The sequence below is a fragment of the Anguilla anguilla genome, chromosome 19, assembly GCF_013347855.1.
Source record: "Anguilla anguilla isolate fAngAng1 chromosome 19, fAngAng1.pri, whole genome shotgun sequence".
Classification (NCBI taxonomy): Eukaryota; Metazoa; Chordata; class Actinopteri; order Anguilliformes; family Anguillidae; genus Anguilla; species Anguilla anguilla.
In genome coordinates this window covers 7,236,965-7,308,334 of record NC_049219.1, presented here as the reverse complement: position 1 = coordinate 7,308,334, position 71,370 = coordinate 7,236,965, and the positions used below count along the sequence as shown (strand labels likewise).

General features: G+C 45.9%; 4 protein-coding genes across 5 annotated transcripts in view; 1 reads left to right on the top strand and 3 right to left on the bottom strand.

The window, feature by feature from the left end:
- LOC118219107 (sodium-dependent neutral amino acid transporter B(0)AT2-like) overlaps nt 1–7,135 on the bottom strand; it is a 23,910-nt gene extending 16,775 nt beyond the window's left edge. The window contains exons 1-3 of the mRNA XM_035402008.1: nt 6,937–7,135; nt 4,137–4,444; nt 517–674 (exon numbers count right to left, since the gene is read on the bottom strand). Of these exons, the coding sequence (XP_035257899.1) occupies nt 517–674; nt 4,137–4,431 (453 nt within the window). The 5' untranslated portion in view covers nt 4,432–4,444; nt 6,937–7,135. The remainder of the gene's footprint in view (nt 1–516; nt 675–4,136; nt 4,445–6,936) is intronic.
- A 9,623-nt stretch (nt 7,136–16,758) lies between these two features.
- si:ch73-139j3.4 (putative tetraspanin-19) lies at nt 16,759–23,633 on the bottom strand. Of its 2 annotated transcripts, none has more exons than XM_035401405.1 (9): nt 23,569–23,633; nt 20,696–20,849; nt 20,343–20,421; nt 19,099–19,211; nt 18,846–18,920; nt 18,319–18,429; nt 18,046–18,213; nt 17,825–17,908; nt 16,759–17,259 (listed from the first exon to the last, which is right to left on the bottom strand). In XM_035401405.1, exons 2-9 carry the CDS (start codon nt 20,759–20,761, stop codon nt 17,134–17,136), a joined length of 822 nt encoding a protein of 273 aa, XP_035257296.1. In that variant the 5' UTR covers nt 20,762–20,849; nt 23,569–23,633; the 3' UTR covers nt 16,759–17,133. The 2 variants fall into 2 exon arrangements, with proteins under 2 accessions (XP_035257296.1, XP_035257295.1); XM_035401404.1 differs by lacking the exon at nt 23,569–23,633 and adding an exon at nt 21,137–21,745.
- A 16,002-nt stretch (nt 23,634–39,635) lies between these two features.
- LOC118218735 (ras association domain-containing protein 9-like) lies at nt 39,636–48,923 on the bottom strand. The gene is made up of 2 exons (XM_035401377.1): nt 48,687–48,923; nt 39,636–42,124 (listed from the first exon to the last, which is right to left on the bottom strand). Exons 1-2 carry the CDS (start codon nt 48,731–48,733, stop codon nt 40,879–40,881), a joined length of 1,293 nt encoding a protein of 430 aa, XP_035257268.1. The 5' UTR covers nt 48,734–48,923; the 3' UTR covers nt 39,636–40,878.
- A 1,540-nt stretch (nt 48,924–50,463) lies between these two features.
- On the top strand, nt 50,464–54,478 carry LOC118219383 (neurotensin/neuromedin N-like). Its single transcript, XM_035402524.1, has 4 exons — nt 50,464–50,626; nt 51,867–51,928; nt 53,134–53,313; nt 54,009–54,478. Exons 1-4 carry the CDS (start codon nt 50,563–50,565, stop codon nt 54,150–54,152), a joined length of 450 nt encoding a protein of 149 aa, XP_035258415.1. The 5' UTR covers nt 50,464–50,562; the 3' UTR covers nt 54,153–54,478.
- Nucleotides 54,479–71,370: the final 16,892 nt, after the last annotated feature.

The window sequence follows — 71,370 nt, the reverse complement described above, 5'->3', positions numbered from 1 at the left end:
ACACAGTCCATCTAACAGTGACTTCTATGTTGGTGTCCTTTTCTTACACAGTTTCCCTAACAAACACAGTGCTTTCTCTGACGGGACCCCACAAATACAGTGGTTTATCTAACAGGGCCCCTCTAATACAGTGATTTCTGTAACAGGATCCCTCTAATACAGTGATTTCTCTAACAGGGCCCCTCTAAAACAGTGATTTCTCTAACAGGGTCCCTCAAATACAGTGATTTCTCTAACAGGTTCCCTCTAATACAGTGATTTCTCTAACAGGGCCCCTCTAATACAGTGATTTCTCTAACAGGGTCCCTCTAATACAGTGATTTCTCTAACAGGGCCCCTCTAATACAGTGATTTCTCTAACAGGGCCCCTCTAATACAGTGATTTCTCTAACAGGGCCCCTCTAATACAGTGATTTCTCTAACAGGGCCCCTCTAATACAGTGATTTCTCTAACAGGGTCCCTCAAATACAGTGATTTATGTGACGGGGCCCCCAACGCAGGGTGCCCCCACGTACCACGCAGCTGGCGAAGCCGATCCCACCCAGGCGGGGGCTGATGTAGTTCCACACCCCGATGCTGCCCCGCCGAATTCGCTGCCCCACGGCCAGCTCCAGGAAGAACAGCGGGATCCCGATCAGCACCAGCAGGATCAGGTAGGGCACCAGGTAAGCACCTGCCGGGGAGAGAGGTCACGTGACATCACGCTACATCACACAAGGGCGGCATCTGTGCAGGCGCAGCATTCGAACCCTAGCCAGCCAACGGCATGCGAGAATCCATCAACCTCACACGTTGGCAGGCAGATTAACGACTATTTAGAGCCAGCCTGTTATTTCCATCCTGCCCTTTCCTATTGGCTAACTCCTCCATAAAAGGAGATGGTATCGGTTGGCACGCAAGGCATATTAAATATTGATCATGTAATCATTTCTGAGGAAGTTTCCATTGAGCAGGAAGCGCTGGAGGCCTGGGCGACGCGATGCGACGCACAGTGTCCCCTTTTGTTTGGGAGTCCTCCCAGAAGGCTTTTGTCTAAAGTTAGCCAAGCAGTAAAACGGTTAGCTCGCCTGGGTGGGGGCTAACTGTTAGGCTAACTGCCCGGTGCACTTTAACTGGATCAAACCTGACTCTGACACCGAAGACAATCCGATTAGCTGCTGCTGATGTCACGGCTAATGACGCTTAGCCTATGCTAACGGGTTTCAGCTTCACGGCATTGGAAATGTGACAACGAGCGGCATCAAAAGTGCCTTGAGTCACAGCCTTGGACCTAGCCTCGCTAAACTGTGACTCATGTGGTGCTGTTCGGGAGGGGGAAAAGGAAAACATGGCCGGCTCGTTTTTTTAAAGGCTTTGGAGAAAAACAAACAGAAAGAAATCCCGGAAACCCACCCACTCCGTTTTTTTTTTAAGTGCCACTCCTTGACAGACAAAAACTCGGCCACCTACGTTTTTTCGAGAAGCGCTTCTGGAGAGACGGCTGTTGTGTAAACTCTGCCGGATTAGCCGCGCGGCTTCTTTTAAGCCTCTGTCTGACGGCTCGGAGCGGCTCGCCCGGCCGCGGCCGCTGCAAGACGCCACTCGTTTAACCGCGAACGCGGCTGTTGTCCGTGTGTGCCGAGACCGTGAGTGGGAAGCGGAAGGTGGTCCCTCCCTCACTCTGACACGCTGAGTAACCCCCCCCCCAGTCCCCTCCCCCCCCCACAGGTTCTGAGAAGATGATTCGCTCTCTTCCCACGGCCGATATCAGCATGGGACGCGGACCACAGACCGTCTACCGCAAACAAAGCCAACCGGAGTTCCTAAAACCGTCACAGGCTTTTACCGTGAGGGGAATCCACGAATCCAACAGTTCAGGTCCTGTCAGTCGGCCCGGCGGCGGTAAACCTGATTGGCGATGTTCCGGACTCCCGCGTAAGCCGCCGCGAGCACCGGCATTCCTCAGGAACCCGCGCGACCTGATCAGCCACTCGCCTAACGCCAACGGAGGCCAGCCCGGGAACTTTCTCCACCGCGCGTCGCGACAGGAAGGAGGGAGCACTCGCGAAATTCCAGCGTGGGCGGTTGGCGATTATCACAAACGCGTTTTTGAACATTCCGTCGACGGATAGGCACCAGGTTTCTTCCTCCTCTCGGGGCAGCCGAAAGAGTTGGGGTCTCGGAAGTCAGGTTAAAATGGCTTCTCCCCTCTACGTTACTGTCCATCTGTTTGCTAAATGAGAGAGGTCCTCACAATGTCATTAACCGCCACGCCCTCGTTTGACACGCGTGTAACACGCGCACGGGCAGGCGTGTGCCGCGGAAGAATCGGGCGCCGTGCCCGGTGGGGTCGCTCGTTCGGCGCCGCGTGGCGGCTGGGGCTTCGCGTGGCCCAAACCGGGCCCGTCCCAGAGCTGGCCCTAGTTCAGTTACAGCAGCGGGTGCCACTTAAACCTGCCTGGAAAAAGTGACAGGCTCCCGGGTGTAAGGGCTGGCTGTGACTGTGTGTATGGAGGCCTAGAGTTTCATGGAGACACACACACACACACACACACACACGCGTGCACACACATGCACACACACACACACACGCACGCGCGCGCACACACGCACACACATGCACACACACACACGTGCACACACATTCACACACACATGCACACACACACACACACGTGCACACACATTCACACACACACACACACAAATAATCTCACACACACACACAGGTAATCACACACAGACAATCTCACACACACACACTCACACACACACACACACACACGGGTAATCACACACACACACACACACATACACACATGTACACAAACACAGACTCATGCATGGGAACACACGCACACACACAGCTGTGTAAGCAGTGCTGTTTGTTTTGATAATGTTTTGATAACATCAAGGAAGGGCAGGACCAGCTTCGCATTCTGACGTTAGCAGATGCAGAGAGCGTGGAAGACAGGCAGCAGTTTACACAACCTCTTGCGCGCTCCAGACGGCGTATCGTAGCACCTTATTACGAGACTCTCCGGTTTGTTTACACACGCTCTCTCTCGTTATGAGTGAACGCTGCCGGAGAGCGCAGGCTGCCAGCGCACAAGCCAGAGCCGAAGGAGCGGATCGCACACCGCCTGGGAAACAAAAAACATCGCTACACCTTTTCTCCACAGAGAGCATCCCGTGCAGATCTCTTTAAGGTCCGGCTAACGCTAACCGCGCGCTAACCGCGCTCGACGCTCCGCCGATTCTCGCGGAAAAACGCCCGGCCGGCTCTGAGGGCGCGTTTCGAAAGGGGCGTCGGCCTTTGCGGTCGGCACGGAGGTCGAGCACCCCCCCCCCGTGCCAGAATCAATCGAGTCGGCGTCGCCTTCTCGGCGTTTCTCGAAGTCTGCAATGCAGAACGAGCCGGCCGAAGTAACATCGTCGCGGTAACGGATCGAAACCGTTCGGTTTCGGTTTTGCTGAGGGGGAAACCTTATTGTACTTGCTTTTGCGAGAAGCCCGTCGCGATTCTGAAAAGCACTTAGAATGAACGGCAGTTCTCCATTTTGAATGAACGTGATTTCGGTCCTCACAAAGAACTTATTGTCCGACGTTTGAATGGCAGATATGGCCATGCGTTAAAAACCCTGACTGAACCATTACAAGAATTTTAATCTTTTCGACGGGGGTCCCGCTAAATCTTAGCGTAGCCTCACAAGGCTTTTTAAAACGGCAGTTGCCATTCAGAAGTGGATTCTGGTCACCCGCTCATAAAAACCGCACTTTTCCAGATGCTCAAAGCACAGTACCGAGGAGGAAACTGTCCTCATCCACCACCAGTGTGTAGCGCCTACCTGGGTGATGCACGGCGGCCATTTTGTGCCAGAGCGCTCACCGCACGTCAGTTGAGCTGGGAGAGGGAGAGAACCCTTTTTAGCCAATGAAATCAGGGGATGATCAGGAGGCAGGCTGAGAGAGCCAGGTTGGGGATTTAGCCAGGACACCCCGGGGCACACCCCCTACACTTTCTTCAGTACCCAGGAAAACGTTCTACCTCAAACCCAACTCTGACGCAGCGCGTTTAACGCTAACGCGGTCCCCGCTAGCGAGGGCAGATTTAGCGGTGAGAGTTTCGCGGGGCTGTGGGGGGGGGGGGACGCACCTCCGCCGTTCTTCTGGCAGAGGTAGGGGAACCTCCACACGTTTCCCAGGCCCACGGAGAAGCCCACCTGGGCCAGGATGTACTGGAGCTTGCTGTTCCAGGCCGGCCTCTCCTCCTCGAACTCCGAGCCCTCCTCCGCGTCCCGCTCCTCCTTCCCGCCGTCGCCATCGGCGACCGTCAGCGAGCTCCTCTTGAACGCGTCGTCGCACGCGTCCTCGTTGGAAAGCAGGTCCTTGACGGACTCCGTGACCTCATCGTCGAGCTCTCTCGTGGCGGCCTTGTCGTTCTTGGGCATTGGGTTTAGCAAACTGCGACGGGGGGGGGGCGAAAATGTTAGGCAGGTGTGGGTGGGGGAGGTGCGTCGGGGGGGGGGGGGCGGGGAGGCACAGGATGCGATGGAACACCGGCGCAGTTCAAAGTTCAAATTCGGCAAGCGAGACAAAACGGCTACAGCGATGGGTTTATCTCTTCATTATTACAAAACATCTGAAAAGGAAAAGGAAAAACAAGATGAAAGCACGGGCAAACAAACTTTCGTTTCGGACAGCAGAACGGTCAGCCGCCAAGCGTCAAAAACGTTAAGGAAAAAACTCAACCAGAACAGCCCAGCAAACAAGGCCGGCACAAAAGATGCTGGGAGGCACACTTGTTACCAGATGTACAACATCTTCATCACAGCTACCTTACTTACACAGTCAAGGGCGACCTGTGGATTTCGTCATGGAAACTGCATGAAAACTGAAATCCCATTTTCTTTGTAGTTTCGACCAATGTAATGGAACTTTTTTGGTTCCCTTTGATGTTTTGTAATGCAGGGCCAAGTTTAATAGGCAATTCAGTCTCAGGCAGGTCCCACGCTTCAATAAACCTTAAATTTAAATAAAATAAAATAAAGCAGGCAAATGCCTGACAGCTCCTGTGCAAAAACATTTCGAAACTAAACTCAAGAGTAAACCATGGTTAATTTATGAATTTTGTGACTTTGCAAAGACACAAAATTCATAAATTATGAATGCATGTGCACATATTCCACCAAATACACATCCACATTCACATGGTACACGATGAAACCCCATTACACACACAGGGTGTGTGTGTTTGTGTGTGCCACCTTGGCAGAAGTGGCCAACTAAAGATTCTACAGCCCCACCCCAATTACTGTGACACTCCTCGCGGGAGACCTCAGCTACAGGCGCAGGGTGCACGCGCACCTGGAGCTGTACGAGTGATGCTGCACCCGGGTATAGGTAACATTCATGCACAATAATCATTTTCCGACACGCCTTTCGGAATGACAAAGCCTCGTGTCGCCTTTCCGACCGTCTCAGTGACAAGCACGTGTAAAGAGAAACGTCTAAAACGTGCCATAACCAAAGGAAATGCCCACACAGTCTCGCAGCTGCGGTACGAAAACTGGCACGCGTCTTGGTCTGATCTCTTTAAGGAGCGTCTTCCATAATAGCGTGTTTGTGATCATGTGCAGTCTGAGACCTTAAAGCTCCATGGCTGGTTTTCGGGTCTGCTCTGATGCGACCGCCTCCGCGCCCGTCCTCTTTTTATTTATTTTGCATCTCCATCGGATTTACAACCGCGTGGCTGTGCAAGAAGGTGATTCCGGGCTGCGGTTATCCGGCGGGGTATACGTTTCCACGCCAGAACAGGGTCGACTGTTTTATTTATAAGACGTCCAGTGCGTCGTCTTGTTTCCACGACAATGATTTTGCAGTAGAGCTGCTGCGTCGCTATATCCTTTTAAATCCACCCACATTATGGTATGAATTACTTGCACTTACGATAAACGAAAGCTGTCATTGGCGTGATGTAATTTGCTGCTACATTTCATCAAGCAGGGTGTAACTATAATTCACAAGAAGCATTTTCCGACAAGGCCCTTTATTCCCGTGGCTATCTTAACCTTGGTTATACGTAGACAGAGACCGCTTCCAAATTTCCTGGATACGTTCTGACAATTTTTTTCATTCCAAAATCTGCAAAGCGGAAGGTGTCTCGGTTATCTGTAAATTGAACTCATCCCAGGTGCACCCGTCTTGTCTGAGTTCATCCCTTCGTTTAAGCCATGACTGACATAGCATGGAAAAAGGCCTGGCCTAATAGAAATTAAGGTAGGACCAGTACATTTCAAAAATTGTGAGTTACCAACATCCGAATAAAACAAATAACACAAATAGTTAACATTCTGAATCTGAATTTCCAAAAAGGACGTTTTGATTAAACATAATACAACCGACCCCTTTCACCTACGCGGCTTATGTGATTATTAGATTTATCCCTACATCTGCCAAGATTAGCCCAATTAAAAAGGCGCTTGTCACTAGACAACTGCGCACTGTAAAGTTGAAAGCATTGTACATGTGCATGTACAATTAATTTTTTTTCATTACAGAACATTCAATGTCACTGTGGAAAATAGGACCGAAGCACATACTTATAGGCCGTGGCTGTAGAAATGCAGAGATGTGTTATTAACGATATGGAACCTCACCGAAACAATCAAATATTTGTTTTCAAATATAGGCTACATACGGGTTACACGTATTCGCTACGTTATATTTAATCTTCGTTTTATGACACAATAAACATTACTGTAAAAAAGAATATGTAGATAAACTGCTATTGTATTAAATATATCATACATAGGCTACCGTAGAATGAATGTAATTAAATATTTCCCCGCCCATGTTCCTTTCATACATGTGCGGCAGCCTATTTCATCATACGTTTGCACATCGTTTCTATAGCGTCGCCAAATGAATAAAAAAAAACATCTGAACACACGTACCTGTAGCCGCGATAAATATGAATCTTAAGCCCTTTCACATTAGTCTCCAGCCCCCTTCTTCCAAAATAAAGTATTTTAAGTTACGGAATTGCGGCATATGCACATGTACATGTGATGTAGCTTCATTCGAACCACTGAATCATTTTTCCGCCGGTGCTTCTCGAGGATAGCAGCAGTTTTGCAACACAGATGATGCTCGCACCGTATTAGGGGTGTACGAGCGGTAGTAATGTGCCACACACAATGAACTTAAAGTGCTTTGAAAGTATTTATGCCTACTTATGCTTTTTTATATTTGAGTAATTCATGCAACAAACGGTCATTTTCAAAATAATCTCATTTTATCATTCGGTTGGTGTTTGAGATTTTCTCAAACACCCCTGTGTGTTCAATTGGTTTAATCCACGTCCGCCCGCTGAGACTGTTACAGTTGGATCGAAGACGGGACACAGGCAGCCGAACTTTAACCTAGTACCACCCTAAAATCAAAATCAGTCCACGAATGTCATCCCACACCTTTTCATTCTCATTTCTGAACGACAATTGATCCGCTTATGTTGATTTTATAATACAAATAGCTCTCTTCTTCATCGTACCGAGCTAGTGTTATATGCCACGAACAATACCAGTACAAGCAAACAAGTAAACTATCCATCCATCCATTATCCATTACCCACTTATCCTGAGCAGGGTCCAGTGGGGTGCTGGAGCCTATCCCAGCATGCATTGGGCAAGAGGCAGGAATACACCCTGGACAGGCTGCCAATCTATCACAGGGCACACACACCAGACACTCATACCTATGGGCAATTTAAGGTCTCCAATCGACCTACCTGCATGTCTTTGGACTGTGGGGAGAAACTGGAGTACCCGGAGGAAACCCACGCGGACACGGGGAGAACATGCAAACTCCACACAAACAAGCCCCAAGCCGGGATTCGAACCCACAAACCTTCTTGCTGTGAGGCGACAGTGCTACCCACTTCACCACCGTGCTGCCCCTCTGTTGTAACTAGTTACCAATTAAACTAGGCCCCTGGCTCACAGCGCTAAGTATTCCAATTTAAATAACAAAATGAAAGACACTGGGAACAGTGATGAGAGGTGTACACAGAAATAGTATTTAAATGTATATTACCTTGAACAAGCAAACTACATTCAATGAATTAACACTCCATCTGCTGTATAGTCGTCTTCCTATTGATTGCAACTGACCTGGAGTTACGAGCACATTCAGGAAATACAGTTTTGTATGTGTTCTAATAGTTGTATTTACCATGTTAAAATTATGTAACAATAAGAGTCACCTGCTGATCTGTCCCAAAATCCAAACTGGCAGGGTTTTCATAATTCACGCAATGTTTAAATTATTCCCTGCAACTCACCACAAATTCTAAGTGAATAATTTATAAAAATTAATTCCCTCTCCCTTGCGAACCCGTTGCCCTCATCGTGTTTAGGGCGGAGCCATTGTTCCCTCTGTCCTATCAAATTACAAAACAAGCCACCAGCTCTTTCATATAATTATCTTAATGCGCTGCTTACGCACGTGTACACAAACCACCTGCTTTTTTTGAAATGTGTACTTCCTGTTCAGTGCACTGCGGCCTATCAGTAAAATTACACAAAGGTTACATGGTCTATGTAGGAAATGTCAATCAGTTTATTGCTGATTGTGCTTATATTATATTTAATGTAGACCAGGTATACAGTATACAACAGAAGTGAGTACACACCTGTGCAATATCACTTAAATGTCAAATGATTCAAAATTGTATCACCTCTCAATAATTGCATTATTTCTAAGTTCACAAGTAGAGTATTTCCTCATATGAACAACCAAAAACAAATACTTTAGAAAGACTATATTGAAAATACAGACCTCAAAGTAGAAACTCAATGCAACAAAAGTGAATTCACCTGTGATCACTGACACACAAGTTAGAAAACCTGTGATCACTGAAACAAAACTGAGTACATGTGCGATTTCCAATTAGCCTAATTGCATGAACATGGTTATAAAATGACCTGTGAACACCGGAACGTTCTCAGTTTTGGACCTATGGGCTGTGTCTATCTGCATGTCTGCATCATGGCTCCACATGGAAAATAATTGCCAGGGGAATTTAAAAATTTGATTGTGAGACTTCACAAAGATGGAAAAGGATACAGGAAGATCGGTGACCAACTAAAAATCAGTCGAAGCACAGCTGCAGCAGTAATCGGGAGGTATAGAACGAGCTATAGTACCACTAATCAGAGCCGCAATGGCCGTCCTCCTAAAATGACGCCACGGACAGTGCGCTGCTTGCACAATCTAGCTCTGAAAAGCAGACGGGCAACTGCTTCAGACTTGGCACAGGGGTTATCAACGGAAATCGGAGTTTCTGTGACAGCTCAGACGGTGCGAAGGACATTGCACAACGTCAACCTCTATGGGCGTCCAAGAAAAAAACCCTTCGGCACAAAACTGCAAGATTAAACTTTGCTAAAGAACACGAAAAGCCTGATAAATATTGGGAGCACATTCTTTGCTCAGATGAGACCAAGATACATTTGTTCGGCTCAGATGGGGTCCTGCATGTTTGGCGTGAACCTGGCCAGGACTACCACAGTGAATGCATAGTCCCGACAGTGAAGCACGGAGGTGGGAGTGCGATGATATGGGGCTGCATGAGTGCAAAATGTGTTGGGGAGATGACATTTATAGATGGCACCATGAATGCCTGTGGATATACCAAAATACTGGCCGACAAGATGACTCCCAGTCTCCAGAAGCTTGGCAGAAGAGGAATATTCCAACATGATAACGATCCAAAGCACAATGCCAAAATGACGAAAGAGTTTCTAAAGAAGAAAAAAGTGATAACTGTGACCCTGCCAAGTATGTCGCCTGACTTGAATCCAATAGAACACCTTTGCGGCATTTTAAAGAGAAAGGTAGAGCAACACAACCCCATCCAGCAAAGAGCAGCTGAAAAAAATTGTCTCTGAAGAATGGCAGAACATCTCTCCAGAAATTTGTGCAACACTGGTATCCTCCATGCCGAGGAGGATTGAGTCTGTCATCAAAAATAAAGGTAGACATACAAAGTATTGAAAAAATAAAAGATTTGAATCTCAGTAATGAAAGGTGTACTGACTTTTGTTGCATTGAGTTCCTACTGTGGGGCCTGTATTTTTAATATAGTAAATCTAAACAGATTTACTATATTAAACAATACCCTACTGTTCAACTTAGAAGTAATGCAATTACCGTAAGGTGATACAATTTTAAATAATTTGCCATTTAAGTGATATTGCACAGGGGTGTACTCACTTCTGTTGTATACTGTATATGAAGTACTGGAGAAGCAAAGGTAAGATTTAAGCCCCATTGCACCGGCTCCTAGTGGCCGACGGTGAGCGGAAGTGATGTTTTAGATTTTTCAGTCTTAGTTTTTAGTTTTAGTTTTAGTCTAGACTACATCCCTTTAATATCGCACAGAACAGGAACCCGAACGGCAAGATCGACATACTTCCTCTTTCTCAGAAATAGAAAAAACGTTAAGTCTTATACATCCTCCACGTGCCGGCTGTTTATTAAAGAGCAGTTTTGAGAGGTGTAAAAAATAAAATAAATAAATAAAAATAATGTTAAGATACTCAGGTTGGCTGGGAGAGTGAAGTAACCATGCGCCATAACTCTTGGCTGCCCCCTAAGGACCGTAGCAGGACTTTCAGTTTACGACTGATGCAATACCTCAGGAAACTGACAAATCCTCAAAACTCACCCCTCAAAGTCTTCTTTCGTAATGAATCGAGTCACTCTTACAGTATTCCCCCCAATAAGGTTAAGGGCACCTGGAGCTTCTCTATTTAAAAAATAAATAAATAAATAAATAAATTAAAAAAATAAAAGTTATTAACAAAAGTCTCCGTCTGAAGTAACTCTATTTCTAACTTCTGAGGGGAAACACGTACCCCTCACAAACCAAACCGATTCCGTTGCTGTTTTTCCAAAGGACTAGCGGACCGCGGACTTTCGATTGGCCCAGAAGGGATTCGATAGCTAAGCATTCTCCGAAGCGCTTTAGGCTGAATCACAGTACACAGGAGGCTCCACCGTCTCACTTAGTCCACACCCGGGCCCAATCTAACATGACTCACCTACCCTACATGCAGAGGAGTCGGTCCTGATGGTAAATGTTTGGGCCCACCCTCGTATAGAGACCAGGTCTTTGCTTCAGTGTTAATGGCTCAATTAATAATAACTTTAATAAGGGTATTGAGAGATGGATGTTATGTTCAAAGTTCAAAAGAAATTCAAACAGACCTCTCAAGCCAAGTTCTTGATTGGAAACATGAGCGAAGTTTACCTGAACTATCGCGCATTCACAGCTAGGTAGGTATAGTGTTGCTCCTGCTTCCGCAGGTTATTATGTACCCCTTGCCCAAGGGGTTAGGCTTTCCCTAAGCATGCACTAAGAATCTAATATTATAAAAAAAAAAAAAATTAATCCCACACTTAAAAGGCAAAAAAAAAATCCCTCTGTTTCTCATCTTCCTGTGGTCTCACTGGAGGGAAGAGTCGTTACTCAGACAAAATGGGAGTTGTTAAAAAAAAAACAAATTGCCGTTTTCTTTGCATCTGTTCTTCTAGTTTTGTTCATCTTTAAAGGCCATTCTGCTGCTCTAATACTCTTAGCCTCTTGATATCTTTTTTCCCGCCCTTTCCTCCAAGCCACACATTTCCTCTGTGACATCAGGACGTCCTTTATGACATCATCAACAGCTGCATTTACTTACAGCATATCAGAAGAATTCTACTCATATCCTTCATACACTCCTCCATTTGTTACCAAGTGTCTCATTTGCTGATTCACATTTACAATCTCATTTTCTGTCTTTTTGACCTCTTCTTGCTCCATTAATCTATTTCTCTTCTCCTTTCTTCCTTTTGCGGGCAATTTTTTACACTTCCCCGTGTTTGTTCATCCTGGCTGTCGCGGTTCCTCTTAGCGAAACGGGTTGCGGTTGCCCCCATCTTTGACCTTTGCCCCCTGGACGGCTCCACCCTGTTCCCTCCTCCTCTTCTGGTCCTCCTCTCGTCCCGGCCATTTCTGCACACGCTCACCCTTGAAAGGCCCTGGCCTCCTCTACATCACGACACCGCGGGTGTCTTATCATGAATGCAAGGGCCGCGGTTTTTTCATGTGTGGGACAACTGGCATCTGTAATTCTCAGACTGTGAAGAACCACTCTGTTTTTTTTATGGTTTGTCACATGCGGACAAGTCACAGCGAACAGAAATGTGGCATAAATAAAGGTATGAGACGCAGAGTATTCCTGATATGACCTCGTCAGTCTTGCCTGGAAACCAGTGATGTCATCCTGACAAATAAGGAAACTTGGTCATACGTTCTTATTGTTAGACTGCGGTAGAAACGACTCACGGTTTGACTTTGCGGAACATGCAATGATGTCAGAGGAGAACGCAGGGAGAGAGTCACAGGTATACAGAAAATTATTAACCACCACTGGTGCTCTTTCAAACCAAAAAGAATCAAGCTACTCGCATAGGGCTGTATTCCTGCCTTCGCCCACTGCATGCTGGGATAGATTCTAGCACTCCACGCAACCTGACCAGGAATAAGTGGGTATAGTTAATGGATGAGTGGATGGATTATTTTTATTTTTGTAACACTACAATTGCTAAGTAGACAGTTGTTGTCTAAGGACACTTAGAACTTATGAGACAATTACATAAATAAGTGAATAATATCTGTGTTCACATACTTCAGTGCAAAGCGGTTTGGCTAGCGTGCAGACACAGCACAGAGAGTGAAGTTACTCTCAGTGTTATGACTGCAGGATGGTTTGGCTAACACACGCTCACAGCACAGAGAGTGAAGTTACTCTCTGTGTTATGACTGCAGGGTAGTTTGGGTAACGTAGTCACAGCACAGAGAGTGAAGTTACTCTCGGTGTTATGACTGCAGGATGATTTGGGTAATGTAGTCACAGCACAGGGAGTGAAGTTACTCTCGGTGTTATGACTGCAGGGTGGTTTGGGTAACGTAGTCACAGCACAGAGAGCGAAGTTACTCTCGGTGTTATGACTGCAGGGTGGTTTGGGTAACGTAGTCACAGCACAGGAGGTGAAGTTACTCTCGGTGTTATGACTGCAGGGTGGCTTGGGTAACGTAGTCACAGCACAGAGAGTGAAGTTACTCTCGGTGTTATGACTGCAGGGTGGCTTGGGTAACGTAGTCACAGCACAGGGAGTGAAGTTACTCTCGGTGTTATGACTGCAGGGTGGTTTGGGTAACGTAGTCACAGCACAGGAGGTGAAGTTACTCTCGGTGTTATGACTGCAGGGTGGCTTGGGTAACGTAGTCACAGCACAGAGAGTGAAGTTACTCTCGGTGTTATGACTGCAGGGTGGCTTGGGTAACGTAGTCACAGCACAGGGAGTGAAGTTACTCTCGGTGTTATGACTGCGACGCTGTCCTGACACGGCCGGTGCAGGACACCGGGCCCGCCTGCTGAATAATGCACGGGCCAGTTTGGACCCGGGTAACTCGAGCCCGCAGACGCTGTGTCACGAGCCCGGCGTGAGGAACAGAGCGTATCGCGTGACGGAGGAAAGCCGTCGCTCACGTGACCTCTGGTGCCCCGCCCCTTCCGCTTAAAAATGCGGCTGTGCGACAGTAAATTCACCCACGTCAGTTTAGGAACGGTGGAGTTTGCACGGAAACGCCAGCCTTCCAGAACAAGGAAATCCCAGGTCTGCTTAGGGCATATGAGTTCCTAACCAAACATTTTCCCTGTAAGTCTTAAAATAAAACTGGCAGTAGTAGTAGTAGTAGTAGAAGTAGCAGTAGTCGTAGTAGTAGCAGCAGCAGTAGTAGTAGTAGTAGTAGCAGCAGTAGTAGTAGAAGTACTAGTCATAGTCGTAGTAGTAGTAGTAGTAATAATAAAAATGAAAATGTACACTGTGAGCAGTATGTCCGAGAAACAATGACAGAAACCGAATCCCAGAATTTCGATGGAAATTTTCAGCATTCCTCATGTCCAGCCCGTCAGAAATGGGGCAGCACTGATCAATATTATTGGATTGATTAACTAATTGAATTTTCCCATTCAGTTTTTGAACACAGTGTTGCAACAATGCAAAAGCAACCGTTTAAATGCTGGAATCTTATGACACCCAAAGCAATTACTAAACAATTTCAGTCCTTTGCTTTAATTTATGTATTTACAGCCTATTTGCTTTGGTGTAAAAAATTTCATCCATATTAAGATGTAACTATAAATTGGTTTCTGGTGTGAGGGGAGTATACTCAGTGAACATGGCCGCCATTTCCGGCAATATATAATAAAAGAGTGCCTTGTTGACTTTGAAAGGAGAAAGCCAATGGCTTAATATATCCGCTGTGATGTCACACAAATTAATCATCGGCTAATCAGATCTGCCCCCTAAAGTCCAGCTCAGCAGTGGCTCGTGCTTAACCTCCCCAATCCGGGAACTGGGAGTCCATATCGCGCGTGACGCACCGGCGGCTCCCTTTTAACACCGAACCCCCCACCCGGCTACAGCCCACAACAAAAGATAACGGCGCTAATATGGAATTTAAAGTTCCGATCTCAGCTACGCCCTCACATTCCTGGGAATGAAAGAGGATTAACGCTCTCTTTGGAAATTGACGGTGTCACGCGGCGCTGCGTAATCACGAGCACTCGGGTGTACAGTACCGCAAGAGTTTTGTTTTGTGAACGTATTCGAGCGACTCCAAGCCGTTGCCTCAGACGTTTGCCTGCAGACGCGGGAACCTGTCGTAGAACCTCTGTGGCTGAGCAGAGCTTGTCAGTTTAATCAGTGCATGGACTTCTGCAGACGGTTTCATTCTAATTAGGGGATTCGGTGCAGTTTCTTTACCCGAGTTAATGGGATTGAAATTTTTACCAGAACAAAGTTTTTTTTTGTTCTTTCAAGACAAAAATAAAGAAATAAATGTGAAGGTGCATAGGAGAAGAACAGTGGGTGGATGAGAGGAAGAGGGGATAGGGAGGGTGATCTGGGGACACGGATGAAAACTGTGCTGTCTGCTTGTGGAAAATATGGTACTAAGTTCAGCAGGATAATGAAGAGGTCTGTATAAGTTGGGGGGGGGGGGGTCTAAAGTTTATTATGTTCATCCCAAAGCTATAGAAATGTGGAGCATTGTTCAGAACAATGCAATTTCTTATTCTCATAATAATAATAGGATAATTATTCATCATAATCATCAGTGTCATCTTTACACTTTACATATTTCATTTTTATCCACAAGTAAGGAAGGTGCTCATCTTGATCAATTTCAACCCCTTCAGAAAGAAAACATGGCCACGCTTTTCCTCAACCCCCAAATGTAAGTCACAATGAAGTGCAATTCCTTCACGGAAAGAAATGCTCCCACGCAACCCCATGCTCATTAGCGCAGAATGTCTTGAACCCGTATAATCCCGGTCTAATTGAAAGCAGCCTCCGTACACCTAGTCATAATGCACTACAGTCCGAGGCTTAAAAAAGCCTTTTTAAAAAAAACAATAAAAAAAACAAGGAATGCCGCACCTGAGGATTTGAGCTTTGTTAACGAGCCATAATATGAACCAGCTGGCCTTGAGCTTTGAGTGAGTTCCAGTATGTTTCACTTTGAGGGGATTTACCCAGATAGAGCACAGCACAACTGCAAATGTGGGAAAAATTTTACTAGCAAGAAAATTTACCTCTGCATATGGTTATGATTTTTGGCCATTGTTGTTATTACTATTTATTATTTACATGTCTTGCATACAATGTGAACACCTTAATTTCAGACTATTAACACTGGCTGAGCCACGTTGGGGCTACATTTCAAAACTACGAGCTTCATGTGAGTTTACAGATCTACTAACCTATGATCCTATAGTTTTTTAAAAAAATGCCCTCTTGGCAGAAGCATTTTTATAACTTAAATTTTGGAAAGAAAAAAGTACTAATTACTTCAAGACTAAAAAATAAATTATCATTCATTTATGTGTTACTTTTGTTATTATCCTATGACTGGTCTCACTTCACTGCGAGATTATGTTCTGCTGTGAAGTCGAAATCACCACAGATATTCGTGTCTTTTTCTATATTGGCTTCAGTTTATTTATGAAGTCGAAGGCATTTCTCCTTTACTATTATACTATCCACAATTAATGGTAAATGGCTACCCTCTAGTGGCCGTTACCTGTAATAACACATTACATAACCTTTTCACGGAAAAATGGTTGGAGGTGGTGGGGGGTGGGGGTTGGGTTCAGTTCGCCTGCAGCAAAGGAACCGAACACCTTGCTAATTGACAAATCACCACAACGCAAGGTCTGGTTATGCGGTCGTTATGAGCCAACGAACTTAATACTTTGTCCAAACCCGGCGACACAGCATAACCTGGAGGGACACGTGTGGTCTAAAGATGTGCGTGTTTTTACATGTAGGCTATAGTTATTTCATGGGTTTTCTGGTGTGTTCTTGCAGCCAGTATATTTACAAAACGTGTAGGGGCTCCTTTGATTGACAACACGACAGAGTGGAGAAAAAAAAACAGTTGACATCCTTTATGCAATCGCAGCGATAATGCAAACGAAGCTATTATAATGTGATGTCTTGTAATAACTTCCGCCCGGCCAACCCTTTGCCGCGTTACCTCCATTAGCCACAAGAGGGAAACAGTACGCCGTACTACACCTTGGTTGGGTTTGCGTAGATGCTTGCGAACAGTGTTAACGGGTTGGATAATATTTGTTCCACAAAACATATTCATGTAGACAGCAGTGAGATACGCTCTTTTTATTTCCTTCCAGTTACTCTGAGAAGTGATTTGCTGTGTGTTATCACTGACATGGGCAGCGACTGAACAGGAAATTGATCAAGTAATGTATTTTACACAAAGAGACACAAATAAATCAAGACTAGTACGTAAAAATAATTCACACAGGTTCTTAGACCAAGTCAAAGCTTTCTCACCAGTAACCTAATACACACTACTGCCCAAGGAAATAAAACAAAACCTCTTTTCAACCGTTCGTGTCCATAACAGTACTCTATATAATGACTTCCTTGTTTTACACATTTAAAATAGGGAAGCCATTCAATAATAATAATTATAATACAGGATCAGGCAAACATAGGTGACACACTAGCCTTTGTTATTCCAGGTGTGCATATGCACTGTTGCTAGCAGAAAAGGCCCCTTGGTCTTTGAGCAGTTTCCCTTGTTTGGCTTTCCTCTTTATATCCCGGAACAAATACAAACTGAGAACAAACTGGAGGATCTAGAAAACAGCAAACACTTCAGTGCAATGTTACATTTACAAAAAGAGTCAACACACAAACGTTACACTTTCAAGAGTACCCACATTAATTGTGACCTTTTCAAAATAGTAGCCACACTAATGTTACGTATAAACATGCCAATGTTACATTTGCAAGAGTTTAATAACCACACTCTATCTTCTTTAAAACAATAACACATTGCTGTGACCTCAAGCAAACAAACAAATGTTACACAGACAGAGAGAGAGTGAGTAAGAGTGTTCCATGTGCTGACATCTACATCCCATTTCCCCACAGCATCCTTGGTTCCCAGGTTTTAAAGATACTGAGATACGTATCACCATTAAGGGCTACTTCTTGACAACAGTACGTCTGAGTCTCTGTCTCTCGTTTTTGCTAACCCCGCTAGGCAAATTCCTCACTTTGCCCCCCCACATTCAATTGGCTTGATAATCCCACGTCTCCCCGTGCACTGCTGTTCTTTAACCCTTAGCAGCATTAGGCAATTTATAGATGTACGACCGGACATGCTTGTGCAGGAGTCAGTGTGTGTTTTTCTGTTACCTGAATGATCACCAGGCCAGCGTCCATGCCCAGTATTGCGTAGCCGTTTTCTCGAAGCCAGGCTTCGATGCGTTCCTGGCAGCCCTGCGCACAAAACCGTTAAGACTCCGTTAAATTCGTTAGCACTAAAGCCTGAGCAATCACTTAAATTTAACACGTCACAGTTAACATTCCGCGTTATTTTAAACGCCATTCAGTGCTATGTTCCCGTGCTCTCCTACCTCGGTGTAGAAAGCTGACCCATTGCCAAACCTTTGCGTGGAGTCATCATTGAGGTGCGGGCAGGCGGATTTGAAACACGAGCACGGATACACGTTTTCGTCGAGGAGAGCTTTAATAAACGTGTTGTTCTCCCATTGAGTGTAGTTGGTTCTTCCACAGCACTTGCTCTATAAAAAAGTCATATGGTTTAGTTTTGGGACAAATCGTAAATATTTATCCTTTTTTATTTAATGTAATGTACCTATAGACAATCTCTGAAGTGTTATACGCACATTATGTTGTACAGCGTCGAGGACATTCCAGAGATTTGTTGAAGTGTTTGCGTTTTCGGTCCCGTAGTCCACAATTATATCGTCCACCTCCTTCTCCAGTGCCTTTATAACCTATGGATAAACACCGATTAAAGTGTATTTGCAAAAGTCGTTTGCCCAGGGAAAACATTTCAGCCATAGGCCTATGTCACTTTGTACAACCTTGGAAAAAAGAACCGTAATATTATTTACTATATTAAGGTTGTATTTTCCAAAGTTTCACAGAAACTAGACAAGAAAATGAAACAGAAATGTAATAGGACATTACTTTTTGGAATTTTGGGGTTTTGGAATGTTCACTAATGGTAGTAGCCTACTACTGGGTCCTATACAACAGAACAGCACAAGGAATAGGCTACACGTAAAAAAAAACATTTCATTAATTATTGTGGCAGTGCAGAATAATGGGTAAGGAGCTGTTCTTGCAACGTGAAGGTTCTGGAAAATGTTAGTACAGAAAACGCGAAATAACTTAAATATATTCTTACCGTATCACGTCCCAAGAGCAATACGAAAGTGACGAAAAGCTGGCCAAGGAATATGACGATTAAAAGGATCATGTACTACAAAAAGGGGGAAAAAGGTATGAGATAAACATAAAAGCATATTCCAAATGAACCGCAATCTTTCAAATGGGTTGAGTATGGAATGTATGGCTGTTGCGCGTGATGTGGATGGAGTGGATTGAACCGAAATTTAAAAAAAACTAAAACACCATCAAACGTTTATAGAGATACTTGCCAAAATGATGAGAAGTCGTATTTCTTTAGATATGGCTATATATCCGAGGACGCTGACACCCACCGCAACAAGACCGACCATGAAAAGCCCGCCGGCGACGGTTTTCATTTGGCCTGTGAAGAAAATGGCAAAAAGGCCAATACGGCGACAAATGACGGGTAAAAAAGAGGAAGTCTTATTTCCACATGGGACCAATCACAATTCACTATGTATCCATGCTGTTCATATCTTTAAAAACCCTTCAGCTGTCCCCCATTTCCAACAAGACTGATTGTAATATTTGCTCTGCAGGACAGGTGAGCAGGCAGTAAAAGGGTTAAGGAAGACCATTACATTACGTTACAGACATTTAGCAGACGCTCTTATCCAGAGCGACTCACACAACATTTTTGCATAGCATTTGCATCGCATCCATTTATTCAGCTGGATATAATACTGAAGCAATGCAGGTTAAGTACCTTGCTCAAGGGTGCAACGGCAGTGTCCTACCCGAGAGCTGAACCTGCAACCTTCAAGTTACAAGACCAAGCAGTGGTCCCATCCTGAAACTACTCTACTGTAGGGTTTTTACATTCGTATAGCGAAATGAGTCTGAGCACACCGATGTTGCCTTCCTGTTGTACAGTCATAGGGCAGGAGTCTTCAGCCCTGGTCTTGAATCCACATGACCTTTGTTTCTCGTGTCGGAATTGGTTTCTGACTTTAAACTGAAAGCACAAAAACCCACAGACCCTGCGGCCTTCCAGGTCGATCTTTGCAGACGGCAGTGAAATGGCATCGCTTAGACTTTCGGGGACTGAGTCTCTTGACAGCTGCTTCATCATGAGATTCGCCCCCCCCAACGACCACAGTGACGTCTTCACACCTGACCCCCCTCCCCCCCCCCCAGGTAAAGGGAGGCTGGAAGACCAGCACGGCCCTCGAGGACCGCGATTTGAAATCTGGTCACCTTAGGTTTGCAGGGGCATCCCTGTGATAGACCTTTTGCGTTCAGCGATGCTTTAGCTACCAAGCAAAGCCGGCAGTTTCCGGACGTTGTGCCAGTTGTGGGTCATGCCCTCAGTCTGACCTGAAAAAAGCGCTATTGTTGATCTTTACTTCCTGGTTGCTCCCCGTTGCTAAGCTCCCATTCTTCCGCGTGCGGCTCGCGTAGCGACGGACTGAGCAAACGCCACAGATTTACATGCCCGCAGTGTCGTCTCCACACAAACAGGAGAGCTGCGGACGGCACAGACAGTACTCACCGTCGCCTATGGTCACTACAAAACTGCTCTTGTCAAACAAAATCCATATTCCACACCCAAAGACAGCTAGCCCGATTATCTAGAGAGGGGAGAAAAAGAGTTGCACGTCACACAGGGCACGCCGAGACTTAAAAAAATGGGTTTGTTGTTTGCATGCACGGTAAAGTTATTTTATGACAACTTGATTGGTGGAAAGTATTAATGTGTATACTTTTTAGGCCACTGATTTGTTTGAGCAGGAAAATGCATGCAGACAGCTTCTCGGCGGGGCATCAGAAACTGAATTTATCCTCTTGGGTTTTTTTGAGAGGAAAGAAAGTTTAAAAAATATATATATATATTTGAGGCCTCACCACAAAGATGCCGTTGAAAACCATTAAGAAGAATTTCAGAATCGGTATCCTCTCTTCCACCTTCATTCTCCAGTTCAGTGTGATTCCGGCTCGACAAGCAGCAAACAGAAGGCTTTGAACACTGCACTGGAGTATGCTACCTTTGGTTTACTTCCTGGTTACACATCAAAACATGACAAATGACATTAAATATTTAATACATGGTGCCTTTACAATATCTGTATGTATATCTGTACTATTGATATATGAATTAAAGAGAGATTATACATGGGTATGTGGGTTTGTACTGGGTATGGGTTTGTATGTATTCTAGTCAGCATATATTATATGTATGTTAGTGTAACAAGAAGACAAAAGGCACTGCAAACAAACCATATCTATACATAAGTAAAAAATATATGTAGGGTTGAATAGAAAATAAACATAAGCACCATTACTTACTTTTGATACGGCCAGTTCCTAAAGGAGAAGTCTACCTATGACGAACCATAACACGTTTGTTCCCTTTAGTAGTTCATTCTCCGACTTGCCTGCAAGTCTGTGCAAGTTTCAGTTGGCTACAAGAAATGCAAATCCATATCCAAAGTCCACGAAAAGTAATTTCAAAGTGCAGCCTGCTGCTTCCTTATAGCCGTGTAATAGTTAACTGCGCGCCATTAAAAGCCGTTAAGTGAAGTGTCAAGCGCGTTCCATCGTCTGTCTACCAGTTCCCAACCCCTAGGGGGCGTCCTCCCTAGAGACGGTATCAACAGTTCAAGCGCAATCATTTTCGAGGATTTTTGGCTATTTTTTTGTCCGCGTCTCTCCATTCTGCACTACGCCCTCGCTCCCATTTTTTTCCCCGTCTATTTGTCAGGGTGGGTGTTGTTGTTATTAATGATGCACGTGATGATGTCATAACTCGGAAAACCTTTTAGTTTTAAAGCGTGACAATAGAATAGAATACCTCTATACCCGTTTGCTGTTATTATGTGTGGGGCCGTTAAGTGGTGATATTATAGGGGCTTTTTTGAACGGAAAAATATCAGGTGCATTTGTAGTTGAAGTTGCTCATCATCATTTTCTTCTGTACAGGTTGTAAATCATATTGGTGGGACTGGAGCATGTTAGATGCCCTCACTTTTTTAAACACACTGCAACTTCTTCCTGCTCTTGCCTAACCATCTAAACATGTGTTAAAACAAGAAAACTGCCTGACCACCTGCAGCCTACAACAGAAAAGTACTGACACAAAACATACAGAAAACAAAATGTGGCAGCGGCAAATTGTAACACACAAAAGTAAAGAGAGTCTAAAAAAAAGTCTGAGCCAAAAAGGAATCGCTCAAAAGCCCTTCAGCTGAGGTGTCTTCGGGCTTTATCGCACACAGGTGCACATCGTCAAGCAATCAAGCCCCAATCAGCTCCACCTGCAGGATTAAGACATGTATGCAGACTCCAAAGTAAGGGAATGTAACAGTAACATATTTCTGAATGTGTAAATCAATTATATATTTCTCCATATTGCTGATTATTACCAGGCGGAATACTTGAGGACCGCTGCTGATCCATGCAGGTCACAGATCAGAAAGGCGACAAGAAGGATGAGGTCATTTGCGAGAGGTTAATTGCACGTAGATTTTTCATTTACAGTTCGGATCTATTTAGAGTTCCCATCATTCATTATAAGGCATGATTATGCAAACATACATGAAATGGGAAATGTATATTTGTATAACTACCAAGCCACTCATTATCCCCAGTGTTCTGCTGCGTGGCCAAGAAAATGTATGTCTTGTTAAAGAAAAAGGGAAATGGACTCAATTACAAACCTTCGCCACAAGGGGGAGCATGGTACCCGTACACAGTAATCTGCTCAAAAATGTGGCAACACGTTTGTCTCAAGGTCAACGATTCTCTGAGAAAAAATAATAATCATTGTTAGCCAATCTGCTTCTTGTACCACAGAGATTCACACTTGTGGGAGTAATTGCTATCTTGCAGTTAGCTGTGAACATTCTGATTGCTGAGACTTACCCAGTTGAAGTCTGGGTCAAGTGTAGACATCTGTGTTTACTGTTCAGCGAAAACATACTTGATGTTTACATTTTGAACAAGCGGAACCATAAATTAACTTACAGTTTTGTGCATTGAGTTCATGTTGTTGGTCCTGTGGAGAACAGTTGATTTCAAACAGACTTGGCAATTGAGAAAAGATTTAAATTTCAGTTCAATTGTATTAAACATTATTTAATTAGCTGTTAAATATTATTTTGTTATTTTACTTCAGTTATGTGAATGAACATTTAAATAAACGAAATAATAAACTATTATTTAGTTTACAAAATAATACAATAATTATTGCTTTCTGGTTTCGTTTTATGAATGGCTTTTGCATGTCCATCACATTTGACTCAAAGGTGTTAATTTTGTACTGTACAGTTTTGCAGCATAGAAGTGAGCAGTTTGTATTTTTTAGTTTTGCGCTTTCATTTTGAAAAATGAGTCATAGCCGCAGATCTCTGTGGGGTGTTTACAGACGAATGTACATGTTTTTGTACTCATCCGCTAAAAATTAATTTTGAGTCGTGCACATTAGCATGCTCCAGTTTTCATTCACGTGAATTTACCTTACCTATTTTCCTTCCTGATCTAATTTGAATAGCTGCCTGCTTAAAGCTATATGAGATCATGCAAAAAATCTGGGCCACCTGCATGCGTCTCCTTTAAAAAATCTCCTTCAAACATGGCTCTAGATTTGAGTCAGAAATGAAAATGATAAAAATACTTTGTAATATATTAACGTAAAATCCCAGTGATTAAGAAAGTGTAAAGCGCATTCAAAAGCACACATTTACTGGGAATATGATGACAAAAATAATCTGTGTGTATACCTGTATTTTATAATGCAGTCTCATATTCCGTATAAGTTCCATTCCTGCAATCAGACGCACATTCTGGAGGCAAGAAGAGACCAGAGGAGGTTTGATTAATGACTTTGAATCGACAAGGCTGTCTTCAATTAAGCGTTGGCCAAAGACGATGGCCGGACACAACAAAGATGCACACTACAAACTCCTTCCGCAGTGCATCCTTCCCTTCGGGGCTACAGCTTGAAGTATTTTTCTTATTTCTAGGGAACATCAAACTCAAAAAGTTGCATGCGACAAAATATGCAACAGTAATTTCAGTCGTTTTCTTGAAGGCGAGGACAGGGCGCATTCTGCTCGAACTGAAGAGACGCCTTCTTGACTTTTATTCTGGGTAGTTAAAATGTTTCCACAGGCTTTTAGATGTTGTTTTTTTCTCTACATGAATTGTTTCCAAAACTCTCAAAAATAAAGGCTCATTGAGGGTCGATGTTTGTTCTTTAAGGAACAAATTTGCCAAATGTACCCTGAAGGTACAGTAATGTTATATTTTGGTACTAATGCGTGCCTCTTCCAAGCAAAAATGGTACAAATGAATTATGTATTTCTACCTAGGGATATAATTTCATGTACCCGATACCTCTGTAGTGACAAGTGTTTATACCATTTTTGGCACATTTTCATGCTTTTTTTTCCTGAGACAGAATCATACGCGATGTTCAGTGTCGCGGGTAAGGTCGAAGGGTCGTGGCCGCGTGCGAAATTACGATTGGCTGGGGCCTAGTTATTAATTTCAGCTGACTCTCACATTCCTGGCATTCTGGGAGTGACCCGAGCTCGCCGTGTTTACCCACCACTTTCGCTGATACCGGGTCCCCCCGGGTTAACGATTACAGGAACTCTACGCTCGCTTTCTAAACCAGCCAGATAAACATTCAGGCCCTCGGGTTTTTGTGAAAAGAGTCGCACGTTGACACAGCTTCAGAATTACACCACGGTTATCAGCATATGATATGAGCGCACTTATTGCAACAATGTTAATGGGCAAAACTCATTATACTTAGAAAATTCATGATAAAAAAAAAAAACACCTGAAAGGAGTTTGGACATGATGTTCGGGTTGGTAATATTCTGTTGTGACACTTTGAACTGACGCACTTGTTGTACGTCGCTCTGGATAAGAGCGTCTGCTAAATGCCTGTAATGTAATATACCCGACGCTGTTATAGCATGAAATAGAGCAGGGCCCCGTTTCGTGGAGCTGGATAACCGCTCTGAGTAAAACCCGGAACGGCTCTATTTGCTTCAGTCCGTGTTCCGGATTTGGGAGGTTTCCGGGTTTTACTCGGCGCAGTTGCCCGGCTAACTCAGTGATCCTGCTTTTGTGATATCAGGCCGCAGGAACGGGGTCCCAGTGGGTAGGTGGACGTGTCTGTCCGCTTCCCACGTAAACCGCTTCCTGCAGAGTGTTCTCCTTTCTAAACGGGGGTGATGCGATTCCTAGCGCGAACCCGCCGCAGCCGCTACCAGGGCGCTACGCTACATCAGCCCAGGACAGTGTGAGCTTAAGACTGGGGCCAGGGACTGACCTTATTACACTGCACGTTGGTCACCTGTGTTCTTCTAACCAAGAGAGTTTGCCCCCCCCCCCCAACTCTTGCACCAGACTTTGTTATTACTGCTGTTGAAATCTCTGCTCCTCCTGTTGGCTGAGTTGACCGCAATGCAAGAGGAACGCTTGACGAGTAACCATATACTCAAAAGAATGAGAAAAAAAACAGCTAAACTGTGAATTGGTTGTGCATTTTTGACTGACCCCTTGATTTGAAATCTGGGGAAGCTACTAAGGTTGGAACGGGGGTTGGCCAGAGATGGAAAGTCCAGGGCTCAGAAAGTAAAAGTCCTATCACATATTTCTCCCATCCTAGAACTCAGCCGGCTGATTTCACTAATTAGATCTACCTGCTGTCTGAGGAATTGTGCTAATTGGCAAATACAGGTGGTTGAAACAAAAAAGTGAACTTGGACCCTTCCACCTCTGGGGCTGACGGATCGGAGAACAAATTATGCGTGCAGAGGTACGTGTTATACACATTTTGCTTCACAGAGAACAAAACCTTTTTTTAAAAAAAAAAAAGTCTCTAGTAAATCCTTCAGTAAGCAGGCCTGAGGGGTTGGAATCTGGGGGGGGGGGGGGGGGAGGAGGGGGAATGGGGAGGGGGGGTTAATTTGTCCCTCCGATGTACTTTGAACTTGTATTACTGTTAAAACCACACCTGTCAGTCTTCCAGCCCCACGTTACTGTAAGTGCCATACAGTGAGGACTACACTTGCCTGATATGACACATGACGGGCCATGCTCATCTGTAAGAAGTTCATTCATGTGGTTTCTGCAAAGTATTTTCTTTTTCTAACTTGCGTGAAAGAAGCAGGAAGGTCCTTTATTCGGTTCTTATTAATTTATTTTCGCTGGCCCTGTTTTTTTTTTGTTTTTGTTTTTTACATTTACTGACACCCTCCTGCTGAGAGATTGACAGGAAATGAAATGGTTGGGTGAGATTTTGAAGCCTACGGTGAGAAGCGAAAACGCAGGTCTGTGTTTTCTCTGTAAAGCCTGTTTTCCGCTGCAGCTGCACGACGGTCGCAAGGAGAAAACAAAGACCCCTTACAGGCGTCTGTCGTCGGGAGATGTACGGCAAACGTCTGTCCCCGCATGAACCGAGCGGCTCATAACTGGAGCGGTCTGCTGGAGGAAAAAAAAATGATGTATTGGTTTTATTGCGAGCATGTTTATACAGGTAGACGGCTGAACACGTTGGAATAGGTGCAAATCTTGGTCATGTGTGCAAGTCTTATGTAAAATATAGGACAGTAAATGCATTGTGGTCATGATGTTTGCCTTTCTATTTTGGTGTTTATCAAGATGCTCTTACCTAGAGGGGTTATGTTTAAATTCACAGTTTAAGTTGCTTGCAAGGATATAACAGCAGCACCACAGCCTTTGAGTTACATACCCAGTTCCAGAGACCGGAAACACATCCCTGATATGCTAGAGATAGTGGGGAAAAAAACAGAAGTACCCCCCCTTCACCGTCAAACAATTTAATCTGGTCCAAAGTTTAAAATTCTGGACACAAAAGCTGAAAACTGTTTTTCTGACCTTGCCACACCCAGTTCCCTAACCGCAATACTGCAAGTTTTGAGATCTCATTTGCTAAAGCTGTGATGTGACAGTTGTCTCACAGTAGGATTCTACCCAGATCAGTTGCTTTGAGAGGTACAGAATCTGTACTGGCCAATAAGATCTGTACTGGCTTGTTGGGGACAATGCTTTGCCCCAAATCCTGCTATGCCAACCGTCAAATAATGGATAATGTGAAAGCCGTCGATATTTCCGCCAGCACGTCACAGCGGAGTGTTTTCAAGCATTTGTTTTTTTTAAAAGGGAGGAAGGAAAAGAGCAGGTCTATGGGTGGAAATGGACCACAAAAGATAGCGCGGGAAGGGTCAGCGTTCCATCCACCCTCCCGGGTCCGAGGCTGACGTCACGCGGGGGTGGAATCTGCTGACCTTGCCGCGCGGTCGTCCCGAGGCAGGAAACCCAACCGGAAAGCAGCCATTGTGTGAGCAAAATAGTCGAGAGGCAAAATTAGCGAAATTTATTTATTTATTTATTTGTTTTTATCTCAGCTGTTGCACAACATTATAACAAAAGCTAGGGACAGCTTCCTCGAGGACTTCAAGGAACACGGCGGGTGACAACAGAAGATTACTTCTGGGTGGAAAAGAAAAATATTCTCACTCAACCATGAAGCCACAAACTGAAATCTTTCTGCGACTTTATCAACATTAGCTACATTCCGCATTCTCTTACCCGGTGAAAATCTGCTGCCAGTGTCATACTGAATACAGGCATACGCGTGGGTTCTCTGGCTGAAGATGAATGTGTTTGGCAAGACCGGTTTGCATTTGGCTGCAGTTCTGTAATTATTAAAAACTTCGCAGGAGCAGATGGTTCAGTCACTCTAGTGTTGTCTCGTCTTGATAAATCGGTTTGAAATGGAAAGAATGTGCGCAGATAGGATCGCGTCCAGCATCACATTATGATTGTATGTGACCAAATTACTTAAATATGTTTGAATGAGGGAGCAGTAGTACTAGCATTTTCATCTGGGCTATTTTACGGAAATGCATGAATTGTTCATTTATTCTTCACAAGTTCATAAAATGCAATGCTTGGACCAACTTCACGAATTTCCTTTCCAACTCCAAATGTAATTCCTTGTAACTGACAGCTGGGTTTAATTAATGCAACCGTTAACTGCACGCGGCCTAATTGTAACCCCCAGTAATTACCACAGTCAAAGTATAGGCCCTTTAGCCCTTAATTCTCATTTGGTGGTGTTTGTGGGTTTTTCTTTGCAAGCACGGGAAGTGCGACGAGGAATATAGAAAATTAAAGGGACTCGGTTTAATTTCCCAGTGATATAGTGTCAAACAAAAAGCAATGCGTCCAGATTTTATAGCAGCATACTAGCCGCAGAAAGACACTGCAGAGTACCGGAGACGGTTTTTCTCACGTACACCACCGGACACCTATTGAGCTGTACTGGGGGGGTTCGGCTATTTACGAGCCTCTGTTCGGCGCCCCGGGCCAAATCAAATGCGAGCTTTGACCACCAGCCGAAGATGAATTACAAAGGCGCCGCCTTCGGCAGGTCGCTCGCCTCCGTCGTCTGATCTCTAAAATTAACTATTAATGGGACTGTCAAATCAAAACAGCGTTGCTCGAAGAGCTCTGCCAGCACAGGAAAAAATTTACAGGGCGCGACGTTTCCCAGTCAGAAAAGGAGACCTCCCCCCACAGTAAGAAATGACGTCATCCGAACCGCATTGCAAGGCTTTGATCCGGTAAATGCATAAATGTACATATAGGCTTACATTAATGGAGATTATGAGCAGCAAGGTGCTGCTTTCGCTTCCGAGTAGATGCACTTGACGTCATGACTCGCTGTTCTGTTGCAGCACTGCCACGTAGGAAATCCAGAAGGACATGTTTCATCATTCAAACTGCGCATCGGCAGATGGCTTATTGTCTTTCCTTAATTACACGCCTTGAACCAATCAGCGTTTGCATCCTTACAAATGCACAGAACGACTAAATTTCTCATGGGACCTATTTGGGCCTAACCGTAGAGCCTTATGCATTTTTCTAATTTTTCTTTGAAATGCAGTTTTCATAAAATATGACTTCAGCATACTTAGAGTTTGGAAACCGCTAAGTGTGAGCGTTGATGCAAGATTCAGGTTATGTTCAGGAGCTAGGGAAATGATTAGCCTTTAGGATACTATACTCTGATAAGTGTAATCAATGTGTAGAAACATTTACACTTTAATTACACTTGCAAAAACTGTATCTTGACATTTTAACGGCACTGATGGTGTGGCCCTGATGTTTTAATGGTCTGACTGCAATCAAACCTTGAAATAGAGATGCAAACAAGTTTTGAAGTGCTGTGTAATAAATGTGTATTTACACAGTAGTTACACTGTGCCTCAGTGTCTCAGTCACTAATGTGTAATTACCGTGTAATAACGCTCCTCTTCCACTACTTACGAGATCAAATCATTATACAGCGAGCCAATACCACTTAACATTCAAAATGGTTCAGAGCGCATCTTAACCGGGACAGATGGCTCTCGACTTGGACGCATGATGTCACTTCCTCCGGAGTAACGCGGGTATTCAGTCAAGGCCAAAGCCTGCTCGGAAATTCCACCCGTGGTTTGACGGGTTAAACCCCAGCGGTGACGTTAACGTTGACACCGCTCAGCCTGCATTCGTACGCAGTCCACAGAAAGCAGGAAAAAGTCGGTCCTGTCTTTACTTGCTTGCTCCCGGTTTCTTTCATTGCCCATAATAGGGAACATTAAGTCCCTGAAGGGTAAATGCACACATAGAAATAAGTCACTGGAAAGGTGTCAGGTGCATCTGTTTAGAATTCAAAGGAGCGCACCCACTCTCGGCACAAAAAAACAGCGTGCCGTTGAACTGCATTCTGTTCGAGGATAATGAGATTGTCTTTTAAAAGAGGATGTTCGCACAAAGAGTTAGTTTTTACCCCGGTTCCGGTGCTCTCTAAAACACACAGAACTTGACTCTTACGAGTCTCTATTTGACATTGTTGTGTGGTCGTTTTAGGTGTTCTTCTGTACGCGAAAGCAAAACAGCTGTGCGTACACTGTGACACAAGTGGATATACACACAAATGTATATGTGCACACACAAGAATGCATGCAGAGAGAGAGAGAGAGAGAAATTAGACAGGTATCCTAAAATGTATTATATAAATACCTACGGAAACATGCACTAAGCCTCCTTAATATTTAAATGACACTTAACGGATTGTCGGTTTTTTCTTGGATTTTGTTCTATTGTAGCACTCAAACCTTAATTTAAAAAAACGCCTTTGTAAAAAAAAATTCTAAGAGCCTAAAGGATTACAGCTGAAACGAGAGAATTAAAACCTTCCGTTTACTGTCAATCCAAAATTTTTGTAGGAGTCAAAACTGACATGCTCACACGGGTGACATTGCATGTCATTTTCACTGTTAGTGAACTGCACTAAAACCCACTGACTGCATATATTTGGTACACTAAAATTGGTCTCATGTAAACAGGAAGATGCTGTTAATTATATACAGTGAATGCCCGATCCTAGTGTAATTGAAGCAGCGGCTCTGGAAGTACAGTATACACTCGCGTACTTCCGAGAAGGTTCGGGGATTGAGAGCAGAATTGCGGCCGAGGTTTGCGTCCCGGTGCCTGAGCTCGGGGTATCCGCGTCGACCGCAGACCCGCCAATGCTTCGCGTCGAGCAGTGACGGGACGCGCATCGTATTAGCCGCGGGGCGCGTGGAACGAAGCGTCCTTTTAAAGGAGCGGACGGCGCCCCCCGGAGTAATGGGGGGTGCACGAAAAGGGCGGAAAAGGCGGCGGGATAACGGAGAGGGGAACGAGGGGTAGGTCAAACCCCCCCCCTCCCCCCCCCCTCCCCGTTCCAGCTCTGGAAGAGACGCTTCCGCAGATTAAAAGGGGGCCAGCGGCACCCACCGCAGACATAACAATGAGAAATACCTGCAGGCCTAAAACTGAAAGAGATACTGGTACTCTTTAACTTGTGGTGCGGAAACGTAGGGGCATAGTGATTTGGATGGGTGGAAATGGCGTTTTTACAAAGACACACACAGACACCCTCATACATAACTTTAGACATATATCCCTGTGTGTGTAGGCATTTGTGGGCGTGTGTGTGTGTGTGTGCGCGTGTGTGTGTGTGTGTGCACGCACGTGTGTGGGTGTCTGTATTTACACACAGGAATTATATAGGGCCTTTGAGGTTTGAGAATGTTGTATGAAATCTAAAGAGAAGGTTATTGTTTGGAATGAATGCAGGGTGGAGTTGAACCCAGGGAAAGGGCATCAGTGCTAGCAGTCGGGGCAGACTTCCTGCAGGAAGGGAAGTGGTGAGGTCAAAGCCTGATCAAAGCTGCGCTGCTATTGGCTGTGCGAGCCTCGCAGGGGGCGGGGTTGCTGCACAGGAACAATGGAGGGTGTTTCCTCTGGGGCCTCCTCAACTTATATTTAACTGTGCAGGAATTTGTGTGTGTGTGTGTGTGTATGAGTGAATGACTGACTCTGTTTATGTGTGTGTATGCACGTGCGGAGATTGTGTGGAGATGTGAGATGAAGATTTTTGTGTGTGTGTATATGTGTGTGTGTGTGTGTGTATATTTGCATAAGGGCCACCCTTTACACACCGTTACTCACGGGGACATCACACAGACACACGGCCCCTTCCTTAGTTCCCAGCGCCCTGTGGAGGGGTTTCTCCGCCCCCTTATCACATGACGCCGTCCCTCCGTTCGATTGGCCGAGGAGCAGGAAGTGTACCCCCCCCGAGGCGACGACTTGCGCAGCTCAGCTGGTGGACTGAAAGTGAAAAAGGACTGGCAGAATGCCTCCATCGCGGTGCTCCCTGAAGCGTCTCCCAGGGGAGAGTTTGGTTCATACTCCGACGGGTGTAGATAACAGGTCTGACAGGATCGGAAGAAACCCGGCTACTTAAATCCTGTCTTTTGTGATACAGTGTTTTCTTTTTCGAAGTTTCTGAATTCCAGTAGACAGTAGTGGTTCTGAAATAGATTCGATAGAATCCTGTTCTATTAGAAGCATTACATTACAATACATTACATTACAGGCATTTAGCAGACGCTCTTATCCAGAGCGACTTACACAACTTTTACATAGCATTTTACATTGTATCCATTTATACAGCTGGATATATACTGAAGCAATTTCGGTTAAGTACCTTGCTCAAGGGTACAACGGCAGTGTCCTACCCTCAGTTACAGGCCCTGTTCCTTACCCACTGTGCTACACTCTGTCCAAGCGATCATCTTCCTGGTTTTTATTTCGCTTTAAATACCTCCCTGCACTTCCAGCCTCAGGTTCCTCACCCGTCTCGAACTTCTCTTCTTAAAAACACAAGAGAATAACGACAACATCTGGGCTCGCCGATGCCCATTAGAGGCATTATCTGTGGCCTGGGACTGAGGAAATGCAGTTTTAAAGACTAAACCGGGCTTCTAATATTTATTTATGTTTTCGGCGCGAGGATAAGGCTAATGAGTTCTGCAATGCCGTCTTCCTTTTTGCAAGGCTAGCCCTGGTAATTCCTCCATTGTGCGGTGTCGGGGAGTTATTTTTTTCGGAGCGAGGGGAGATTTAGCCTTTTTCTCCCCTCACCCTATTGTGTTCCTTTATTTTTTGGGGGGATTTGTGGTAATACCCTGTCCCACACCCCCCCTCCCTCCCCCGTTACCACGGGGACTCTGTGGGTGGCTGGCCTGCCAGTCATGCAGGGGGGAGAGAGAAAGTTTGGCGGGACGGGGCGGGACGGGGCGGGACGGGGCGGTGTTTGCGCTCGTGCGTGTTTACCGCCGGCGGGGATCTCGCGTGCGGAGGGACGGGGGGGGATTACGGAACGCGGAGCCGCGATTACGGCGGCGGCTAGCGCTAAGCCGAAGCCGGGAGACGCCGCTAAGACGCCGCTAAGACGCTAATGGTTTTTCGGTTTCTGCGGCGGGACGCGTCTTCTGTTATGCTCTGGGAGGGGGTCGAGTTGGTGGGAAACTTTGGAGGTTGGGGGGGGGGGGGGGGGGGGGGGGGGCAGGAATTGGGATGGAGTACAGAAATTGTGATCGCGATTTTGGCGTACAATTTTGCCTTTTCTGTGTTTGCCGTTGCGTCCTCCTACTTAGCCTCCCTTCTTGTTATTCTGTTGCACCTGATGAGGGTTTGGCAACAGCTCCGCTATTGGCTCTTAGTGTATAACCAGGCAGCCAATCGGTGTGTTTCTTGTAAAATGAAAAATGCTAATTAGTGTATGTGTGTGTGTGTGTGTGTGTGTGTGTATGTGTGTGTGTGTGTCTTCTCCCTACAGACTCACAGCTTCTCCTGATTTGACTTGTGTGGGTAACTTTAAGCTGAATCATTTCAGTAAAGTTCCATTTTGGTCAAAGAAATAAAAAAGGAGGAATGTCATGTCTGTCACACACACACACACACACACACACATCCATTTCTCTCTCTCAACCTATGGCACAGTTTAGGGTCAGAGATCCCTCCTAGTGAGAGATTCATGAAGCTGTGTGAACCGTGTGAAACTGCGGCGATTGAAAGAGAATGGAGGGGCACTGCACCCTGAAAAAGATCAGGAAGTGTTCCAAAACTTGTCAGGTCCGACCCGCACTATTGCAGCATGGCCTTGCATGGCTAATTATGTATACATGAACACGGTTTCAGTCCACCATTTTACAAGTCGGGGTTTTGGATGGTATGCAATTTAGATTTATGTATATCAATTATTTTTTAACAATCATGTTTTGAATCAGCCTAACAGGTCTTACCTTTCATGTTCACATAGCTTTCAAAATAATTATTTTTTTTATACGCCACCCCTTTTGTGAGCCGAGCCAAAGGCTTTAGGGGGCCGGGTTTCGCCCCCGGGGCCACAGTTTGGGCTTCTCTGTTATAAAACATTCCCTCGCCGCCATGGCAACCCTCCATTGGCGCTGCGTTAGAGATGTAAATGAATTAGCCTTCGTTCGCACCGTGAGCACGAAGTCAAACGGGGGAACAGGTGATGATCGGGGTGACGCTACGCTCCCAGGAGGCCGTCCGGGCCCGTGCCCCAAGCCCGCTCGCGGACGCGTGCGTACGTACGCCGCGCGGGGGCGAGAAATCGAAAGTTCTTTTTCTGGAAATTTCCGACGGGCTCCCCAGCTGCCGTCTTGACGTGCATCGCAAGAACGTTCCAGCAAAAACACACTTGGAAGCGCAGCTTCTTCCATATTATTATATATTCTGTATCTGGTTTAAAAAAAACCCCCACTAATTAGCTGTCGACAATGCGAGCCCTGTACTGCAACAGAATGAATCCCTGTAGTTTACGATCTGCGTGTTCTACGTGCACAGAAAGCTCTTAATTGCGCTGTACTTTGGCTTCTTATGAAGATGATGCATCTAATCACGCGGAACACAAGGCAGGAATGGATCTTATGCACTGATGCTCACAAATTGAGTCTCGCCCCTGACTCACAGATTCTGGATTCTTGTATTTTTGTCCGAATTTACTTCCTTATCAGAGACCCAAAAAATGAAGCGCATTATTTGTAGGTGTAGGCTCTACGCGTCCAAATAGACACTTTTCCTGGGTTTTCTTCTCGCATACCTATTTTGTTATTTTGTACGTGCAACAGGAGAGCACACAGCTCTCCTATTGCGTGTGCTATATCAGCTAGAGTGCTTTGTTTTATCACAGAACAGCCCAGTGTTCCATTGCCAAGTCGTTCTTTGCACTGATTGCATTCGCATCAGAAGAAATGGGGAAGGGTGGAAGAGAAGTCACGTGACCTCATGACGTGCTCCTCCCAAATAAGGCGCGTGTGATATTTGCATTGCATACATGACGACGGTACAATATTTTCCCAATTTTTCAACGTTCGTACACAGTGCAGATGACCCCCCCTTGCTTCCAGAGCAAATCTAAAGGGCTCTGCGACGCACTTCAGCATTTTGACGCCGCAAACGAACCGCCAATCGGCCTCTGACTAGCCGCGTCCAGCCTGTGCCGCCCCAGTGCGTTCGGCCTGACCCGTGCGGCTCCGAACGCGGTGAGACGGTAAATGGTAAATGGACTGCATTTATATAGCGCTTTTATCCAAAGTGCTTTACAATTGATGCCTCTCATTCGCCAGAGCAGTTAGGGGTTAGGGGTTAGGTGTCTTGCTCAAGGACACTTCGACATGCCCAGGGCGGGGTTTGAACCGGCAACCCTCCGACTGCCAGACAATCGGTCTTACCTCCTGAGCTATGTCGCCCCTTAGACGGGTTAAAACGCGCGCGGCGTTGACGGAGTTCCACGCACGCGACAGGACCGTTTGATTCACGAGCGACCGCGCCCAGCGCCCAGGGTTCGGCCTGTGACCTCGTTCCAGGCGCGAGCGCGTGCGTCGCTTCTCGTATTTCCCGTTCCTCAGAAAGGCGCCCGGGGGGGGGGGGGGGGGGGGGGGGGGGGGGGGGTCGCTTCGAGAGCAAAAATCAAAATGGCCGCCGGGGACTTAAGCCTGTGATGGGGAAAAAAAATCTTGTGTTTCCAGAGACAATCTGGGTTTTTATGCTTTCGGCATCTTTCCCTTTATCTTCTCAGCGGTTATGTGACACCTAATGAGGGCGAAAAGAACAGATTCTAATTCACACGTTTAGCGATCGCTGCACTGAATGCCTTTCTCCGTGGACCCGCAGTGTCTCCCTTGGTAATGGAAGGTTTCTGATTGGCTGAACCGCTGTGGCAAAGCACAGAGCTTCAGAGGAGCAGCCATCTTCAATGCTGGTGCAATCTTTAAAGTGAAAGGCAGGGTGCTCGATGAAAAGGGCTGTGTGAAGTTCGAACTGAACCGTGTGTGTGTGTCAGTGAGAGAGAGAGAGAGAGAGAGAGAGAGATGAGGTGTGTGGGTGCTCGAAGAGAAGCAATTTCTCCTTGCGGCATGACACCTCATCTGCTATACATGTGAAAAAATTATTTAACACTTCTCGGCAAAATCCATGGATTAAAGGGAAGTAGAAAAAAAACCCCCTCTTGCTTGGAATTCTGGGACATTTTGTAATTGTGTTCCAGAACTTTCTAGCCCCACTGGACCCAGCTTCAGTGAGCCTCTCCTCTCTTCCGGCCCACTCTGTCAGGCCACCTGCCTTTTCTCAATGCTTGCAGTTCATTTCATCTTTTATTTGACATCGTAAATTTTATGAAATTTGGAACTGTTATGGAGGCGTCCACATACTGTTTTGGCTGAGTCAATTGCAGTCATAATAAACGTGTTCTGTCATGTCTTCAGCAAGGCTGCGTATGATATGTAGAAATGGCCTGTTTCCTGAGGGAAGAGAGATGGCTTTGAGCGTGTTTATTGTTGCTTCTTTATTGGAGAGAAAGAAAGGCATATTTATATGGAAACTCTGAAATCATTTGGGACACTATTGTAGCATTCATGTTCCATGAGAACACATACACACACATAGACATGTGGACGCGCACACACACATGCAGACATACATGCACAGACACACAGACGCACTCATGCACACACACATTCAAGCACATGCATGCACACACATGCACACACACAGACGCACAGACAGACACACACATATACACACAAACGTACCCATGCGCACATGCATACACGCGCATACAAACACATACACATGTGCAAACATACACACACAAATTTAAACACTGCATGTTTGACATTATGAGCCCCACCCAGGATCCAAATATGTCTGAATTATGGCACATACATTATTATATCCTTTCTGGTATATTTCTGAGTTGTGTAATCATTTCACTGGAGTGTTTACCCTGTGTTCATTTCCTGAACTCCCCTCCATGCCATTAAGATACAAGTTAAACTGAGCCGTATATGGGCTATATCAGCCCTTACAGACAGACTGATAAGAGTTTGCTGGGTAAAGACCACCAATGCAGAAAGGAGTAGTGATGTACCTAAATACTGACCCTATATTGGAACTGTGGTATCTCAATATTGACCCTATATTAGTACTGATGTACCTCAAAACTGATCTTATATTAGTACAATTGTACCTCAAGCACTGACCCTATATTAGTATGGTTGTACCTCAAGCACTGACCCTATATTAATACTGTTGTATGTCAAGCACTGACGCTAGATTAGTACTATTGTATCTCAAGCACTGACCCTAGATTACTACTGTTGTACCTGAAGCACTGACCCTTTTGGATTGGATGTCAGGTGTCCACATACTTTTGGCATTTTGTAGTGTACCTGAAGCACTGATCCAATATCAGTTTTTCACTTAATATAAAGAATCAGACGGACAAGGTGATCCATGTTTTATCGTTCTAATGCCAAAGCTCTCAAAAAATGCTTTCAAAACCAAATATGTCCACAAAAAAGTCAAATTAAATTGAGTGAAACTTAAAGTTAGATGTTGGCTGGAGTTTCATAGTCTGGCACAGCATCACCCTTCTAGGTATCATAAAGACATTTCGGAGGTTCTATGAAAAATTAAATATAATTTATATGCACTGTAGTCTGGAATCAGTGTGACAGCCATAAACAGCAAGAAGTGAGTTATTACAGAGTTCAAACAGGAAAACCATAGAAGGATTGCGTAATGACTCATTTAGTTTCACGGTTTTCAAAACATCTCATTTTAGTTTTGCTTTTCATCCCCCGTGAATATACCGAAGACTGCATCCCAGAGAAACACTGCCTTCAAGTCTGGAGCGTATTATTACCTGCTTTTATCTACCTGTGAGCATTTAAGGTGAAAATTTATGCTTGGTTTTATGTGTTTTTACGACATAATTATCGTTTTTTAATAGTATTGTCATAAACTACAATAAACCGCTAACAATTTGGCGATTGACAGCCAGCTATCAGAGCTAATTAAGAACAGGCGTCCGGCATCGATCCAGCACAAAGTTATTACGCGCGATTTACAGCTGTCACACTACGGCTTTAATCTCCCTAATTCTACGACTTGCGTGAGAATAGGAGCCGCGAGCGCGCGCGTGTCTGATACAAATGCTTTGAGAGATAGCGCTGGTAACTGTAGCTAGCACACGGGTGAGATCACGCCCGATTTAATGCAGGAGGCTTTGTTTCGTCAGTCGTGCTGTCTGAACGCGTGTCTGCGTAATTGCGCGCCAGCGCTGCTCCAAGTCATTCTGCAAGGGGAGAAGCCTCGGCCTCTCGCTCGCGCGGCGCTGAGAGGAGCACCGGGGGCGATTTGCCGGAGAACAGGGAGGAACCGCCTTGTGGACAAGGGATCAGAGCCTCCGGGCGTGAAAAGAAACCTTGAAGATCACAGCTTCGATAAGGTGTTGAGTCAGTGGTTGCGTTTTGAGAGCTGGCGCGCTTGAGGCACTGGTCTTGGTGCACGTGAAAGTGGGAAGGTCCTTTTTCTAAGGCGATGCATTTGGAGAGCTAAGTTTGTAAAGAGGAGGTTGCAGGTTTGAGTCCAGGATCAGGCTCTGTTACATTATGGTTGAGTCTGGTAGCTTGTATTTTCGCTTAATTACTACAGTCTCCCTGAAAAATAGCACAAAGCTGTCTGTAACATGAGCACTACCTATACCTATTCCTATACCTGTACCAATACCAGTTCCTATACATGTACCACAGTCGCTCCCTATACCTGTCCCTGCCAGTCGCTGGAGTAGTTTGAATAAACATATAGAGGAGGTCAGAATGAGGAGCACAAGACATAGAGTGAGAAAGGGACTCTGACTGAACGCAGACCGCTCTCTGAGCTAGTAAGTCAGGTGACCCAGGGGTCATGCATACACAGATAGCGCCGTCGTAACCACCACAGCAACTGCCACCTCCAGTCATGACACCCTAATAAAAAAAAGCCATCGACTGCAGTTATCGCCATCACATGACCAGATCGTGGCGTGTCCGGTCTTGTTGCGGGCTCAGTCGTTTCCGAGTCTCCGCTGTCCGGCTGATTCCGGGATGGGACGTCCCGCTTTGCTCAGCGGCTGAACCTGTCGAAACTCGAGCCGTTGGGCCGAATCCAAGTTAGTTAATGAAATTCGCAGCGCCGCCTTTGAGCCGATCACAGAACTGGTTATTCTGATCCCGAGCACACAAACAATTTGGGAGCGCTGAAGGAAAAAAACTAAACGAAACTGTTTTCGTTTGCATTGAGGCGCCGATGCTCATTTGGAATTCAGTTACGCCTCAAGTTTCTTTTTATTAGCTTTATCAGATTAAATTAGGCCAGAGATTTTGCTTTCATACCCATAGTTTCTTCACCTTGCTTACTCATTAACTGAGAGTTCTGATAGTTCATGTTCAAACACAGTCCAAAATTTCCATATCAAAAACAAACATAACATCTGTTGGCATAATATGAGATCTGAGTCTTTTGTTTTTGACTTGAGAGCCAAATTTATTTGGCATCAAAGGTGCTAGGAACATTACACAATTTACCTTAAATAGCAAAAATGTTAATTTTTGTTCTGCTTAAAAATGATGGATTCTGCTTTCATGTGACATTACTGGCTATCTCCTGTTTCAGTTGTGATATCACATGTCCATATCACATGAGTGATATCAATATTCCAATGAAATGGCATACCAGTTTAAAAAAATATATAGATCTTATACTGCAGTTGTTTGTAAATAAGTCTGAAATGTTCATAACTCTGAAGCGTACAATGCTTCCTGTTTCATACTGGGCTAACCATCAGTCCATATCTTCCAAGGTATAGGCTGGCCGTCAGTCCGTAACTCAGAGTTATGTGCTAATCATCAGTCCATATCTCAGAGGTAGCGGCTGACTGTCGGTCTGTAACTTTGCAGTACTGCTGTAGTTTCAAATACATTTCTGGATTTATCATCAGGAAAGAGCAGCTGTACGTTATCCTGTGCATTGAAATAAGGTTTGCCATATAACAAAGAGGGCTATTTCCAAGAAATATTTTGTACGGAAAATATTTATTTTAGACATTTATGGAACATATTTAACATATTTTCTATATTAACAAACAAATTATGTCAACATCATTCTTTGACACCTCACCGCACAATACAAAATAATTACTGAAGGCACGTGTGAGATAAACTTACGGGTATTTGGCATGTTTTAATATAAAACAACTTAAATTTCAAACTTAAACAATTATGCACATCTTATCAAAAAATATGCCAACTATTTTAAGTGCTAGTTGTTTTACATTCAAAATTAAACTGAAATTTAAGCCACGTGGAAACAAAAATGAACAGCAGCTTGAAGAATCAAAATGAAAATGGCAAAAAGTATTCAAGTAAGGAATTCTAACAGAAATTAATAAACAAGCACGAAACCGTCCAGACCCACGGCACACCTCTGTAACGTTATTTGTTGTCCTCCGTGTGTCCATACATCTGTATCGGTGGTACGCGCTAACTAGGTTAACTGAAGTAGGCGAAACGCTAACATGTTAGGGTTAGCTAAAGTAATGTTAGGTGACAAAGCTGTGCCTAAAAATCTCATGCCGTTCGAAGTGGTGATTTTGGGAGATGCACCTGCGCATGCGTCCTACTAAACGAAGCACCACCTGCGCATGCGTCCTACCAAACGTCCCTCTCAGGTCGTCCATGAGTGAGTGAGTGAGTGAGTGAGTGAGTGACCATCGTTTGCCACGCATAGCCCATGGCAGCAGGCAGTCCTGCACCGTAGGAAAAAGACTTTAAAAACTATAATCAACAACTGTACAGAGAACTACATGCCTTCAAAAAAATCGAAACAAGTGCAGATTGCAAACCCTGGCCAGCGCCCCTTGTGGTGAAACTATGTCACTGCGCTCCTCTCTTGCCTAACCCCTTGGGGTCTCTGCAACTAACAGCCAGAACCTGGACAACAGCAGCCAATGAAATACTGAGCAATTCCTCTAGCTTTTGGATTCACCTTAAAACGATGCAGATGGTAATAATGATAATGGTAGCTTACTTTGATTCACACAGTGGTTTGATGGAACTGGAACACAATAAAAAATATATTCCAACAGTCAGCATACTGCAGAGCTTCACAACATACGGGCAAATATACAAATGATTCAGTTATCGCGATGTACGTATTTTTAAAATACGCTGCGGTGAAATATATCCACGGTGTACACTTTCCCGAAAGGTCGGTGTGCTTATAATACGTCGCAGTGCGTTCGCCGTCCGAGAGGGCGATTACACTTGGGTCTCCAGTGGGGGGCGCACGCCCCCGCAGGGGGACAGGGAGTCCTGGCTGTGGGTGGAGCTTATTCCCGTGTCCGAGTCGGTGTCCGTCCCGTCGCCGTGCGAGAGAACCTTCCGGAGCTCGGTGTGGGCGGCGCCGGCGTGGCCGGGCTCCTCCGTGAGGTGGGCGGGGTCGTGGGCGGAGTCGCGGGCGGGGTCGTCGGCTCGGAGCGCGCTCAGCTGCTCGGCCAGCGTCTCGCACTCCCGGCTCTTGGCGGCGAGGACGGCCTGGTTCAGCTCCAGCTCCCGGTCCAGGTCGGCCAGCTGCGCGTTGAGGGCGAGGCCCCGGTACATGCTGTGCTCCAGGTCCCTCCTGACCCGCTCCGTCTCCGCCGCGTCGTCCGGGGGAGGGGGGGGGCTGGGTCCGAGCCCCCCCACTCCGCCCGCCGGCTCGCCCGCGCCCGCCGAGCACGTGCCCCTCATTTCCGCGTCGATGTCGCGGGTCAGCCGCTGGATGAGGTCCCTGTGTCGCTCCAGCTGCCTGTCCAGGCGCCCGAGCCCGTCGGCCCCGCCCGGGTCGTCCGCCGCCAGCCGGGCCACGCTGTCGGCCGAGCCCAGGTGGGGGGGGGTCTCGAGGGCCGCCCCCAGCCCCCACTCGGCGCGCTCGATCTCCCGGTCCAGCTCCCGCATCCTGAGGGCCTGCTCCCTGAGGGCGCGGTCCTGGGAGATGATCAGCTGGACCAGGCCGCCGATCCCCCCGTCGTCCCCGGGCGAGGTTGCCCGCTCCTGCTCCCGCATCTTCCCCAGCTTCCGGAAGGCCTTCCTCACCATCCTCTTCTGCCTGTCCACCGGCAGGGACCTGACGTACTGCGCCGGGGCCTGGTCCCCGACCTTCGACCCCGGCGGCGACAGCGGTGGCGGCGGCGGCGGCAGCGACCCCGCGAGTCGAGGCCCGTAGTCGCGCGCGCTCACCAGGACGAACTGCACGAAGGGCCGCTCGTCCCCCCAGGCGGTCCAGAGGCGCAGGATTCGGGTGAGGGGCGGGAGGGCGCGCTCGAAGCCCTTCCACCTCTCCAGGAGGCAGTACTCCGCGGGCGCGGCCCCCCCGGCGTCCGGCGGGCGCGAGGCCCGGTCCTCCAGCAGCGCCTGCACCACCTCCGCGCAGGTGGTGTGCTTCGTGAGCCCGCACACCGTCTTCTCCTCCCGCCGCACCCACACCTGTATCTCCTTCCCCGGCTCGCCATCTCTGCCTTCGGACCTGTCGCACAGAACACGGGAACACGATACCCCTTCAGTCGCAAATCGCCGTTCGCTTGTCAAAAGCGCAAACGCGGGCAGCTCGGTTACTTCCTGGAATTAAACGCCGAAGTTATCAGGAATGGTTTAAGACACTTAATCTCTCCTGTTCAGTAAAACGAGACTAAGTGGAAATTAACTGAGATTTTCTTCCATTCATGAAAGATTAACTGAAAAAGGCCATTCGGGCTGAGTTCTGTCAGTAGGACAATGAGGCTTTGGTGGAAATGAGCCGAAAGTAAATAGCGTGAAACTGCAACGAATATCAGGAAGTATTTATTTTCACTGAGAGTCCGGTCGTGTGTTTCTTCCACCCATGAACTCAGCCAGCTGATTTCACTAATTAGTTATAAAACCTGGCTAAAGAATTATGCTAATTAGCAAATACAGGTGATTGGAACAATACCAGGGAGGACTTTTACTTTCTGAACCTGGATTTTCCAGCTCTGACTGAGAGCTGTCAACGTGTGGAACTGCTTGTCAGGTACAGTGGGGCCGATTGGCCTGCACTCCTTCTGTATTCTTATAATCTTAATTAATTTCTGCATTAGGAAACATTTGAGCGATAAATTGCAATGAAATGCAATCATCAGGCTCTCTCCTCATTTCAAATCAGCGTACAGTTCCACCTGATCATTATCAGGGGGACATTAAGCTTCAAGTAAAATGTGGGAAATTCTATTCTATTCCCCAGCAATAAGTAAATAAACTAAATTTGAAAAATAATCTATTGGGTGGGCTCACTGTCTGGCCTATTTAATCAGAGCGTGAGCAAACGGGAGAGTGAATTTTAAGGGAGTGACCGGGCATTTCTTCGTGCTTAGCTACACTCAGAAATAAGGGTACAGTGGAGGTACATTTTTGTTCTTTAAAGAACACATTTCGCAAATGTAGCCTGAAGGTACAATAAAGTTCTATTTGGGTACTAATAAATACTTTTTTTTATGGGCAAATAAGGTAAAAATGAATTATGTATTGCTGGCTAGGGGTACAATTTTATGTGACAAGCGTTTGTACCTTTTTAGACACTTAGAGTGCACTCAGAGAAGCTCCGCGTGCAAGAAGCACACACGGGCATGATCAAAGGACACCGCAGTCCTGGAGGAAGGGTGGGGGGGACCTCCTCAAAATCCTCAAACAGGAACCGCTCCCGCAAACTGTCATCGGCGTCGTCGCGAGATCGCGGTGTTTCTCCGTAATGCGGAGAGACCGAGAAAAGGAGATACTGGGCTCTGCAGAGTCTCTAGGTAACACCGTACACACATTCACAGGTTTCGCACGCAAATATGCACCCGCCCACAACACCTTAACCCAAACCGCTTTCAACGCCTGCAAGTCCGATATAATCGGGTCAATCAATCCAGTCCGGTACAAAAACCAGTCCTTTCTCAGATGAACAGAAACACACCTGGAGGAAGTTAAACTTTCACACGTTAACAGTCTGATAATTATCCGTTCCCACTTCTACGCGCGCGCCACTTTTGTCTGGCTTCTACACTAAATTTACTCATCTGACAGAGCCAATTATGATTGAATTAATAATTGGACAGTCATTTCCGTCTCCCTCAGTTATAAATATAAAATTGAAATCTGTTCCAATTAGGTTTTAAAGTCCATTCATCACATTTCTTATGACACTACAGAAGTATGACTCTAGCCTTGCACACAATGCTATACCGTAAACATGTATTTCTGGTCAGTGCAATGCATTTAATTTGTGAAAATGCTGCACAATCCAGGATATTTTATACTGACGATAATAATGTATGTGCAAGAATGTATTACTTCTGTAAAGCATTACTACTACTACTACTACTAATAATAATAATAATAATAATTTGCCCAATATGTTGCAGCATTTAAATACAGCTTTGAACTTGCAGCTCCCTGTGCCCTCGTCATGTGTTACTGCTTCTATGGCAAGGTCAAAGATTTTTCTTCAAAGAACATTTCATAGTCGGCCAATTACCGTACATCCCTCTGCCACACCAGCAGTCGGAATGTGTGAGTCCAGCCAATTAAGAACCAAAGATAACCCCACGACCTGTTATATCTCGGTATTTAAATTAAATGGGAAAACCATCGCATTAAACGTTTCATAAATAAATATTTGGCACAGTTGTTTCTTTCTGTCATTTTTATCGTCCGATACCGTAAGAGGATAAAAAAACAATTAAAAAAACGCAAGACATGCTTTGTGAAAGCGCGGCTTTGAACAGCGACAAATGACCTCGCGGGAATGGAATGTGCGCGCAATAGTGCACGGGGGCTGGTTAATGTTTACGCGCTCGCCGAGCCAAATCTGGCACTGTAAATAGCAGCGCCCGCGCGAGGCAGTGAAAGAAAAGGATCGCTGCGTTCCACCGGTGTGTGAATGCAACCAGTAGGAAAGCATGCCAGCAGCCGACTCCCATGACTTCTCCTATTGGAACTCAAATACAAATACATGAGATCACATGCATATATGGGGTTGTGACTGGGGGGTCATTTTTTACCACATCTTTGATTTTTGATGATTGATGCTCTGAATCATGGGCATAATAATAATAATTCTAACACGTTGAATTAATAAGTTGGTAATATATTTAATTAGCACTGTTAGTGTTGAATTAACACTGGAAATTTGACTGTATGAAAGGCATTTGCAAAAAAGAAATAAAAAATATATAAACATTGAATAACACAGGTAAAATAGTTAACATAAGGAAGTAAACGAGTTTAAAAATGGAGTGCCTGAAAAAAAATGACCCAATTATTACAAAAAACTGGAGTCCTAGCCGCAAAATCCCTTACCAATTTACCCAGTGACAGTATAATGAACGTGCACCTACGAACATGCACCTTCGTTCAGCTAAAAATCTCTGGCGAATTCAGCCAATCAGCTTTGTGTCTCGCCTCGCTCAAGGGGATGACAAAGGGGCCCCACCCGAAAATCTGAGCCCGCCAGTTTAGCTCCCTCTTCACCCCTCACCCCCCCCCACCCCCATAGGGGCTACCCAAACGCTTAGAAACGCCGAGCTCATAATTACAACTCTGCGGCACGAAAACTCGCTGTTCACCGGTCACATTCCCACATCCGTATTAGCGACATACGCGCGGCGCCCACCTGCAAAAAAATATTTGAGTGACAGCCGCAGTTAAGATAATCACGGTCCCTACTGTCACTTTGACGTATCCAGTCGTTGCTGGGAAATACGTTTTTGACATGCCTGACAAGCACGTCCATTGACCGCCCCGGCTAGCAACCGATGTCATTAATAAAGGAGAGGTGGAACACTCTGGAGGACTCTGGAAGGTAGCATTCCGACAAATGGTGCTTTAAATAAGTTTGGGCAGGAGCACATTTCTTGTAGGGGTGAGTGGGCGAGAATTTAAAATGGGTTCCTGTCGTAAAACCTTATTAACTTGCTTCGGACTGGCACCAGACTAGAGAGATGGAAGACTTAACAACCTATTATTACAGCTTTACTCAGCCACCTGTTCTATTGATTCTTTTGCAAATGCTTTTTTATTTTTTATTTTAATGAAAACCCATTGTGTTTTTTATGAATGTAAAACCTTGGCTTTTTTTTCCGCCCGTGATTTTAGGGATTGTAAACTGAACACGCCCCCGGGCCATTGTTATACGGTCAGCTTTTCGGAAACAATAGATCCTGCGTTCTAAAAATCAATTTCCTGCAATTGCCTGAAAAAAGCTGAGGGAAATAAAAACAGGCGCTGATGTCTCCAAAGCAGCATATTGTTCAGACGCAGATAGAATAAAGAATCAGAGCCTTCAGCTGGTGCAATGCACTGAAATGCCTCGGTCCTTTTTCCGGAAAAAAAAAGAAGAGAAAAACCTGTCAAATTCTCAAATGACACAAACGCCGCACAAAGCCGGATGAATGCAGAGCTTGTGCTGTACACTGACCATTATTTCTGAGGGCTCGTCGTCTTACTCTATCTGGGATTGTCTTAAACTGTTCCCAGCTGAACTTGACCTCTGAAGTGGAGGGGATGCATTTAGATGAGCTGGAAACTAAAGAGCCGTGTTCAATCCTCCCTTATAAAAACCACTTCCAAAATACAGTACATGGCCAAAAGTCTGTGGACACATGACATCCAACATCTCATTCAAAGCTATGAGCATTAATACAGAGCTGGTCCACCCTTTGCCGGTATAACAACCTCCATTTTTCAGGGAAGGCTTCATCCATAGCTGTTGGAGCGTCGCTGCAGGGATTTGCTTCCATTCAGCCAGAAAAGCATTAGTGAAGTCGGACACTGATTGGGCGATTAGGCCTGGCTCGCCATTTGTTTTCCAATTGATCCCAAAGGTGTTGGATGGGGTTGGGGTCAGGGCTCTGTGCAGGCCAGTCAAGTACTTCCACACCTTTCTTGACAAAGACTTTTCTATATGGACCTTGCTGTGTGCCCAGGGGGGCACCGTCATGCTGAAACGGGAAAGGGCCTTCCCCAAACTGTTGGGGAAGTACAGAATCATGATTTTATGCTGTGGCATTAAGATTTGCCTTCACTGGAATTAAGGGGGCTAGCCCAGACCACGAAAAACAGCCATACAACCAGAAGTGTCCAGATACTTTTGGTCATATAGTGCATTTACTGTGGTTACCACAGTTCTTTCACAGATATGACAATTTGATATTTCACAGATATGACAACATTCTCTGCCATGAAATGATTTTGTTTGTTAAAATATATTTTTTTGGTATTTTGGAGTATTTTACAGTCAGTCCGTATCAAATTTTGAATGGTGCCCAATGCCCCAGAAAATTTTAAAGAATAAACTTATTTTTGTCATGATTGGACTGCAATGCAATACTCAAGTAAATCACACATACTGTGGAAATACAGTTTCACTTATAATGTGAAATATAACACTGGCACCATGTCTGTATTTGGGACTTTCCAGTGTACAATTTAGTTACTTTTGATATCTGTACAAATAAAGGATATCAAAAGTATCCTTTTATCAAGTAAATCTGTCAGCAGCAACATGAAACATGTGTCCCTGCTACTGGACTATCCAGTAACAAACAGACTAGATAGATCTTGGCAAGCAGGCCCCAGCCTTATTTGAAGGTAAACCTAATCAACTGCATTCGATGCAAAAATCATAGTAACCGCAATGAACGGGTATAAACAAAAACAGAAAGACTAACGTAGTCATTTCATGGCTGTCCACCCGCCACGTGCGGCCAGTACAGCCTGGATGTGCCATGGCTTAGAGTCTTCTGACGCCTAGGGTTCTCCTTCAACAGAAATACCACACCGCGCTTCTACGAGAAAGACAATCAATCAACATACTCTTCGTTGACGGGAAGTACACACGCTGCCTTGAAAACTGTTTCAGAACATTACGCAAATGCGTAACTGGTTTCACTTGTGGTGACTGTGAAGGCCTTGACCTATGGAGAACACCGCTTACACCGTGCTCCTTGGCCATGGGCCAGTTAATCAGTCCTGCAGAATTCCTTTCCAATGATTGGGCGATACACAGACAGAATATCGAAGGCCATTACGCGAACAGAGAACAGCGCGAGAAGTTTAGACCTTCCTAAACTTCCACAGTGGCCAGTTAAAAATTCCCATTGACGTACTGAACCACATAAGCAACTTAACACCAACTGCTTCGTTTGCCCACGTCTTAAATCGTTTAATACATGTCTGCAAACGATTATTGTCAAGTACAATGTTTGCACCTGAGCTCAAACAGAATTTTAAAGAAATGACACGAGCATGACACGATCACAGGCATAATCTGATCTGCTACCAACACGAACAGGGTGCCAGTTTAGTTGAAACTGATATGTTTGGGATAGATGCCAGCCATCTAAGCACCTTAAGAACAACTGCATAACAACAAATCTTTAATTTGTCACGGGAAATGTACACTTAACTACGTTATCAACTTTTTGACAAGACTAATTACAAAGTAGGCGCTACTGACAATACGCACACTTGAACTCTGAAACCCTGCTTTGTAAAATGACTATCGTGTAAACTTTATCAAATTACTATTGGGCAGTAGCATTGAAAAATCCCTCACCGAATTATAGCCTACAGTTTAACAAGTTACCACCAACATCAGTTATGGCAAAAATGTAAAAAGTACAGAAGTAGTGTAGCGTCATGCATATTTTAAGATAATTTTAAAATCATGTGAGGAACCAAAGTAGAATAGAATTTTAGTAGAAAATTAGTATTTCCAGTTTAAAAAGTGTAACTACACTGATTTAAATCCGACATAAAAGTAGTTTCAGAGGTACTTAAGGACAGTGGTTTACAAATCAAAAGGCAACCACTGCCCAGAAATCTAATAATAAATGATTAGTTTCGTAAAATATGCGATACAATGCGTGAAATGAAGCTTTATACTTATGTGAAATAACACAAGTAGACTATACCGTTGCCAAATAACCTTTCCCACGGGTTAAGTAGTCTATATTTCCAATGCTACAATAGTGCTCAGACTAGGGCTAAATTCACAGAATAAACACGTCGCTTTAGAATTTTCATTGTACCTGTTTTTCAAGCGCGCTTTCAGAAACTTCTTTCCGAACGGTGCCATAGCAGCTCACGCATTTGCAACTCACTCAGATTATAATTTGGTGCTTTAAATCAATCTCGCAGCACGGCGATAGCAGCCTACGGTTAGCATTGCCCCCAACCAAATGTGAAGTGAGAAAAAAAGTTGAGAAATTCTTTGAGCTCTCGTGGGATTCTTACGCACCCAGCTTTGAAGCCCATCCCAGTTCAGTAGGTGGCGTTACAAAATGACTGCGCTCGTAAAATCTTATTGTGCTGCACAGCACCTTAATGTCCTCGCTCAACCAGTTCCGTGATATCATATATCAAAAATGATTGTATAGTATTATATCTTACTGCGAGCACAAGCATTGGACCATCAGACACCAACTAAACAAAAACAAGGATTATGTTTACGGTTGTCAGCTGGAGACTAAACCCTCTTCCCAGCAACATGTGGACATTGATATGTAGCCTACTGTCTGCACAACCATTCTATTCTATTTGGCGTAGGACGCACTATACTTCTAAAATCGTATTTCATGTGTGTAGATCGCATTATTTCTTTGTCAGCCTTCTAAAAATCTGGATTAGAACGTGACACGAATAATATGAAAGCGCAAGGTCGCACCTCGCACAGATTCTTGTTTTATCCTTGCTTCCGAGTGTTTACTTCAATACGTTCTCTAAGAGACAATAGTTTTCAGACCAATTGAACCCAGTGAGAAGTATGTCGCTGCCAAGCAACGCTGTGCAAAACTTCGCAGGCGGGCCGACGTTCCGAGGAGTGACACGGGAAGGGCTGCGCGCGGCCTACTAAGGGCCCGTATAATTCCCAATTATCTTGATTCTGTCTGCATCCAATTGAATATAATAGCATTTCTGTTGTCGGTGCGATTATATTTTTCACATGAAATGAACCTAGATGGATAGTATCCTGTATTTTAATCATTTATAAGCACGCACAAAACAATTTATTTATGAGGGTTGAAATGAATAGATGATTAGTCCAAACTGGTTGAAATGGCAGCTAATCTGAATGTTGGAAGTTTGATGTACTGTAGTGGAACTGCAGAACTGCTGAAAGTTGCGCGTGCTATTGTCAAGTTTCGACCCGCCTCTTGGTACCCTTATGTTCATTCGTATCAGCAAATATCCGACAGTGTAATTAGGAGATTGATGTCACTATTTAGAAAAAGTATGTAATCCAGTGGTTTAATAACTTGTTTCCTGATTCAAATATCTTTATCCTTTCGTCTGATGGTAATTACCTTACTCAGTGGTGCTTGTAATTATGCAATTATAAGTGTCATATGTTATTGTGTTCTATAAAATCATGTTATCACACGCTACCAGTGAGTCCACAATGAAATGTGCCTGTCAAAAAATGAAAAAGATCTCTAAGGCTCATCCGTACAGTACAGTGTTCATAAAGTTATGCGGTCAATTCTGTACTCTACGCATTTTCTCAGACCCTTCTGTGTGTGAAGTGGTGGGGATCGTGAACAAGTCCACGCGCTGCTACACATCGATCACGAAACGATTGCAGGCGTACATTCGATGATAGCTATGTGCGTTGCGCGTGCTAATTAACCGCAGAGATTTCACAGCTGTGCTCTGTGATGTCACAGTGGTACTGTCTCACGGATGGAAGGTGGGTACCTTCTTTTTTTGTGGGGAGGGAGGGAGGGGGAGCGTTCTTGACATCAGACTGCTGCTTATATACAGAGTGAATGTTTGAGTTTCGAACCTCTCACTTCCAGCCCAAGGCAATCGAACAGGAGAACATTCCGGTCCTCTCCTCTCATCCTCTCTCTATGGACCTAGCTGGCAGCTAGACACACACACACACGCACACACACTCATCTTCCGATGATGAAGGTGCCACTTGCTTGCCTGCTTTTCATCTGCTTTCCTTTTGATGGGATGTGTTCAGGTGAGTCTTGTAGTGATTTCCCGTTCGAAATTGTGGATTTTGCATGCAGACTCTGTGCAAATCATGCAGTATGATTTGATTGACAGGCTGAGTGTGATGCAATCTCTGAAAGTTTTATTTCACACTTTTATGAAAAGATTTACTGCGGTATGCCAGATGCTGAACACAGAAGTTTTGTATTTGTATAATTTGCTGTCTGTAGCAACTATATGCACAATACTGTAGGTGCAAATTCACATGTGCCTGCATATGTACAAAAATGCATTTGGTTGGAAATGAATAACATCAAAATGAGCACTTTATAAAAAATGAAAATGCAATTTTCGAATCTTTAGTTAAAAAAATGCTTCTGTTATCAACAAGTAGGACCCTGTGTGCCTAAAAAATAAAACCACACTTTCCTAGAGGGAGAGAGGATGCTCAGTGTAATGAAGGTAAGGCAGGAACACATAAGTTAAATGGATTCATACAATCTTTTGCTGGTTTTGCAGAATGGCCTCATTGCAAAAGACTTCATATCAGACATGCTAGTCCACTTTCACAATCTGACCTGAGGCTCAACCTTAACGCTTGCGCTGCTGGGACCCTACTGTAACGTTCAGACCTGTGATTCCACGCTGACAATCGAACGCTACGATTCCGCTTTTGCATTCCGACCCCTATTACATTCCGACCCCCCGAGATTCGGCTTCTGCGTTCGGACCTGCGGATTCCACTCACAGTCAGGCGCTGTGATTCCACTGCTCCTGTGTAAAAGTATCATACTCAAAGGACATCAGAGGGATTAAGCTGTAGGATACGCACAGGATTTCTGTCAGCCCCACAAACACGTCTGCTAGAGAACAAAGCTTGTGTATCTTATCATTGATCTGACTTCAACTTGCTCAGGATTGTAAGTATTGGGACTATGTTATTGATTTTTACCCGTGCAATAGCGAGAGTGGTAAAAAAAAAAAACTGGGATATATGAAGGTGGTAAAAATATTATCTTGACTTGCACCTTTAATAGTGCTAAGGGTAAGTAATCTGTTGATCCAAAATTGGTGTTTGTTGAAATGATGAGATTTTGCATTACAAATTAAATGAATTATTATTATTATTATTATTATTACATCTGGTAAGGAGGTGCTTGTTCCACACCCACTGCTCCACACTGCCTGCCAACAGTAAACTGACGGCTTAGCATCACGCATTCGCAGGACACAGAGTAACTGGTGTTTTTGTCTTGTCTCTTCATCAGATGTTGACCAGGAGCAGAGAGCAAGAGAGGAAGATTTGCTGAGTGGCCTCTTTACCTCAAAGGTACCATTCTATGTGTCCTGTTTCTGTGTCTGACAATAGGCTTAACCTCACTGTGTCTACCAGCTCTTCCTTCATAGGTGCTGTACCGTTTGTTACTTCTTATTAATTCCTCCCTTCATTAGTTTGTGGTTTTTTAACAATCATGGACAGATTTAATGCTGGAACTTCAGAATTCAGTAATACAAGGCAAATGGGCTTTATTTGCTGCCACCTAGTGGTAGACTCTGCATATTTCTCTTTTCGTTGAACACCGGAGTTTATACTCTTTTTGTAGTGTCAACTGCCTGTTTGATTTTCCAGCGTTTTCCAATAAAAAGCAAATAGGAACCATTCTATGTGCTGTCCTGGCAGATTTCAGCACGAGGAAGGAAATTATGTCATTTGCTTGTCCAGCTTTCATTTTGAATTTTCTAACTGTCATTAAGGTCGAGGCTCCAAATGGTGATCTTAGTGACTGCTCTTCAGGGGGCATTATTGTGGCATGTCAGAGGTTAGAGGTCAGCTCAGATTCCAGCATATTCCAGAGCAGGTCTGTCCACCCACTGGTCACATGATCACTGCCACCGCTACAGGTCCACTCACCCACTGGTCACATGATCACTGCCATCGATGCAGGTCCACCCAAGCACTGGTCACATGATCACTGCCAACCATGTAGGTCCGCCCAAGCACAGGTCACGTGATCACTGCCCACCACTGCAGGTCTGCTCACCCTCTGGTCACATGATCACTGTCACCCACGCAGGTCCACCCACCCACTGGTCACATGATCACAGCCCACCACTGCAGGCCTGCTCACCCACTGATAGAGTGGATATCACGTTACATCAGAGTGCTCTCATTCAGCAGACGCTCTTATCCACACCTATTCACAATGCGTCTTAATCCTTCCGACAGCTTCTCTCACCATCCTCTCAGTGTGGCACTTTACTCCATTACAAACAAGTCACTAAATTATTTATGTACTACTTGAGCTCTAATATTATCCATTCATACAGCTGGGCAAGTGCAGTTAAGGGTACAAAGGTAGCATCTGGCTTAGGTACCTGCTACAGGCTCCAAACTACTTCAGCATTAAATAACGTACCTGGAAGGACTTCTTCAAAATGCAGAAATCTGCTAATGGGAAATAGCATGCTGTCTTGTCGACCGAGAGAGGTGCATTAGGGGTATGATGAAGTGCTCATGGGAGATGCGGTCCACAGGCGGGTGTGTACCTCTGGATGGCAGCGCTGCGGACCGTGTGTGGGCAGATTCCCTGGCCAGACCGGCAGGCGCAGGAGGCGTGGCCTCGGTACAGGGTGAGCCACCCCAGCACCCAGCTCCAGGGGATACAGAGGCTTTCCCACCCCCAAAAACCCTGCAGGCTACTGTACCTGTGGGAGGTGAGAGCACGCACACACACATTTATACAAACACACACAACTCACACACACACACACGTGTACGCACAAACACATTTATACACATACACACGTGCGCACACACACACATACACGTTTCACATGCATACACATTTACCTAGGCACACACAAAGATAGACACATACACACACACACACACACACAAATCCACACACTCCCTCTCCCTTTCATACTTAAGTATCTGTAACTATGCACACACACAAACACACACACTCTCTCACGTATGAACACTCACATAAACCTGAATACATGAGCTCAGATACATGATATGTTCTGTGCATAGAAACTCCCCCACTGATTGTCACATCCTACCGCTAGACCATAATATTAAAACACATTTCCCTTTCATATTTAGGCCACACTCAGTTTTATTATTAGACAAGGTGCCATCTCCACACTGATGAAGATTGTACATGTTTGTACTGAGATCTGCCAGGTTGCTTGACACTACATGTAGCGTATGCTGCATACGTAAGCTTATTGTCATGTTGACGAGCAGGTCATTCCAGAACATATCCATGGAGACCGATCCTAATTATCAATGACTGTTTACTTTGGGTTTTACACTTTGGGAAAGTGCTTTGAATGCTATGTAAGTGCTTTAAAAAGTTCCTTATTACTATTATTATTATTATTATTATGTGATCTTATTTCAGACTGCACAAAAGGAGCACGCAGGTGCAAATCATGTAGAGAAGAAGAGAAATCACAAAGGGAAATCACCGTACACACCGCGAAGGCGGTTTCACGCCAACGCAGCGAGGAAGCCATATCTGCTCAAGCGGAGAGGAACGGACTGATCCCCGCCCCAAAAACACTGCGTAGGGGAGGCCATGTAAATACTGCGAATGTCTGCGTTTGTGCTAGCTCTGTAAACTCTGCAAATGTTAGTTCTGTTAAAAAATAATATATATATATATAAAATGTACAAAGTTACAGGTTGGCGGTGCATACCCCATACCTGCAGAAGCTGAGTAATTGGCACTTCTCTGGGTTTCCCACAGAAATAACAGTAATAGCTTCAGACTCACTCCTCATATACTATTTGACCTCTGACCCCATGTGAAGACAAGGAATTCAGATACAGCTAACAGCCACACAAGTGGTGGAGAAAAAAACAGCTGGACCCAGGGGCATCTTAAGTTGGGGGGGGGGGGGGGGTTGGTTGGACCTTCCACAGAACTATTGCTGATTGGAATGGGCCATCTTGATGTCCAATTTTGTGGAGGAAAAATAGATATGAAAAACCACATCAATAATAAAAATGCTACTTTTTCGGACGGCACCCTATGTAGACTAAATACATTGTGTCTCAGTCAAGACAACAACAACAAAATAGACTTCAATAAACTATAATACATGTAACAGAGAACGAGAGAGAAATAATGCAAGATATACGAAAGATACAAGTGTAGGCAGAACCTGCGTTGCTTATTAGGTCGCGTGCGGTGCTGAGGCTGAGGGAGAAGCGGGAAGGATTTAAGTCAGAGCTAGCTAACGTTAAAGAGAAACAGAGTTAACTCATGACAAACTGTCATAAACTACAATATTAGGGTGTACAATAACATAGTATGGCTGTATGTAGCTTTATTATCGGTGTGATGTGTGAGGAGACCAGGTAGCGGCTCAACACGACAGGCGAAATTTCTCCAGGTGTGTCTCATCAGAAGGTCAATGTCATAGCGTGGCCGACAGACATATCGGCTATATCGTAGCGTTTGGTTTGGGGGGAGTTAAGCCTATTTAAAGTTAAAAAATGTACAGTAGGCTACACGATAAATTAGTTATCCATCGTATTAGCGACCCAAGATGCCAGGAAGATTTAGGCTTTCTCGCCAGAATAATGTTTTGTCAACGACGTGGGACGCTGCGCTTGAACCTTCCTTCTCATCGGCTCGCCTGCCTTCCTCGCGGACCTTCGCCACTCCAGAATCGATGATATCGTGAGTACAGACAACACCCGTTAAAGCTTTTGTATGAGGATATCTGAAAACTAATAATAGCTAGCTGAAATCCTTTTAAGAAACACACTAAATGCCATAGGCAGGCGCATAGCGGCAGCTCTACGGCTGTGAAACGTTTAGCTTGTTAATAAGCAAAGCGTGTCCACAATAGTAAAGTTTACAAACCAACTTCATTTGTGATGCCTTTGTTTGTTACTGTCTGTGTCAAAGCATTCCGGTGTCAGCGAGGTCCACTTTTTGAGTGTTTTATTTTCGACTAAATTCGTAGCCGACTCTTGAACCGAAAATACGTTGGTGTAGCTCATTAGGCATATAAGCATGGGTTTAAAAAGGGCGAAATGCTAAGCAGTCGCATATTAGAAACATACGTTATTTTCTTGTTCTCCACAAGTAATGTGTAGCAAGTAGACAAAGTTTGCTCGCTGCACGGGTAATGGTGTGTTGTGGAAACTAATTTGATTTCAGTACGTGCCTCTGCTTCGCCACTTTTCTCATTATGTAATTGTCAGGAACAATAAAGAAGCAGAGCGAAATGAAGAAGAAATGCAAAATAACAGTGTGCACTGTGTGATAATGTGAAGTTGTATCTGAATTCTGTTTGCTTAATGCTTGGCTACATGAGGTCAAAAGGTCCCCAAATTAATGTTCGGATGGAGTGAGAGTGTGACGTCACATTGCAATCATTTCTGTGGGAAACCACGTGGTGTATAGGCATGGGTATGATCCCCAAAATCTGTAAATTACCTGCCACCCCAAAATGTTTTATCCGTGTGTGGGGGGCACAATTTCTGTGTGTTGTTCTCAAAATGCTACAATGTGCTGCTGGTCTTGCATGAGGTCAGATTCAAACATCAAGAAATTTGAATGGGTTGGACACGTATTAATGTTTGGTAGTTTGAAGTGCTGGACTTTGAAATAACCAGCAGTGTACATGGTTGAATGGGGGGGGGGGGTGTCACTGCATTGTGTAAGTGTATGATTGGATCACTCAAAAGGGAAGCCACTTCAGCCAGCCTGAATGGAGACGCCAATCCGTGGACCAGTCAAATGAGGTAAAACAACGAGAGACATCATTACGTTTTCCAAAAGGCCTACTTATGTACAGTACAAATACAGTGTATTACATTTCCGAAAGGGTTACAAGGATTCAGCTTCCTCCATTAAAACTCCAAACAGAACTTTTAATTAGTGGGTAATATAAGGGCAGTCCATCAGAGCGCACTCTTCATTGAACAGGGTTCCCGATGGAACAGTCTTGAGTAAACTGGCTGATTTACCCACATTATCTTGTCTGTAAAACGGCAAGACTGCCTAGGACCCGGAGAAAGTAAAATGGACGCAGTGTTCCTTCGCCACTGCGCGCAATAATGAGCTCATTATTAAAACCAGTTGTCATCCTGATTGGGAAAAAAAAAACTCTAGCGTGACCCTTCTGCCTGGGGATTCTCCTCAGTATCTGGGTTTTAAATCATCAAACCTTTCAGTGTGTGGGTTGCAGCCCAGGCGATGACACAAGCGGAAGGATTTTCAGCCAAGCAGCTGACAGTTTCACATCCGAAGAGCCAGTTTCCTAATTGTGATCCCAGAGGAAGTGTTCTTCTCTTTTCTTCTGTGGTACTGTCATGCACCATTGAGCAAAAGCTGCTCAAAATAAAAGTCTGAAATATACCCGGTAATCAGTCACTACATGACAGTCTATAGCCATTTCTCACCTCTAAGCTTAAGGCAAAATAGTGAATATTTTGGTCTCCCTCCACACGGGGGAAGCGTTGAACAGCAATGTTTTACAGCTTCGTTTATATGATGGAGAGGGTGATTTAAATTAGAATCAGTTTTTTTTTTTTCAAAAACAAAGATAAAGGAGTCAAAAATAAAGATTAAAATATATATTTAAGAAGCACCCAGCATTCAGTCACGTTAAGCATAAGAAATGAAAAGCCGTCTTCTTCCCAGAAATGTTTCTTTGTTGCATTTATCAAAAACAAGATGGAACATGTAGGTTTCTTTAAGGTGTTGGTGTTTCTAAATATACTGGATCACGTCTTACTTTAGAGAGAGCAAAAAGACAAGACAAAAAGGGTGGGTGTTTTGAAAATCAAAAGCTTCGCGAATTTTAAATTGCGTCTCGGATTTACGTTTTCTTCACGATTCAAAAGCTTTCTCTCTGCTAATTATGCTCTTATCTTTAAATATACCTCAAGCAGTTTGACTTTAACTACTTGTGATTCCACCTGTTACCTATTTCAGAACACCCAGTATTTAATCAGCAGAAAGATTTGGGATGGTTCTGTAATTAACACAGCTGTTGTGGCTGCAACAGGATAAATGCCACGCCCTTTGTGAGTTATTGTGTGGATTATGGGGTCTATACATTGCCTTCACGTTTAAATGGTGGGAGGATGCATTGATAAATCCGTCACTCAAAGTATGGGAGCATGAGTAACGTTCATTCCAAGGGTGAGCGTGAGGACTAGTTCTGTGATAAACGGTACTTAATCACGAACAATAAAATGAACAGGAAATTAGTTTTGTGTTTATAAGCATTGCCACTAGAGGGAGCCGTAACCACATTGAATGACTTACGTTGTTTTCCTTGGCGTTTTTTGTTTGTTGTTATTGTAATTTTATACATAACACATTACCCCTGTACAGCGCTGTGTCCTGTGGTAGAATAATTAGTTTGGGGAATAGTTTCTCCTCTCTGCCTGGGAGCTCTGTCGTTTTGCACCAGAAGCGCTGAAGCAAGTTTGTTCACTTAATCCAATTTTCAAGGTTTGATGGATTTTCTTGTAAACTCACCAAATAACAACATGAATCGAGTGTTTTCCTCCCCCCTCACAAACACAAACCCGTTCTTTGATAAATCACAGAACCCGTTGTCCAATTAACAGGGAAAGTGCAAAAGACCGCTAAATTGCATTATTGAACGTTAAGGACGAGCTGCATTGCGCTACGTCGAGTCTTGCTCGCTTGGATTTTATGCCAGGTCAGATTAGTCGGACACCGGATTGACACCTCTACCTTCTCGGAGTGTCGCGGGAACATCTTCAGTCAGACTAAGTGGAAGTGACGCTGCGGTCCTAGACGCGCTGTAGGTTGCGTTCGATGCGCTCAGATCTTAATTGCTTGCGAAGGAACGAGATTAGTCCCTTTGTGAGTGGTGGGAGTCCGCGAATTAGACGACGGCATAACAAGATCGGCCTCGTTCAAGGGTCTTTGACAAACAATCAGGGTCTATCCCGGTAATGATCTCGGCGAGGCCATAGAAACACGCAGAATGCTTATGGTACCGCTTCTATTGTCGGGTATGGAAGTAAATCGCCGGTCTTAACTAGGTCCGCTTTGTCATGATGAAGAGAAACGCTATTCCTCTCGAAAAACAAAGGAAAAATGCTTTCCCAGCGAGCGACGCGTACTTAATTAAATCTGTTATTCGGAAATAACTGTTGGCAGTCAGAGTTACGCAGTAAAACCGGCTGCTTCTGTTGGACATATTGTTAAATCAATAGACAGTTTGAGCCTTTGGGGGCCAAACGGTTTGGAGTTTAAAAGCAGTGTTGGGTAATTATTCCCCCGTCTACAGTTTCTCCTGCTGTGGTAGATGACTGTTTGGTCGTAAGATTTCTTCCCCCGGCTCGAGCCACTGCTGTTTGATGCCCTGCTTTATGGTAGGCTTTGTGATTCTTTGAATGTGACAGATCAGTGTGGTTCCTGTCCACTAATCACATCATCTGAGTATGCCTCAGAATTCAGGATCCGTTACACAAGGCTGGACTCGGATCGCACACAAGCACGAGCAGTGTTTAATCCACAGGGGGCAATCATAAACAGACGTGCAATTAATTTGTATTTGTGCGCATGGAGAGTTTCCAGACCTGGAATGCTGCAGACAGGCTGAGTGTGTGTGTGTGTGACCGCCTGTGTCTGCGTATGTGTGTGTGTGTGTCTGTGTGTGGTGTGCTGTGATGGAGATGTGGGAGGCTAATGAAAATGCTCTTTGTGGCAGATGGTGAGGTCCCGTGTGACCTGTGTGGGGCGGGAGAAGCTGCTACGTGAGGTCCTCTGTTTACTGAGAGCGTACGTTTCGCGCGTTACGGCTGCATTCGAGCCACCGTAAACATAACGACGCCGACGGCACTGTTTGAGAGGAAAAAGTAAAGGGTTTTATCACAGCTACCGGGGAGCGTACAAAAACACTGCAGCCCAGCGGGCGAGCTCAAAACAGAGAGAGAGAGAGAGGGAGCCTCTGAACTCCCCCAGTCCACCTCCTTAAACTGGCAGCTTCTCATGAGGAAGTCTTTACCTCAGCTTGCAATAGGTGTGCGGGAATCTGCAATTAGAAATCCCGTGCACACCAGCGCCCCCTACTGAACTCGTTAGGGTCTCTGTGACATCCCTTTTCACCACTTGCAGACTGGTTAGCCAAGAGAAAGAAGTCACTCTTTTTTTCTCTCAGTCTCTCAGGTACAGTAGCCATACCCAGCACTGTTATGACTTTATTGCTGACTGAAAGCAAAGTCTCAAAGTCTTCATAAAGGGTTATGCATTTCCCCCTTTGTAAACAGCCTTTTTGCTATCCAGTTGGTTTGCTTAAAATCCACAGTGCTCTGCCGACTTTGTTCAGTCTAACGTGTCGAGCGTAACTGCTGTAGGAAAGGTACGGAGTCACGTCCGGCCCGGAGGCCCCCAGTGGATTGTGGGTCGTGGAAGACGCCGGAACGGCCCAGATTAAAAACCAGATTCGGGGCGTGGCCCGCATATGGGGCGAACCGCCTGTCAATCCCTTATTTTCAAAGCACCGTGAGAACAACAAAGCGTTCTTCGTCGTCCTTCAGTCGCACGTTAAACCGAACATCCGACGTGACTTCAGCAAACGCCTTTCGATTAGCGTAAAAACTGGCCGCTTTTATTTTGAAGGCCTCAAGTACCCTGCGTGACCTCGCGGGACGGTAATTGAGAAGTGCGACCTGGACGCGCTCAGCGGGCTGTAAAAGCGCGGTATCTTTACATGGATATCGGATAGCGGTCGGATGATGGGCTGTTTGCTTTGCCGCTGGCCGCTCGAGCGACCCCCGGAATCGAACCGTTTCATTTTATCGGCCCTGAGCAGATCCGAGTTTTACAGCGAGCCCGTTGGACGGTGTCCAATCTCGCGGACTCGGTGAATGTTGAGCGTGATGGGGCGTGTGTGGTTTGAAGATCAATACATTTTTATAAGTAAACCGAGCAAAGTTCGGCGCTGGCGTCTTCAGGGTCCCGGTGCCCTGTGCGTTCGGAGTCGTACCGAGGGTAGGTTTTCAGGCCTCTGGCTCCCCCTGTGGCCCCAGTCTGCAATTACAGCTTTCTCTCTCCTTTTCGGCTCCCTAGTTAACCCATCCACACACAAGAACAGAGCCTTAACAGATACCTCACCATGGCGCCGTAAAAAAAAAACAAACACTTGGTTAAATACGACAGTTAAATTTAAGGACGAAAAGCAGTGTGGTCTTCCAGAGCGCACAATCTTTAAATCGGAAACCAAAAGCAGCAGCTGCGACACGCCGAAAACATTCTCTCCCCCCCTCTCCCAACGGCTCTGTGGACATGGAGACCGGGAGATTAGAATGGGGACGACAGCACGCGGGGGCGTTGGCACAAAATAGCACTGTTTTTCGTAATGAGTGTGATATAATGAGCCCGCCAGCGACCGTTAAAGAGAGTTAAACGCAGGTCGCACTTCCTTAGCACGAAATACGGGGAGCCCCCCTCCCCCCCCCCCCGCTGTGCCGGTAACGCGCGTCCTCCCCGCGAGCCATCTCTTTTTTCGGGGGGGACGAAGTAAGGCTTTAAGCTCTAACATCAATATTCGCGCCTCGTTTTTTTTTTTTTTGGGCTACGCTAACGCCTCGTCTAGGGGGGAGATTTACGACCTGGAGCCGGGAGCCCCGTCGCTAAGCCCTCCCTTAACGGCTCGACTCCGCGGGGAACGCGTCCGCGATCGGAGACTCAAGGGCAGCGCAAGCGTGGCATTCTGGGTTAATCTCGGAGAGGCGGAGTTTTCCCCCCTTTTTTCCCGCGCCGGCGGAATGGCTTTCGCTAAATGAGAATTCGTCTGAAAATGAGAACCTGTCCTCAGCAGACCGTCCTGGTTGAGCAGAAGTCTCCCGCTCTGAGCTTTTGGGTGGGGGGGGGGGGGGGGGTCATTAACCGTAATCAATACTTAACGACGGAACGCAAACAGGAAGTAAAGTTTCCGTCTGGGCGAAAGCCGCGGAACGGGCGAGTCTCGAATTCCCCCGCCGCGCCGCCCTGATTTCCCAGCGTACCCGGCGTTCGCACGCGCTCGATATTCTCCCGCGAAACAACTGGCTCCAAAAAAGATTGCCAAACCCCCACTCCTCCCCCCCCCAAGCCCCCCCGTTCCCCACCCTCCCCGCCGCTTCGTTCGATTCTAACGAGAGAGGGAGGAAGCGTTTCGACCGGAACGTTCCGCGCTCCGATGGAAGCATTCCAGGTTCCCCCCTCCCGTTTGGACTCGTTAATCCCAGTTTCCTCGCGGGAGACCCTCCCCCCCCTGAGCCGCGGGGGGGGCGGGGGCTGGGGGGGGGGGGGGGGGGGCGCTTTTGTCGAATAGCGGAATCGTCTCTATGGTCCCCACGGCCCCATTAAGGAGGATAATGCGGCCGGGCAGGTGTGTATAAATGAGCGTAATTAGAAGAGCTTAATGTGCCGCTGGAATGGGGGCAGCGCTGGTAAAAACGGTGCCGCGTTTAGCCCCGAAGGCGCTGCCGCCTCAGACTGCCTGTCAGCGACAGCGCGGTCGGGTAGCCCAGCTCCCATCGTGCTTTGCTGCGCGAGTAAACAAAGCCAAATATAAACAGTGTGTGGATGGGCCCTCGCAGTCTGGTATCTGTTATAAGGCTCTGTTCCAGTGTGTGGATGGGCCCCATGGTCTGGTATCTGTTATAAGGCTCTGTTCCAGTGTGTGGATGGGCCCCATGGTCTGGTATCTGTTATAAGGCTCTGCTCCAGTGTGTGGATGGGCCACATGGTCTGGTATCTGTTAAGGCTCTGTTCCAGTGTGTGGATGGGCCCCATGGTCTGGTATCTGTTATAAGGCTCTGTTCCAGTGTGTGGATGGACCCCATGGTCTGGTATCTGTTAAGGCTCTGTTCCAGTGTGTGGATGGGCCCCATGGTCTGGTATCTGTTAAGGCTCTGTTCCAGTGTGTGGATGGGCCCCATGGTCTGGTATCTGTTAAGGCTCTGCTCCAGTGTGTGGATGGGCCCCATGGTCTGGTATCTGTTATAAGGCTCTGTTCCAGTGTGTGGATGGGCCCCATGGTCTGGTATCTGTTATAAGGCTCTGTTCCAGTGTGTGGATGGGGCCCATGGTCTGGTATCTGTTAAGGCTCTGTTCCAGTGTGTGGATGGGCCCCATGGTCTGGTATCTGTTAAGGCTCTGTTCCAGTGTGTGGATGGGCCCCATGGTCTGGTATCTGTTATAAGGCTCTGCTCCAGTGTGTGGATGGGCCCCATGGTCTGGTATCTGTTAAGGCTCTGTTCCAGTGTGTGGATGGGCCCCATGGTCTGGTATCTGTTAAGGCTCTGTTCCAGTGTGTGGATGGGCCCCATGGTCTGGTATCTGTTAAGGCTCTGCTCCAGTGTGTGGATGGGCCCCATGGTCTGGTATCTGTTATAAGGCTCTGTTCCAGTGTGTGGATGGGCCCCATGGTCTGGTATCTGTTATAAGGCTCTGTTCCAGTGTGTGGATGGGGCCCATGGTCTGGTATCTGTTAAGGCTCTGTTCCAGTGTGTGGATGGGCCCCATGGTCTGGTATCTGTTAAGGCTCTGTTCCAGTGTGTGGATGGGCCCCATGGTCTGGTATCTGTTATAAGGCTCTGCTCCAGTGTGTGGATGGGCCCCATGGTCTGGTATCTGTTATAAGGCTCTGCTCCAGTGTGTGGATGGGCCCCATGGTCTGGTATCTGTTGAGGCTCTGTTCCAGTGTGTGGATGGGCCCCATGGTCTGGTATCTGTTGAGGCTCTGTTCCAGTGTGTGGATGGGCCCCATGGTCTGGTATCTGTTAAGGCTCTGTTCCAGTGTGTGGATGGGCCCCATGGTCTGGTATCTGTTATAAGGCTCTGCTCCAGTGTGTGGATGGGCCCCATGGTCTGGTATCTGTTATAAGGCTCTGCTCCAGTGTGTGGATGGGCCCCATGGTCTGGTCTCTGTTATAAGGCTCTGCTCCAGTGTGTGGATGGGCCCCATGGTCTGGTATCTGTTATAAGGCTCTGTTCCAGTGTGTGGATGGGCCCCATGGTCTGGTATCTGTTATAAGGCTCTGTTCCAGTGTGTGGATGGGCCCCATGGTCTGGTATCTGTTGAGGCTCTGCTCCAGTGTGTGGATGGGCCCCATGGTCTGGTATCTGTTATAAGGCTCTGCTCCAGTGTGTGGATGGGCCCCATGGTCTGGTATCTGTTATAAGGCTCTGTTCCAGTGTGTGGATGGGCCCCAGGGTCTGGTATCTGTTAAGGCTCTGTTCCAGTGTGTGGATGGGGCCCATGGTCTGGTATCTGTTAAGGCTCTGTTCCAGTGTGTGGATGGGCCCCATGGTCTGGTATCTGTTGAGGCTCTGCTCCAGTGTGTGGATGGGCCCCATGGTCTGGTATCTGTTATAAGGCTCTGCTCCAGTGTGTGGATGGGCCCCATGGTCTGGTATCTGTTATAAGGCTCTGTTCCAGTGTGTGGATGGGCCCCAGGGTCTGGTATCTGTTAAGGCTCTGTTCCAGTGTGTGGATGGGCCCCATGGTCTGGTATCTGTTAAGGCTCTGCTCCAGTGTGTGGATGGGCCCCATGGTCTGGTATCTGTTATAAGGCTCTGTTCCAGTGTGTGGATGGACCCCATGGTCTGGTATCTGTTATAAGGCTCTGTTCCAGTGTGTGGATGGGCCCCATGGTCTGGTATCTGTTGAGGCTGCTCCAGTCTGTGCTGCAGTCTGTGCTGCTGTCTGTGCTCCAGTCTGTGCTGCTGTCCCCATCAGCTCGCCGCCAGACGGCCTCTGAATGGGACGGGAAACCCGCCGTTCCGCCAGGACGCCCACCAGCGAGCCGCCGGCCTCCGCCGCAGCGTCGTAATCAGAACGGAATAATCGCGAGCGATCCATCATCTGCGCCCCTCTCCCCTATCCCCCCCCACCCCCGCCCCCCCGCCCGCCCGGCTGGCTCTGCACAGCGGCCTGAGAAGACGTTACCCACAATCCCCCGCGCTCTCCCTGCAGCGGCGTTCTATTTCGGGCGATCCTTATTTATTTATCTGCAGAGTTTTTGGGCCGCCCCGGTTCTTGCCGAGGTCACGGCGGGGGAACGGCTGCCGGCTCGGCGGTAAATTAAAATGCGCCGCTGGGAGAGCCGGGCCAGGACGGTGCGGCGACCGTCTCCCTCTCCTTTCCATTTATTACTTCTTTTTTTTTTTTTTTACACACCAAAGTAGATTAAAATGAAGATATTCATCACTTTGGGTTTTCCAAAGAACCCCAGTAAGGTTTATTGCAGGGTTCTGAATGTAAAAATGACGACTGTAAAATGATAAGTTCATAATGGAAAAATGATTATGGGTGTGTGTATTATGACTTTTCTTTGTTCAGTCACCAAATGGCTACTGACCTCGCCTGTCCCGCCCCCCTCTCTTCTTCTCTTTAGCACTTTCCTGTAGACCCACAGGAAACTGGCTCTCCAGTGATTTCCTGTTTCCTGCAGGAAACTGGCCCTCCAATGCTTTTCTGTTTCCTGTAGAAAGCTGTCCCTTTAGCACTTTCCTGTAGACCCACAGGAAACTGGCCCTCCAGTGCTTTCCTGTTTCCTGCAGGAAACTGGCCCTCCAGTGCTTCCCTGTTTCCTGCAGGCTTCCTTCAGGTTCTCACCGTCGCTCCCTTTGCTCCGCCCCTCTGACTCCATGGCAACCAGCTGGTCACGAAGGCAGAGAGCCCCACGTCTCGCACATTTGGGCTAACCGATCGTCCTTTGGCTGACCCTACCTGCATTGCAGTTTCGTATTATTTCCACGTTTTTAGAAACCAGAGTAATTTATTCAGGAAAAAATGTCTTGAAGTTTTAAATTTGATGTCTTACTTCACGATGTTACAATATTGAAATACGCCACAGAATTGCCCTCGGAGCCAAATATTCCATCTGCGCGGCTCTTTAATGGAGCGGCAAAGAAAAAAAATGATGGGTTGTCTCTTTACAAATATTGTCAAAGGTACCAACTGCATTAAAATGTAGATTGATTTTTATTTTTTTTCCCTACCCAAATGTCTGCTGCCGTGAAAGTGATAACTATCGATTTGTTTTCCCTGCTCGTAATCTCTGTTTTTCCATTACGCCCGCGATGGGGGCGGCGGGGTCGTAATTATTAAGGGGAAGAGCGGCCGTCGCATCGACGAGCGCGGTCGATCGAAACGCGGGGACCGAGAGAAAAGGAGTTTTCTGTCCCTTGTTTGCCCACCTTCCCACCCCCCCCTCCCCCTCGGTGTTGACCAGGTGGTCTCCTGCTCTTATCGGCCTCTTTACGACGGCCCCGCCTTTGCCACGGTAACCGGCGACGGGTCGACGCAGCACCTCCCGCCGCCGGGCCGATCGCGAGCCGGCGCCTTTACCTGACCGCTCGGGCACCTTCTGGACGGCGCGCGGTCGGCGAGGCCTGGGTTGCCGCGGTAACGGTGGCGACCCCGCCTGCTCTCTCCGCTCGCGCCGTCCGACGGGAACCGAAATTCGCGCGACGTTAAATCCCGCCAGGCGAAACCCCCTTCAGGAACGGCGCGCAGACGGCGCGTTTTCGTTCGAGCCCCGAATCCGCCATTCGCATTCTTTTGTTTGACATTCGCATTCTTTTATCAATTTTATCAAATCAGTATCTACAGAAAAACAATCGAATTGTGTGATTTTTTTTTTTTTACGATGAATTTCATGGCTGTGGTATTAAAGCCCTCTAGGCCAGATCACCTCTGTAAATGAATCCATGACCTGAACGTGACCTTCCTGGGTACGTTTTCTTTTTTTCGATGGCCGACCGGTCGGGCCGGTTGGGTCCCGTTGTGCGTCCGCGCGTGTCACGTCCGACGTCTTTCGGCATCGCAGCCGTTCGCTAAATAAATTAGCGTCTCTTGCAGCCACAGTTTTCGGACTTCCGACAGTTTTCAAGGCAGTCGCGCGGGGCAAAATTTCTGTAAGTAAGGTGTTTGTCCTTTCCTGGAAGCAAACACGGACAGTTAGATAAAGAACTATAATTCTGAATATTCCTGAGGCAAATAAGCCTGTGTGCTATATATTCATTATTCATATATTCAAATATCTGAAAACTTATGTATGAATAAAAATGAATAATTTATGTGGGGAGTTTCTGCTTTTGGCAACGGAAGCTTCAGTAAAGCTCACTAAAGGACCCTGCTATGAGTGCATTATATTCAATGGACTATGAGTCTATGAACAACACTGCAGTTTTTTAAATTTTCACAGCAGTTATTGCTCATCTACACTACAGTTATCGTTGCTTATCTACACTATAGTTATCATTGTTCATCTACGCTATAGTTATCGTCGCTTATCTACACTATAGTTATCATTGTTTATCTACACTAGAGTTATCATTGCTTATCTATACTATAGTTATCATTGTTTATCTACACTATAGTTATCATTGTTTATCTACACTATAGTTATCATTGTTTATCTACACTAGAGTTATCATTGTTTATCTGCACTATAGTTATCATTGTTTATCTACACTAGAGTTATCATTGTTTATCTGCACTGCAGTTATCATTGCTTATTTACAGTTGTTATCATTGCTTATCAACACTAGGTATCACTGCTTATCTACACTACAGTTATCACTGATTGCTTGTGTGAGCAATCACTGTTCTTTGGAAAATACTGTAGCAATCCTGGTCTGTGAAGTAGACTTGCAGGAGGTCTATTACACACCTGTATGCTGTAGAGCAGGGGTCCTCAATCTTATCCAGAAAGGGCCAGTGTGGATGCAGGCTTTCATTCCAACCAAGCGGTTACACACCTGATTCCACTAATCAAAATCCTTAGCAGAGATTCTTGTGGTTGATTAGTGGAATCAGGTGTGTTACTGCTTGGTTGGAACAAAAGCCTGCACGCACACCGGCCCTTTCTGGAAAAGATTGAGGACCCCTGCTGTAGAGCCTTACTGAAGTCCCCTTGCACGCAAACGTATGAACGTGCAACCTTGTGTGTTAACACTGATGTTAATGCAGCCATTTGCATACAAACGCACACACCGGCATATTGACACACTCTCTGGCACACCCATTCGCTCACCCGCACCCATCCGTTCTGTCACAGGTGCGCACAGTGGATCATTAACACTCCCACAAACGCACTAACGCGGTCACACCGCCACTCGCTCGGCTACAAAGGGGCGCATTCGAACGCACCCCCCCCCCCCCCCCGCTCGAACGCACCCCCTTCCCCGATCGGTCATTAGCTATGCATTAGCATTAGCCAGCGTTTACTCACTGAGGCAATCGCTCAAGCACACGTTCGCTGGCGTGCCCACTCAGTCTCCAGCACAGCCAGTCTGTGGCAAGCTGAGCCACATAGACGCTGGCGCATGCAGTGACTGTCACTCAGCTACCTGTTCACACACACACACACATATACACACACACAAGCACAGGCACACACACTCTCTCTCCCTCACACACACACACACACACACACTCGCTCTCTCTCACACACACATACTCTCTCTCACACACACACAAGCACACACACACTCCCTCTCACACACACACACACACACACACACACACTCGCTCTTTCCCTCTCTCACACACACACATACTCCCTCACACACACACACACACATACACACACACAAGCACAGGCACACACACTCTCTCTCCCTCACACACACACACTCGCTCTCTCTCTCACACACATACTCTCTCACACACACACACACACACACACACACACTCGCACGCACATGACCTCCACCAAAAATTGTACTGCCACCTCTAGCTTGACTTTAATATCTGAGCATATCTGCACCGTTTTTCCTCATTTTCTTTTCAGACAATCAGTCATGTATTGTGAAGCCAGCATACTGTCATGATGATGAAGATAATAACGGTACAAATAATATATCTTTGTAAGAGTTTTGGCATTCATTTAATTCAAACACAATATGAACTCTTATCCGTTACAGTATATGCAGTTGAACAACTACATTGAGACATACTTAAAAAAATATATGTCATTATCATTTTACAATATACATACAGTACAGTGCAGCCTACAGTGGGGGGAAAAACACTGAGAAAGTGAACACCTTTCCACGTACTCTCCACTTTAATCACAACGTACCACGTCAAGGGAAATTACAACAAGTAATAAATATACTGTACATGTGATGGACAAACAAAATAAACAAAACAAACAAACAAACAAACAAAAAAAACACTTTGCCAGTAAAGGCCCAGATTTCATCTGCCCACAATGCACTTTGAGTTTGACTTTGAGTGACAGATTTCAGCTTTTTTATTTTTTTATTTATGCATTCGAAAAATTGCTCCAAAAATGGAAAACACCCTTGGCTCATGCTAATCCTACAGTTACTCCCGACGCTGTTATCGTTGTTGCTGTTGTTCACGACTCAAAGTTAAGCTGAAAGCACGCTGTGTTTAGAATGAATGAGCGTGGGCTCCGGTTCAAAATGGCGGCATCGGGATGGCCAAGCGGCGGTTTGTAGACGCGCGCCCCGATTTCAAGATGGCGGGGCCTTCTGGAAGACGGTAAAAAAAAAAAAAAAAAAAGGACCCCTTTTCTCCGCTCCACGTCGACGCTGATTTCATCGCGGATCGTCTATTCGCAAAACCGCCGTCGGTCGTCAGAGTCAGTCTGTACGTTTTAAAATTAAAGCAGGCTGGACGCACCCCCTCCACGCCAATTAGAGTTTGTGGAACGCAGCCGATCGTGTGTTAACGACTTGCTGTTAATTAAAGTCTGTCACTAAGGGTCGGGTAGTAACAACGGGCACTTTTTTTTTCTTTCTTTTCTGCACCCGGACGTGCAAATACTGTAAAAATGGTATGAAACCGCACTGCGGCGTCACAAAAATACTCAATATCTTTTTGTTTTATTTTAATAGCAGAGCTTCAGTTTGATCTAAACCGTCACCGTGTCATTTACCTCGTTCCCATTCTGTCTCGCGTATTCTTTGTTTTGCGATATTGGCGCTTCCTCTCCACGACGCACCCTTTGATAACGTCTGTCGATCAGCCATTTTGATTTATTCTGGAAACGCGTCTTGTTTTTTTTGTTTTTTTAAACGGCTGCAGCAGAGGCGGTTCTAGGCACCAGAGATGCACGCGATCGCCTAAGGGCCCCCATCTGTCGGGCCCCCCCCGGGGTCCCTAATCGCGAAACGGCGACCCCCTAGGGCAACAGAAAGGCCACAGCCGAGCCTGAGTAGAATTTAACTCCGAAGGGGGCCTTCAAACAACAGAGTAGAATTTAACTCCGAAGGGGGCCTCCAAACAACATTTAGCCTCGGGGCCTCCGATGGCTCAGAGCCAGCCCTGCCTCACAGTGTACCAGCGCACCGTCGTTTGACGGACAGTTCGCAGTCGTTTGGCACCCAGATTCAGCTAACGCTCGCGCGTAACTTTGATTTACAGTTTTTCCCATTTCGCTTCACAACCGTGGTTGGTAAGAGTCCATTTTAGTCCTTAAACTTAGCTTTAGCCGCGCCGCGTCAAAGCCGTTAGCACGTTAGCTGTTGCCGCCTTGAGGACGGCTCACAGAGCCGTGAGGATCCGGGGTCGGCCTGCGCAGCTCGGCTTAGCGCGCTCGGGCTCTCCTCCACAGCTAAACCGGGTTAGCGCTGCACAGCCTGGGCCCACGCAAGGCCCTGTGACACTCTCTGAAGCAGCAAAGCCCACCTCTGAGTCAGAAGCTGGCTACAGCGCACATCGCAGTCTGTCAGTGTTCTTGTTCCGTTTGCTCCTTTGTTCTGTGGAGCTATTTTTGAAAGGATAAGCAACACGTTGGCGCTATTACCCGAAGAGCAGCTTGCAGTAATGGTTTGCTGTAAGAAAACAAGCTTTTTTTTCCCCCCTCAACATCTCAGTATGATCACACAGTGAGCGCTGATTCGGTATTTTCAGTGCAGTACAGAAACGACGATGGTGTAGCGTTTGTGGGAAACAGATTTCAAACATGCAGTGAGGACAGCAGTGAAAGGAGAATGTTTAATGCAGCACCCACAAATTCACTTGTGTGTACACACACGCACACACTCACACACACACAGACACACTCTCTCACACTTTCTCTCTCACATACACTCTCTCTATCTCTCACTCACACACACACACACTGACACAGACCCACACTCTTTCACACACACACTCTCTCTCTCTCTCACACACACACACAGGGTGGAGAGGTGAGCCAGTCCTCAGAAACGCGGTCGCTCGCTCAGTTCAGTGAAACGTGGGTGGGGGGGTACGCGTGGGCGGGACGCCGAGGACGGAATCGCATTATTGAGTGATTTAAGACCGCACCCCCCCGGGCGCCCTTTCCTCTCCCACACCACACACCGGGAGAGAGGGGGGCCTCACAGTTACCCAATTTGTACCGGCAAAATCGCACCGGGGGTGAAAACCTTTAGCTCCACATCGTTTGTCACTGAGAACTCCAGCCACAGATCAGCAGCGGGCAGGCAGACAGAACAAACACTGATAAACACAAAGCGGTTTGAACAGAAATAACCCCCCCCCCACCCCAAATACTGAAGCATGAATGGACTCAATGATTTTAATGACAGTAGAGATTAAATTTAAAACCCCTGTGAAATCAATAATCATTTACCGTGGAGGAAAAAAACATTGAAATCGTTATAACAGACGAAAAACAAACAAACAAACAAACCCAAAAAAAAACGGCAGATCTCCTGATGTTGTACAGCCAGGCGTTTAGCCGTCTAACCAGCTGCCGGTGTAAAAAAATGAAGTTCCTTGCTGTCTTCCTCGAACAAA

Bases quoted from the DNA above. Each gene is read 5' to 3' on its own strand.
- LOC118218735 (XM_035401377.1), bottom strand. From the start codon at position 48,733: ATGGCACCGTTCGGAAAGAAGTTTCTGAAAGCGCGCTTGAAAAACAG. The intron at 42,125-48,686 runs GTACAATGAAAA...TCTGTGCGACAG, and splicing joins AAAGCGCGCTTGAAAAACAG to GTCCGAAGGCAGAGATGGCG.
- si:ch73-139j3.4 (XM_035401405.1), bottom strand. From the start codon at position 20,761: ATGAAGGTGGAAGAGAGGATACCGATTCTGAAATTCTTCTTAATGGTT. The intron at 20,422-20,695 runs GTGAGGCCTCAA...TCCCCTCTCTAG, and splicing joins TTTTCAACGGCATCTTTGTG to ATAATCGGGCTAGCTGTCTT. The intron at 19,212-20,342 runs GTGAGTACTGTC...TTTTCTTCACAG, and splicing joins TGTAGTGACCATAGGCGACG to GCCAAATGAAAACCGTCGCC.
- LOC118219383 (XM_035402524.1), top strand. From the start codon at position 50,563: ATGATGAAGGTGCCACTTGCTTGCCTGCTTTTCATCTGCTTTCCTTTT. The intron at 50,627-51,866 runs GTGAGTCTTGTA...TCTCTTCATCAG, and splicing joins TTTTGATGGGATGTGTTCAG to ATGTTGACCAGGAGCAGAGA. The intron at 51,929-53,133 runs GTACCATTCTAT...TGCGGTCCACAG, and splicing joins GTGGCCTCTTTACCTCAAAG to GCGGGTGTGTACCTCTGGAT.